We start from the raw sequence: 60948 nt of genomic DNA, 5'->3' as shown, positions 1-60948 counted from the left end.
TTATTTTGAGAGAGGAGGGAAAGGGCAGGGAGAGAGAAAATCTTAAGCAGGCTCAGCACCGTCAGTGTGTAGCTAGATGCAGGGCTCCATCCCACAGACTGTGAGACCATTACCTGAGTTGAAATCAAGAGTTGATGCTTAACTGATTGAGCCACCCAGCTGCCCCTAAGATTTTATTTTCTTGAGTAATTTCTACACTCAATGTAGGGCTCAAACTCACAACCTCAAGATCTCATGCTCTACTTATCGAGCCAGCCAGGCACCCTGGACCATCTTGCTTCTACTTTTGGCTCTATGTAGCCTTAGGAAAATCACTCCTTGGTTTTCCTCAACAGAAAAATGAGGTCCAATTCATCTCTAAAATCGTTCTATTATTACAGTTTCCAAGTTTTTAGTAGTATTTATTTTGGGGGAAAGGTCAAGGATAGATGGATATAAGCAAAATGACTATTATTACTATTTTTTTTTGAGAGAGAGAATATTAAGTAGGCTCCATGCCCAGTGTGGAGCCCAACCTCATGACTATGAGATCATGACCTGAGCCAAAATTAAGAGTTGGATGCTTAACTGACTGAGCCAACCAGGTGCCCCAATAAAATGACTATTTTAAATGATTCTAGTCATGAACAGCAGTCAGCTGTATAAATCCCCCTGGTATCCTTTTATCTCTGTGTTGGTAACTTTGAGGAAAAAGGGAGACCAGTTGTAGGTTAAGAAAGAGTCCACTCTTCAATGATATTTAAATATTTATTTAAGTTTAAAAATAATTTTCATGGCACCAATGATTTTATGCTAACTACATACTGCATATGTAGAAAAAAGTACATTGCTTTGAAGGAAAGTATAACTTAGAATTTTTGGCACACGAAAGGTTTACAACTATACTTTTTAATGAAACTAAGAAATTCACATTTGCAGGTAGTTTACCTTCTACTGCTTAAAGATGCAGTACACTATTCTTTAGTAAGAGTTTTATTTCCTCTGATGGATGAAGCTATGGAATCCATTGTTTTTTTCTACAATGAGATCAAACTAATTTTGAGAGAAAATGGGAGACATAGTGGAACACAGTAAAACCAGGTTAAAAATTTGAACAATGTTTAACTATGGGGAGATACCAAAAAGACTAGTCACCAACAAAGGAAGTTTGTTATTCAAGCGCTACTTGAAAAGCAAATTGAAGGAAATTTTACTATCTGTATTTTCTGGGGTAAGCCCTGGAAAAAAATAACCCAAAAGTTTCTGTTCAGAGAGCAAAATCCAGCTGTTGGAAGTGGTATGGACTATTGTACTGTTAGAACTCTAGACACAAGTAACATACCAGGAAATGGAATATTGTATCTCTCTTTAATGTGAATATGAAAGGTCACTGTCAAGGTTATCACTCACTGCATAGAAACACCATATTCTACAGACTGAGGTAGGAACACTACACTAAAAGGTAATCTGCTATGTTGCATAAGACAGTAGATATCCAGGTTAAAACCAGCCCCCTATCTTCTGACAGCCTTTTCATCTCTGAGTCTACTTTTCACTTCAGTCCTGTGCTAAATAAAGCCTTCCTGTGTAGATGACAAGTGGCAGTGGATAGTTGGTTCTAAGTGATCCCTAAGTTTTACTAGGATCTCCTTCACTTTGTCTTGTCACTTGGTAAATAGATGTTTGTAATTCTGCCCTAATTGTCGCTGGTATGGAAATGATCAGACATTCCTCTTCCATTCTTAGCTTCTGGTGGAGTTTTAGCATTTAAACACTTGATCTTGCTCATCTTGGCATCAGTTACCTCTTTGCTGGTTGGTTGTTCAAGCACCCTTTAAACAAGCAACCCCAGTGCCTCCACTGGGAAATGGTCCTGGGCCTTTAGCAAGTCAGGAATGGGAGCAGAGCTGACCCCCTTTCTGCTAACATACTGGTAAGGAGCAGTTTTATTGTCTAGATTGGGGTTGGCAAATTATGGCCTGTGGTCCAAATTCAGCTGTCTTTTTAAAAATAAACTGTTATAGAACACAGCCATGTTTCCTTGTTTATGTATTACCTATGGCTGTTTTTGTGCTATGATGGCAGAGTTGAGTAGTTGCCACAGAGCATGGCCCACAAAACCAAAATAAAAACAATATGTACTATCTGACACTTTACAGAAGAAGTTTGCCAACCCCTGGTCTAGATGAAAGGGCATTTAGAATTGTACAATCCACTCCCCCCACCCTGCACCCCCTGTCAATTCCATGTCTGTTATACTTTGTACATGGACATGATTCTGCTATTTCAGGGGACAAATTAGGGGAGAGCAACTCTTCAAGTGACTCATCCTGTTCTGCATTTGGGGCTGCCCAACATCACGTGATGTTAGCAGCCACTCCGCTATTGTGTGGGTCCCAGGAATATGTCTACGGACTATCCTTAAATAAGTCCTCAGGCCCCAGATGACTTAGAAATCTCTCCCTGAGATGAAAACGAGATCTTGTATGTGAGTGGTTAAGAGTTGCAGAGCTTGGGCCTTGGACCCCACACTCACCCTTCACATGCTATGCTTTGCATGCTTCCGCAGCTTCCCTCAGCAAGAATGGCAAATACTTTCCTACAACTCTTATTTTCCTGATGCAGAGGATGACCCTAGGGGGCAGTATTTCTACATCTAATTGTTGGTTTCTGCCACGTTCGCTTTCTTTCTTTTGTAGGCATCTTTTAGTATGCCTATTTAAAGAAATCCTTTTCTTGGTCCCTTCCAAGGCTCTTTGTTGATCTTGGAATTCTCTTTTCTGAAGCTTTTCATTCTCAAGATCAGTTTCTTTCTTGCATCATTTAGTTCATCAGGCTCTATTTTCTTAATCCATAAAGTAAAAACAAAATATGAATTGATAAGAAAATAACATCTTGTTAAAATATAAATTGAAATATTTTTTTTGGGGGGGGGTACAAAATAGGTACTGCTCTCTGAATCTCAACAGTTTCTTAGGTACCTAAGTTCTCGTTTCTGTTAACTACACTTTGTCGACATTTCTGACAGTCTTATCTCAGGCACCACTGAATTCAACTAATGTCTCTGAAGCACTATAAAAATCTTGAGGTTCTTCAGGAAAAAAAAATCACAGAAGTCTAAGTTCATTATATAAAACTCATGGCGATGCCCACTAGGATCTCTAGTCTAAGGGGACAGACTTACCCCACCCCTGCTGCTGCTGCTGCGGTAGCGGTGGTCCCTTCAGATGCCCACTCTGCTCAGATTTGAAAAAAACAAAAGGAAAAGAAAATCCAACTCAGACCATCATAAGAAGCAACTTTCCATTTAATCATTCTACATGGGTGTTTACTTTTTTCAAATCTCGTCTGGCAGGAAAACCTACAGATAGTTCCCATTGTCCAGACCCCTGGCCTGTGCTGCTGAGGCTGCACTGATGAGCCTACTGGAGCCTAGTAGGAAAGCTCCCGCACAATACAGAAGACGACAGCTCTCTAGTCTTCAACTAGTGTCCCATCTGCTAGGTGACACTACTGCGATAATCCGTAATAGTAAAATAAATTATTTTTATTTGATACTTTCAAAATAATACACATCTATGAAAAATCAAAATTCAAAACCAAAAATTATCCTGCAAATCGGGAGGATGAGAAACAGAGTTGCTGAGCCTTTCTTGAAAGAACCTCTGAAGGAAATGAGTTTTCCCAGTTTGTTTAGATAGGGCATGAGCCTATCCTCTTTTTCTTCTGGGAAATGACCCTCCTAGGCTGTGGACTTTGAGTCATGAGAGGAGGACTTGGTACATGTGCCGATGGTTCCGCGATGGGTCCCATTGCTGGGAATGGGTAGCCGGGCTCCTTGGTCCACCTGGCTAGTTATTGGGAGGAGTCATGCCTTCTCAGGTGTCAATGAGCAGGCTCACCACTGAGCGGATTTTGCAGGCAAACCATCGCCTGAGGGGACAAAAGTATTGATAGTGGAATTGTTCAAACTCGGGGGTCTGGCGGATATCGCGGAAAAAGGCAATGTCAAGGTCAGACTCGGTAAGGATGATCAGGAGGAGGAGCAAAACAAAGAGGAGTCCCATGGTCACAAGGAGCAAACGGAGGACACTTAAAACAAACTTATTCACCTGTTCCTCCTCTGGCCTGCCGTGCCCCTGACACAGGGCCCTCAGCTCTCCCCCAAGGGCCTCCACCTCTGTAGCTGTTGGAGTGCTGGCTTCAGACTCCTTCTCTTCTTCGATGCTGCAGGTGGCCCCATTGATCTGCCGGGAAAGCAACATCAGCTCCAGGCTGTGCTCAGCCACAGGGGTGGGCAGCACACTGTCTGCAGGACTGTAGGCTTCGTCTGCAATCACGGCGACTCGCTCATTGCTATCTGCCCGGCTGCTTCTCACATGAGGCAGGAAGGTGTCCCCGTGGGAGGAGGAACGCACTGGCGTGGAATGGGCACTGTCCCGGAGGGACTCGAGGCCTGGAAATGCAAAAGGAACGTGAGAAGGCTTTCTGGGTCCCTGTGCACACTTTGCTGTCTGGTGGAGGCAGCACCCATTCTGTTTTATATGGTAACTAAAATCTTGCAAGGAAGCCCCTCTGTACACTTTACGTGACAGTGGCTGCTGCATGCTGTTCTGATGTATCAGGAAGAGGATAAGAGAAGCAGCAGACATCAGAGGGGCCATGGTTGGAGGTTTTTTTTTCTTTTTACGTAGGGTCTTGGCAAGATTTGTCAAAGATTCTGCCTTTCCTGCTTTTGACGTCAATTGAAAGACATTCTGAATTGCATACCATCCCTGATTCAGAGCTGGGGCCACATTTCAGGGAGCTCAAGTCTCCCTCTTGGGCTGAGGGTCTTAAGAGGCAGGAATGGGGAGGAAAAGACTGTTTTCCTTCACTAGGGCTCATGAAATACTGATTCTGGAGCTGAGTGCCCTTCTAACAATCCAGCATGCAGCTCCTTGAGTTCATGAGGTCGTCTTTTGGATTTCTGCAGTTGTGCTCTGTCTCTTCAGCCTCCCACTTCTGGCTGTCCTAATCTTAGGGGACATTAAAACCCTATCTGCTCTTCCTAAGTGGTTTCTTTTTTTTTTTTTTTTAATGTTTATTTTTGAGAGAGAGTGTGCATGTGCACATACACATGTGCATGCATGAGCAGGGGAAGGCAGAGAGAGAGGGACAGAAAGAATCCCAAGCAGGCTCCACACTCAGCACAGAGCCCAATTCTGGGCTTGATCTCATGACCTGGAGATGTGACCTGAGCCGAAGTCAATAGTCAGATACTTAGCCAACTGAGCCACCCAGGCACCCCTCTTCCTAAGTGTTTTCTGATGGAGAAGAGGAATAGCCTTGGCTAGTGGCTCCTTTTTTTTACTTTAGAATGAGCTGGGTCTACTGTAAGCTGACACGTCCCCTATCTTTACACACTCCAAACTGCAGAGTGGTCTCTGAGAACATCTTGTTGGGTCAGGGTGGAAATTCTCTTACAATGGTAAGGAGAACGTGTTCTCCGACCCCCTAAAACTACCCATTATCTCTTTACTTTTTCAGATGGAACATTTCTCTCTTTACAGTGCTCAGTCTCTGGTAGCAAAAAACAGGAGGTGGTTACTCCCTCAACTAAATAGTAGCCATGGAGGCTAGAAGATGTGGGCCTGGAGTCACCGAGTATGGCCCACATCACAATGCTCTCGAGGAAATGGCTTCTTGTTTCAGGTTCAGTGTCTGCATTTTCATTCCTGGCTATCTTTGGGGTGCCAGAGTGGCTCTGACTCTCCCTGCTTTTGCGGCCTATGGTAAGAGAACCCAATTCCCTTCTGTTGCTCTGAAATTGACCCTGAATTGCTGCAGACTAGATCAGATTCCCAGCTATGTAAAGGTTTGACCAAATAAGGGTTGATTAGGGCTAGCTTCATAAGCCCAAGGGTCTCTCTCTCACTTTTTGAATGTTGATTTATTTTGACAGAGAGCACAAGCAGAGGAGGGGCAGAGAGAGAGGTAGAGAGAGAATCTCTGCACTGTCAGCCCAGAGGCCTATGTGGGGCTTGGTCTCACAAACCGTGAGATCATGAACTGAGCCAAAATCAAGAGTCAAATGCTTAAACAACTGAGCCACCCAGGCGCCGCTGCCCCCCCCCCCCCCCCCCCCCCCCCCCTCCAGCCCAAAGGTCTCTCTTAAAAGGTGGCAGTAACCTTTCAGAAGTAGTGAGTTGTGTTTGGGTCTCTTGAGTAGCCATTTGCTCCCAGGCGGTCTGCCTGCTCAGCCTGCTGGAGCCCATCGGCACAGTTAAGGATTCTCCAGAGGAACAAATCCTGGGATTGGTTACAAACGTGGGGTGGGTTGGGGCAGGAACAGCAGCCCCCTGCTAGCCACCTAGTCTCCCCATCACCTCACCATCAGTAAGTATATTTGCCACAGCTTTCAGCTTCTGCTTTCAGAAGCTCCTCATGGTCCTGGTTTTATTTTTTTCCCCCCTTGTGCTAAAATCTTAAATTTGTATACTATTTTAAACTTTTTTAAGTGCTTTCATTTTATCTTTCCACGAAGTAATGAAAGCAAGTGGTTACAGAGCTTGCCTGAAGTCATGTGGTTGGTTGATGATGGCAAAGGTAAGGATGGACTCCAAGCCTCTTTCTATTTCCTGGTGCTAATGATCATGTAGTTGGATTCTGGGCCTGGATGAATTAAGTCAACATCTTATACCTACTTTAGATTTAGGTCCCAATTGCCCAAGAAACTGTTGTGAAATAATGTGAAATTAAGAGCCAGCCCCTTGTTCCAGTGCTCTTGATGCTCCTTTGATCTTTTCCCCCCAGCTTTTTCCCCTTACTCCTGCATTTGCACAAGCAGCATGAGGAATATGAACCTGGGAGTGTTTAATAAGTTCCTGATAAAACACATCTTGAGGCCCTGATCACACATGTGTTGGCTCCTCTGCTCCTCCCTCTCTTCCTTCCATTTTTATTTAAATTCCAGTTAGTTAAATTTTATTTAAATTCTAGTTAACATACAGTGCAATATTGGTTTCAGGAATAGAATTCAGTGATTTATCACTAACATACAACACCCAGTGCTCATCACAAGTACCCTCCTTAATGCCCATCACACATCTAGCCCATCCCCCCATCAACCCTCAGTTTGTTGTCTATCTTTAAGAGTCTCTAATGGTTTGTTTCCCCTCTCTTTCTCTTTTCCCCCCCTCCCATATGTTCATCTGTTTTGTTTCTTAAATTCCACATAATCCTCATACCCTTTCTAGAGGCTGTCCCTTCACAAAGACAGCTATGACTGTCAGATCTTCCACAGTACGACTAGCTTAGCTGCTGAAGCCACTTCAGTGCATTTCATCTTAGCCTACAATTCAGCCCTAAGCTTGGAGGGGAAGGAGAGGGGCAAAGGCTGTTATATCAGAGAGAACAGATCAGAGGGACACCAGAAACCACATCATAATAAGTTGTTGGTGCTCTCAGTAAATAAGATAATGGAAATGTATGCATTTCTAGTAGACTGCTAGACAAAATTAGTAAATGTTAGTCTTCTGTTCCCTCAATAGACCTCACCTGTATGTATGTCAGACTAGTCTTGTACAGAACTTCAGGTTCACTAGAAGTCACCACCCACCCCAACCCCTTCATCAAACCTGTTACTGTGGGATGGAGGGGGTGGGTACCATGGGTGGGTGAGATCTGGCAAATGGCACAGCAAAACAGAGGATTCTTTTTTACCTTGGATATGTTCCAGCTGCTTGCCTTGCCCAGAGGTGGCTCCCTGTGGGCCAGTGGACACAGTGGTCAGGAGCCTCCCCTGGAGCCGGGGCCCCATCCTCAGTATGCGCACACTTAGTGGCCGAAGGCAATGATTAGTCAACCGGAGCTGAACTCGGACTCTGGTGTGAATCTTAATCAGACTCTTCCCCATGGTCGCCCAGGAAAGCAGATACTTCTTCAGTGGAAACCAGCTGATCTCTTCAAGGAAACCAGCCAGGCAGGGGAGATACAGAGGCAAAGGATGGAAAAACAACTAGGGACAAAGGATTTTTGCTGACCCCATGCATGGCAGCTCCTTTACAGTGCCTCCCGTGCTGGAGAGAGGATGTCAGCTCTGGAGACAAAGTAGGCTGAGCTTCAGGGAACGAACAACTCTGAGAGGCTGACATTATCAGTGGACTGGATTCAGTCAGAAGCACTTAGAGCCATAAAAAGTAATGCTTCTCCAGCAATGTGGCTGTTTCCTGGAGGCCTGTGTAAGGGCCCCAGACTTCTCAGAGTCAGGTGTAGAGAGGGCAAAGTCAGGTGAGGCAGGTGTAGAGAACAATCCCACAGGGTATGGAGAATCACATAGTTCCAGAAAATGCAGAATGTGAAGTTATAAAGACATTTGGCTTTGGGTTGGGTGGCTCTGAAGTGTGAGGTGTCAGCTCTGGGGCCGGAAACGGACTGTGTCCCATCCTCCGCTGGGCTGTACACTGTTGGGCCTTCTGTTGCTGAGCCAACCCTTAGGGTGCAGCAGATAAGAGGAACCAACATACCTGAGCATCCTCTCTGGTCAATCCTGTGCTAATAACATGTGGTATCTCAGCATCCCTGAGGGCAGAGGGGAAGGCCAAGCAGTGTGCAGTTATCTTCTTAAGGATCCCAGCTCATTGGAATCACATGGTTTCATTTGTATTGTAGTGTTATATTAATGTTTTTGCAATTTTCCCATTTTTATTAAAAAAAATTTTTTTTACATTTATTTATTTTTTGAGAGACCTAGAGCACAAGCAGGGGAGGGGCAGAGAGAGGGGGGGAGACACAGAATCGGAAGCAGGCTCCAGTCTATGAGCTGTCACCACAGAGCCCGACGTGGGGCTCGAACTCACAAACCGTGAAATCCTGACCTGAGCCCAAGTCGGACGCTTAACCGACTGAGCCACCCAGGTGCCCCTGCAATTTTCCCGTTGTTTTAGAGATAGTAAACAAATATTTCCCTCTGGAAAAGGCAAATCATTTCTGTGATATTATGTGCCATATGGAGTATATAGGAAAGACAGTCTCTGATGGACTATGAACCAATTTCAAATGTCCGTAACTTCCTCGGAGTTTGGGTTAGCACCCTTCTTCTGAGGCCCCCATCATGCTGCACTCAGCCCTTCCCTGCCTGGTTGGGTGGACAGTGAGGGTCAGCTTTGTTTGCTGGGTGCTTTAAAGGCAAAATCCCTCTTGAGAGATGGTGTAGCTCAACTCTCTGGGAAATAATCCATTCTTTATTTCCCCAGGCTTGATAATCCCTGACTGATAGAGTAAATTAAATGCTAAAATCATTTTCTTTTCCCCACACCCAAACCAGATGTCCATCTGCCTCTCCTCACTCAGCCTGTTACTGTCATTCCTGCTAGGGCAGTTCTTAGCTGCTTCTGCCTGTGCCCTCCCGAATCTACTGGGTTCCAGGCTGAAGGCCATGACTGGGGATGAAGGCTGTGCTCGTCCACAGGCAGCCTCAGGTGTGGGGTGTAAGCAGCAGTTTGGCTCTGAGTAGCACGTGGGAGCCTGCTGTGCTATAATTTGCCAGGTGTGAAGTTCTAGGAGGCTGAGATTTTGAGGGTGTGCCTTGGCCCTAGAAGTCTCTGCTTTAATAGCTTCTTTGGTGGCCTTTTCCTGCTGCATCCTCCCCTGGCATTTTACAAGCAAAGAGGACTATTTCAGATGCTGAAGAGCCTACTGCTGCTGCAGTGGGAGAAGACAGGCAGAGCTGGCTGGGAACTGAGGCAGCCTCATAGCTTGTCTTGGGGGAGCTTGAGGACAGGCTTCCTGCCTTTGAGTTGTTCTGGCAACCCTGCTTTGTGGCTACTACAAATGTATTGTATTCCCACACGGATAGCCTCAGTCTTCCCTTTTCTGGGAACTTGGGTTTTACTGGACATTCTTCCATATGCTGGAGAACAAATGCACGAGGCTCTTCCCTATACCTGCATTAGTGCCAGCTTCCTTCAGAGGGTGACCTTTTGTCTAGAAGGACAGCTGTCCTGACTTTTTGCAGGAGCTTTGGGATGAACCTGGTGGCTTTAGACCTCAGGATGGATGGAAAGAAGGGCCACAAGGAGAGGAGAAAGTTATGTTTCCTCAAAAGAGAAGAAATTCATTCTACTTTCCTTAGATGAACACCTCACAAGAAGAGGGTCAGAGAGAACTGTGCTCCATTCTCCTGCTCAACCTAAGACCAGAGGAAAAGCCAGGAGGCTGTGTCTGATGACAGACCTCAATAACTTCACACCTTGCATAGTGATTATGCTTCGTAGTTCATAAGGCACCCTCCCACATCCACACTGCACTCTAGGGTGGGGGCAACAGGCTCAGAAAAATAACATGGTGAGCTCTGATTTGAATCTCACCTTTTACTTCCTGACCAGGCCTCTTTGCATTATGCTTGCTGCCTGTCCAGTAAATGCTTTAATCTCTATTAAAAAAATTTTATTTTAATGTTTATTTATGAGAGAGAGGGAGACACAGAATCCGAAGCAGGTTCCAGGCTCTGAGCTGTCAGCACAGAGCCTGACATGGGGCTCAAACTCACAGATCGCGAGATCATGACTTGAGCTGAAATTGGACACTTAATCGACTGAGCCACCCAGGCTCCCCAATGCTTTAATCTCTTTCAAGTACTTCCATGTACATCAGCTTCCTCACAACTCAATGGGGACACAAGGAAGGTATCCCTACTTTACAAATAGAACAACTAGGGCACCTGGGTGGCTCAGTCAGTTGAGCGTCCGACTCTTGATTTTGGCTCAGGTCATGATCTCATGGTTCAGGAGTTCAAGTCCCACGTTGGGCTCTGTGCTGAGGGTGTTTAAGATTCTAAGTAAATAAATAAACTTAAAAACAGAACAAAACAAAAATCAAAAAGAACAACTAACATACTCAAATAATTAAGGTACTTGATGTGGTTTCTCAGCCAGGGTTCTCAACCCCTAGACTGTAGTTCTATACCAGATTTAGGTAATGCAAAGTCAGGGACACATAAAATCCTAAACACAAACCCATGATCCTCACAGGGAAGCAGCAGAATGATGTCCTTCCTAACCTACGTGGTTATTTTCATTCATCAGCATTCCCACAGAAAGGGCAAAAAGTCTTCCTTCCCCACCTTCCAGGATAGGTTTGAAGCAAACCTGCTGCTGTTCGCTGCTGCTTGAGATCTGTGGTCCTACAAAAACATCCATCTTTGGGAGTAAAAGCACTCGACTTATACCTATATCCAGCCTGGGGGCAGGTCAGTCAGTGACAATGAGGCCAATATTCTGAGAGTCTCCTAACAATATTAACTACCCAGGGACTAGAGAGTTATCAGCCTTAGCTACTGCAATATGTAGTTCAGTGAAGATACACAGACTTTGTCTCCCTGCGCCTCCCCCCAACCCCACTCCACCCACCGCAGCCTCCTCCAAAGGGAGGGAAGGGTAGAGAGAGGTGAGGCATGTTAGATTTCCTGAGATCACATTAAAGAATTCAGATAGCAAGAGGAGAGCTTTCTACAACTGAAATAGAAGGTGGTAGCAAATACTGGAGTGCTTCAGAACCAAGAGTTTTTCATTTCTTGGTTAACTGCCTCAGTCACCTTGATTGTTTAACCTGTGGAGACTGGTCTGATCTGAAAAACAAGTGAAAAGCCTTTTGATGGAAAGCAATTTCAGAACTGCAAGGAACCTGGCATATGCAACATACATAGCCTCCCAGAGGTCTACCCCAACACTCTCAGATCTAAATCCCCTCTTAGACTACAGCTCAGCAGGGCTGGGTGGGATTACCCTTCACCTGAAACCTAGCTGGTGTTCCCATCCACTACACAAAACCTTCTCCCGTCCATTGGAGAAAAGTGCTGCTGTCTCTGCTGCATTCACTTCTTTTCAAGGTCCCTGAGAGGAACGGGTCCAAGTCAAAACTTGGAGGAACCCTGTGGTCATCTCCAGAGCTTTTGCTCACCTTCCATGATGGAGATGTGAACAGCTCTTCTCCGGGTCCTAGGGACACTGCTCAGCCTTGGGCCATGGGTTATGGAGGGACAGCTGCGGCTGGGAACCATCCCTGCTCTGAGGTTAAATGAAAAGAGAACTGTGTTAATTCAGTGCACACAACAGATGGGATCAGGACTCAGAGTTGAGGAGTAGCTACTAGAATTGCCTGGCTCTGTTAAGTTTGTTTGTTTATTTAAAAAAATCTTAAAACTTTTTTTTTTTTTTTGTCTTTAGTCCCTGGATCCCCATCAGAGACACTGCTTCAAACTCATCCACATCCTCATATCCCAGACCCACCTGAACCTTGCTTTAGTGCAGCAGTGGTGCCTCTGGTCTCTGGGCAGGATTGTCAGGGAGTAGAGCCCCAGGACTCCTGAAAATGTGCCTGAAAACCCATATGGCAGCCTCCTCTGACTTCTGACAGAGACCGCTGCTCCAAGGGGTGCCGTGTGAAGGCAGTAATAATGCTCCCAGAGGTCAAGCTGGTTGATGAACCCTAGCTATCCTGGCTAATATTCTTTCTGGATCTTATTAGGTTTAGGAGATATGCATGATGTACAGTTATACCTGAAGCAAGGATCTCAAAACTATTTTAGACCTAGTGAGACAGGACTGTGGGGTGATCCCTGGCTTTCTATAATTGGTTGATTCCAGAAACAAGGCAATCTTGCATTTTGGACATGCCCTCCGTGGTCTATGGCCATTTTTAGGATTTGGGAGGACACAGAGAAGTATCCAGGAAGGTGGTACTGGGTACTGTGCCCTCCCTCGTTCTTCATCAAGGCTCAGGGATACCAGGGTTAGACTGTTCCCCATGCTTTTAATGTTTATTTATTTTTGAGAGAGAGAGCAGGGCAGGGGCAGGGGCAGAGAGAGAGGGAGACACAGAATCTGAAGCAAGTTCCATGCTCGGAGGTGTCAGCACAGAGGCCGATACGAGGCTCAAACTCACGAACTGTAAGATCATGACCTGAGCCGAAGTCGGACACTTAACCGACTGAGCCACGCAGGTGCCTAGACTGTTCCCCATGCTTTTAGCTAAGATGGGGAACTTTCCTATCGTGTTCTCCTTTCCCTTTTGTGAGCCATTGTGCCCAGAATGGTCATAGTACTGGAACTGCTGCCTTTTTGGAGATTCTGAGATCTGAACTGCAACTCGTTTTGGGGGGAAGTCCCTGGCAGCCTACCTGTGTATTTCTGGTGGCTCCCGTTTGATCTTTGCACTCGACTCCATTACTTCCTTTGCAACTCGGCCACTATAAATAGTATAATAAAACAAACAGAAAGGGATTAGATGGTGTTCCAGCACTGGGCTCCTGTCTAAGATTTCAGATACTTTGGATGAACTGGGCAATGGCCATTTTGGCCTAGTCCTTCCCAATGTTTAGGTCACTGAAAAAGGCTGGCTTGCTAGGTTAAGTTCTTACATGTCCTGATAGCTTAGCTTAGAGAACTATCTCTGGAGTCTTTGGTATCTTCTATTTTCATTTAGAAATGATTGCTCACTGTCCAGCATGTTCCAGAAATATTGCAAAAAAAAAAAAAATCTTTAGACAGACATGAAAAGAATCACTGGTACAGTTCTTATTTCACTGCTGTTGTGAGGGCAGAAGAAGATATATATTTTAAACCCTGCAGACAAACTGTGGCAGGGAAGGAAAGAAATAGTCAAAGGGTTAGGAGACAAGGAGAATTGGATAGAAACCTCAGGCTTTTTTGGAGGTTCCCAGTTCCTTTGTTCTCAAGGATAAGGACCACTGAGCCACTGTTCTCCAGAGAGGGGTCTAAAAATAGGTCCATAACAGTTACTTACTGTCACTATTTACCTGTATCGAAACCGGCTCCCTTTAAAGAATAAATTGCTGCTGGACACTGTGCGGACTTGGCTTGACTTCTCCAGCCTGCAGCAAGGCAAAGTCCAGTGTGACAGATGGCCTGCAACTGCTTCATGGGCTAAGGCAGCGTATTCCCAGCTCCTTCCAAAGGCTACTTGAGGAAACTCTTCAGGAAAAGGACCTTCACAGTCTGGCTTGTCTCTGACTCTCCTTTAGGACCTGAGGGTTTGCTCACAGCCTCAGTGCTGGGGACAGTCATGTTGAAACCCATTTTCATGTCAGGAGAGCGAGGGCTCCCCAAGAGTGCTTCATGGGGTTGGCCAGGGGGACTGAGAATAAATGTTAGGGGTGATGGCCTGGGGGAATAATAGAATGCTGCCTGTCAAATCCCAGGCCACTTGTTAGCAGTATGACCTTGGGCAAATTTCTTTTTCTTCCTTAGTTTTAGTTGTTTTATCTACAGAATGACGGAGCTGGGACTACTTGACCTCAGGAGTCCCTTCCAGTCCTAGTATTTGATGATTCCATGTCTGGGTAATTGTGGGCAGAGGAGAGAGTAGGGGCTGTCCTCCCTATTCCATTTCCCTCTTGGAGAGTCCTAAAGTAGGTTATCATAGTAAAGACTCTAAGAAGTCCTGAAATGGACAAACTAGCTTAACTTTAATACAAGTTCCATCTTTTATTTGAACTTGGAATCATCCCTCTTCTCCCAGAATACCTATTAATATCACTTTCAAGGCTGTGGACAGCTGGTGTGGAGACTCTGGAAGACCATGGGCACTGTAAAATATCCTCTTAGGTGACTTCTTTGATCCCAGATGGCCCTCTCACCCTTAGATAAAGGAAGCTGAGCAGAGCTGCCCAGAGTGAGGCCTCCCAACCCAACTGACTCAGCTTACAACATGCCCTGAGGTGCCTGTAGTGCTGATCTAGCCAGGAACTGATCTGGGTCTGAAGCCTCTGTCATGAGCAGGCAGTCAGTATGTAGGGAGTTGTCCCCAAAATCCATGAATAGCAGTTCCTGGGAGACCATGTGCACCTGTCTCAGGGCTCTGTGAGGCTGTAAGCCTACTTGCCCTCCTGCCTGAACATGTCCTTGAGTCTGACCCGGCTTCTTTCAAAGCACTGGCCAAAGGCAGTGCCAGGGATTTGTGTGTAAAACGTGCTCAGAGTGATGCCAAAGTGGCTGCTGCTAAGACTTGGCATAATTGGGGATCTGACCCAGGCTAGAGGCTTTTAACACTTACTAGAGAACATCAAGTAATCAGTAGAAATATGAAAAACAGCTTCAGTTTCCAGTGTGGGTCTTGGTAGGGCTAGTTAAGTGTGGGGATTTGTTAATAGAAGGACTCAAACTGAGTTTGGTCACAGGTTCAGAAGCACAGTTCTGTTCCCATGACACAAACAGAAAAACAAAGGTCTCCAAAAATGGTGCTGACATGTTTTTTTGGCTTCTCTCAGACAGCCATGGACTGAACAGGAGGGAAATTTGACCATGTGGCAGCCTTTTCTGAGTGTCCTCTTCTTTAAATGAAAGAAGCCGACTCAGATTATAATTCAGGCTGCCCATTCAGTTCATCCCTGATTCTGGTATCAAATGCATAGAAACTATTAAGCAATTCAGAAAGCCTGCCCAAGAAACAGCCTCTGGAGCTGTGGCCCTAGATGAGGGAGGCCCAGTTCTGCCAGCCCACACCCCGTAGCAGCCAGCAGGCAGCAATGCCTTTCCCTGGGGAGGAGGATGGTGCCCCTCTAGCTCAGAGCAGTTCTCTCTTCAGGGTCCTGGAGGTTACTGGAGGGAGAACTATGGCTTGTCAGAGGCAGAATATACCACAAACTTTGTCTTATGTTTTCCTGATTAAGATCTAGCTTATTAAATCATAAATCATTGCATTCTATTTTAAAAACAAGACCAAGGGTTTTAGTGAAACAATTATCTGCCATCACCCCAGTTTCTCAATGGGCTATTTATTTGTTCCCTAATGCCTTTATAACCACTTTCTTAAAGAAAATAGCACAGAAACCTCATATACTTTACAAATCCTGTGATAATCAAAATTCTTGCTTTTGCCCCAAAGCTGACTTTTCACTAACAGATAAGTCCTTGCCATTCTTCCAGCTACCCCACTCAGGCTCCTGGGCACTTGTTCTGTCACTGGCACTACCTCTGGCAGTGGCACACTGGGAAGGTCCGGCATCAACCCCAGCTCAGCACTAGGGCACCCACTGGGGAGCAAGCCCCAGAGTTTCCCCAAGGCTTAGGGAATTGCCTGGGCTGCACCTGCTGCTCCTTCATGAAGCGTTGTACTCTGGGCCTTCTATGGCTCTGAATGGCTCTGCAGGGCCAACCTGATTCAAGTCAGGTACCCGTGAGCTATTTTTGGCCCAAGTTTTGCCCTGAAAAGACCCCTCACTGCTTTGCCACTGGGAGCTGTGCAAGGACATCAGAAGGTAGATCCCTCGGGTATCTCTGCTGAAACACATTCCTTAACCTCAGCTCTATCCATCCTGGGAGTACAGACATCCAGAAAGGGGTCTGTTTTATTAAGGAGGGCCAGCCTTGTCATCTTATGTCTCCTTTCTCAGTGTTTCTCAAATTTTCCTGCCCATCATTGTTTCTCAAATTTTCCTGCCCATCATTCCTCTAAAAAGTAGCTTTTATGACTCTGGCTCTGATAAAGATAGTCCCCATCACATGTGTCCACTCACTTGTAGAAGGCTTGGTTCTCGATTCCACATTTCCAAAGGTGCTTGCATGCTTCTGGAGTTGGAGCAAAATATGTGAGAATAATTTTCTTTTCCTACAAAAAAATCCCACATAGAAACAGCTGAGTGCAGGTGGAGAAGCGAAGGATGAAGTAGGCCAGGACCCTGAACCCTGGGCTGTCTGAGGGCTCCCCAGGACTTTAGGAAGAGGTTTCAGATAGGGGAAGGGACTTCCTGGCAGCTGGCCAGTTGGACGAGGCTCAGTTCAGTGACTAAGTTCACACTGGGCAGGTCCAATCACAATAAGCCTCAGCTGCCACAGACTCAAAACCAAGAGAGCCCTCACCAGAGAAAGTGCTCCTGTCGTCTGCATTTTCTACTTCCTTTTAAAAAGTTGTTATCTTGGAATGCTCCTATAGAAGCAAAAGAATCTTTCACTGTCTGCATTTCTCGGAGGTATGGAACCTCCGGGTGTCACTAGCATCCCTGAGGAAGTCCTGGGCTCCAGGGCGTGGCCATTTCTCCATCCCTCACCTCCAGGTCTCTGCTTCTCATTCAGGTGGCTTAGTTCTAACCTGGATATGCCACTTTGGTTGAGCCCTGGCCATTAGAAACCACCCAGTGCCCCAGCCCTCCCTGAAGAGAAAGAAGCCAGCACTCACCTCTTTCTGACTTACGTATAAATAGAAAGTCTTTCCTTCAAATTTCAGCTTGGTCACCTCATTCCTACAAGCACAAAGAGAACACCTGTCACCTTGTCGTGGGCTGCTTGTTCACAGCTAAGTCTCGTAGATGCACAGCCCACCCTGACTGGAAGGGGCTCCAGGCACAGACACAGTTTTAGCCAAAATTAGAACTGAAACAAGACAGCAGCGCAGTGGCTTTAGAGAACAGTTGCTGAAACAGTTCAATCCACAGTTTTCTGGTCAATCACACCATAATAATAGGGTGATAGGAGGATTTCGGGCTCATCAACAGTGGCTGTAAAAGGGAAATGTTTGTATGGGAAGTAAGTCTAGGTTGAGAGGTCCCGGGCCATTTCAGGATTTGGTTCATAATGCAGGGGCATTATCTGGATGGGACTGTCAAATGTAAGATGCCACAGGTAGCTGATGAGGCCAAAGTTCAAGATACAGCAAATAATGAAAAACAATGCAACCAGGTTCTGAGGGAGTTGAGTCTTTCAGGTGACTGTGCCACTGGATGGAAAATGCAGTTTAATGCAAACAAATGTCAAACGATCTCAGGGAGGGGGGCAGGGCAACATACCAAAGAGAGAGAACAGATTACATGGAACAGTCATGCAGCGTACTGACCAGGAAAGGGGCTTAGGGGTTTTTGTAGAAAAATCCTTGAAGCCACCAGCCCAGTGAATGGCTGCAGTAAAAGAGGCAAACAGGATACTGGGGTACGTCACCCGCGGGACAGACACAAATCAGAAGAAGTGACATGGTTACTGTACATGGCACAGCTTAGACCTCACCTTCACATACTGCTCTCAGCCTTGGTTACATTTACAAAAAGGAAAAATGACGGGGGTCTTAGGCAGATGTCCCTGAGAGCCAGATAACTAGGCCTTAGCATCGATCACTCCTTACTTCTCTTCCATTTGCCTGACATAGCTGCCCTTTGGAGCCTGAAGGCCCTCCCATCTCACTGGGGGGTGGAGTCCTTATTTTTGTACCCAACTGGGACCCCCAAGAAGGTCTGATCAGGACTATCTGTCTCCACTTCATTTCTTCCTCTTTGTAATTTCTAGGGAGATTTCCTCAATATCTTAGGAAGTAGCAGAAAGGTAGTGAGAACCATGTACCCAATTTACTACTGGCCAAAACTGAGGGGACAGAGGAAGGTCACTTGTTTCCTGGAAATCATGGGTGGGTAAGTATGAGAGCTCACAACTCTGACTACCAGTTCTGAGCTAATACAAGCACATGGTATACCTTCCTTGTTTGATTTCCCTCCCAATCAATCAGTCACCCTCATACACATACAGAATACAATAAATATCAGTTGATTAATATGGAAAGGAACACACCGATCATCCAGGCTTCAACAAACAAGATAGGAAAGTGGGAGAGTTTCTATTGGAAGTGAAGTTGGGTTTTACATCTATTATTTTTAAATTGAGACACAATGAAAAGCAGACTTCTTGAAGAAGTGTGATATGAGAGAAGCCACAGAATGAAAAGTTTGTGGAAGAATCAGGTGAGCATCAGGGCTTCTGGATGGGGAAGGATACTTTAGGGACTCGAGGTCCCTGAACAGGTGTGTCCTACTTGTTTCTAGCTACACATGCCTCCTACCAGGGACCTCATGACACAGGCGGCCTGGTCAGAGTGTGGGCCAGGATCTGGGCCATCTAAGGAACATCAGACAACCCAGCTATATCTAGGAAGCAAGGGTTCCTCACTGGGAGAGCGGTGCCCTGACCCTACTCATTGTCTTTTTGTGAAAAGTATTTTGTTGGACAGCAGACCCCAAATCCTCACCATTGTCACCCAGAGAGCACAGTGAGTGGGCCAACTTCAGAAGGCCCAGCAAACAGATGCGTTGTTTACTCAGTGCAGCAAACTGCCTTGTGAAGTGGCTGTTTTCCTGGGGGAATGGGACCTGGGTGGTCATGTCTGGCAGTGGGGGGTGGGGGGGCAGTTTCACTAGCACTCTGGTTGATGATCAAATTACCATTGTGCACAAGAGCAATGGGGTTGGAAAGGTGGTGTTTGTCCACAAGGTTGGTGGGGGAGCTCAAGAGGACACAAGAAGATAGACACCTTGCAGCAAACCCCAGTAGAGAGCTCGCCAGGAAGCAGCTTTGTCCTCAGATTCCCCATCAGCTCTTCTGGAGAAGGCAAAGGAATGAAGACCGGAGCAAGCTTCCCCAGCCGAGCTCTGTTGGGTAAGGTAAGCCATTTGTTCAAGCCCATGGGAGGAGTTGTCCAGCTTAGACTCGGCAGTCTAAGGCCAAAAAGGTACAGAAATCACAGGGGCTTAGTACAACATACAGCATGTTCTGATGAGGCTGAAAGATGTTTGCATGGTCCAGAAAAGGAGCCTCCAGGAAAGCCAAATATCCATCAACAAGCCAGTCTGTGCTGCATCGGCTCCCAGATCCATTTAGAATAGACCCTGAACTCACAGGGTGGAGAGGAAGCAGTTCAGAGTAGCTTCAGCTGAGGTAGTGGCTCTTAGCTGCTAGAAATGGGAGTGGAGGAAGGGAGAGGGGAGCAAGGGTGGGGATGTGACTCCTGGAGGCTGAAGACACCTATGGCCTAAAGAGGGACAGAAGGGAGATAGAGCAGCATCCATGCTTGTGCAGGCAGTGCCCAAAGTGGGGCTTGGCCCACGGAGGGTGCAGGATAACTTCTATCTGCCCCAGGGGTGAGCCCCTCCTTCTTTAGGCCAGTGGGTAAGGAAGTAAGCACCCATGCGGATGCAATGGCCCTCAGTGGGGGACAGTCCCAAGGACTTTGCTTCTCTAACATTGGCTGCAGCCCCAGGTCTTTCATCTTACCTAGAAATCACCCTCCACACTCTTTGTCTCTCTGGAGAGACTGTTGGCTCTCAGGAACACCCCTTTGGAAGAACAGGATCCCTAGGCAGAGACCACTACCTCGATCAGTTATCATTATGGACACAAGGCTTTGGAGAGGGCTCAGAACCATAACTGCCCAATCACAGACAAAGGACGTGGGAACCATAGCCCTCCCCATTTGGTGACGTATAAAAAGCCCGTTTTGGAAATGAAGATACTCACCATTTAATGAAGTGGACCCTCTTGTTTCCTTGCAGAACGACAAACCCAAAAGGAGTGAAGGCCAGAAATGCAGCATTTCCTGACACATCCTGCAACACAGAAAGACCTCTCATCAGGATGACATAGGCATGTAGGTGAAAGGGTGAGAAACGCAGTTGTTCGTCAGTGATACAGGGTTAATGCTTGGGAGTAGGTCACAGAGGGAGGAGCACTTGGATATAACAGGCAAGCTACTCACCTTCCCTAAGCCTCAGTGCCCTTAAATGTAAGTTGTAACTAATCTTAGAAGGCTGCTGTGAATATCCAAAGAGAATGGCAAGCCCTCACACATTGTAAAATGGTGCAGTCACTTCGGAAAGCAGTTAACTTCTTCAAATTGTTAAAAAGAGTTGTTATACGGCCCAGCAGTTCCACTCCTAGGTACCCAAGAAAACTGAAGACACACATTCACACAGAAACCTGGATGTAAATGCTCATGGTAGGATTATTCATAACAGCCAAAAAGTGGAAACAATCTAAATGTCTATCCGTCAACTGATAAATGAGTGAAAATGTGGTGTATACATATAGTGGGATATTTCAGCAGCAAGAGGGACGCAGTACTGATACCTGCTATAATGTGGATGAATCTCGAAAACATCAGGCTAGGTGAAAGAAGCCAGGCACAAAAGATCACATGTTGTAGGATTCCATGTGTATGAAATGTACAGAATATGTACATCCACAGGGACAAAAGATTACTGGTTGCCAGGGCTGTGGGGAAGGGGAGATACATAGGGAGCGACAGCTAATAGATACAGGTTTCTTTTTTGGGGAGATGAAAATGTTTTAAAGTTCGTGGTGGTAATTGCATAACTCTGTTACTAAAACTAAAACTACTGCATTACACACTTTAAAAGGATGAGTTTTACCATATGTGAGTTATATCTCAAAAAAGCTGTTGAGAGACAGAGAGAGAATGAATGGCGGTTATTATTACAATGGCCCTACACACTGGGCTCCCTCACACAGTTTAGCTAATGAAAAGATATGAAGCAAGCAGCTATGGGGAATAGCCACGGTCAATCCTGTGGTGCCTGAACCATCAGAGGCCTCCTGACCACTGGTCACTATCAGTTTGTACTGGTTACTCTCAGTTTGTAAATACCAGGCTTGAGGTTCTGCCGAGCCAAGAGGGGAGAAGCTGTACGTCATGGCTGTCTCACATGGGAAATGAGCGCCATGAGGGCCAGGCTGGCATGGGGCACAGAAAGCAGGTTGATGGATTGTGCTCTCTCTGAGGAACTTTCTTTGCGATAGGGACCTGAGGGGAGAAACTGCTCTGTCAGTGTGTGAATGTGCTCAAGTGGCCAGAAAATTATGCCAGGATGTTGGTCAAACGTGCATGTAGGACATTTGTCTGAGCCATAGCTCATATGGTGCAATAGGGTCAGGCACCTAGTATGAGGCATCCAAGTGGGGGCTGTGGCTGTCAGGCTTTCCTAGTTTTTCCCACTTTCACGTTTTGGCTTCTTGGCATACATACTCAGTCTGATCAGGTCTAAGAATAAAAAGCGGGCCTGGGCAGGGCCCCATGAGCCTTGACCCAAAGAAGAAATGCAGTTTTGTCTTAAAACTCTTTAGAGTCAGGTTCCGGGTATGAACATCTGGGCCCAGGGAATAAATTAAGTATATGTTTTGCAAACATTTCCACTTAATGTATTGTTAGTATTGTCCTTTCCTCAGGATCTACTGTGACCCTGACATTTGGCTGCAAGCACAATGTCCTTCAACCCAGGGGCAACAGCAAAAAGCTGTTTAAAAATAACCTGAATGGAGATACTGTGAAGCCACAGGGCTGGTTTTCCTCCTGCCTGTCATCAGTCCTTGGTGGTGGTTATTAATACCTGAGTGCCAGCACTGCACAAAAACATGGTCCCTGGCCAGGGCACCCATGCTAACCCAGCAGGTTTGCCTATGTTGGATACATCTGCCCACTGTGCAGGCAGGACCCAACGAAGTCCAGGAAAAAAGACAGAGACTTGAGAGGGTGGAAGCCTTGCCTTATTCATAATCATAGGACAGGCTCCAGGAAATATTTATCAGATGAATATGTAAGACAAGGAGGTGGGCCAGAGGGGCTGGGGGTAGGGGAGTACACATGTGAGCAAAAACAGGAGAGGAAGGCACAGGTGCAGTGGAGGTAGGGAGGGCAATTTACAGTGTCTTACAGTGTCTAGGAAAGGCCTAGAAAGAATGGGTGGAAGGATGGAAAGAAAGGGTCAGGTCAGCAGAGGGCTGTGGGTGGCTAGAAATAATGGGTAAGGAATAGGGAGGGGAAAGGCTTCCACCTGCTTCTTGCACTCCTGAACCACGCGGGTAACAGGGCAGAGGAGCACCTGTGCCGTGACCATAGCGTCACGGGTCCTGTGTCAGGCCACGCAGACCCAGGCTCTGGCTCGGCCCCTCACTGCCTGTCCCTTCATTTCTCCATGCTTCACATTCCTCATTGTAAAATTAGGGTTGAGAACACTATCTACGTCTTAGGTTGTGCTTAGTAGGCACTCAGTACATGCTAGGGGCCGTGTTGTTAATACGAGTTTGTTGCACTTAATACAAAATCTTTTTTTTTTTTTTATGTAGTATTTTACTATTTTTCCTGACACTGATGGATTTAATTTTTGCTAGTTAGGAAATGAGGGTGTGGGAAGTTGAGGCAGAAAGAGAGAAGTCACTCAATGTTGGGGGCCCATGGAGAAGGGGGATTTGGGTGATCCATTTGGGATTTGGGGTAAAAGTGAAGCAGGCAGAAGAGGAAGGAGACAAGCTGTGACAGATTCCTGAGGGTCGTCCCAGTGACAGGCCTCTCTGGCCATAGCACAGAGAGGGTCCTCCCACAAGCTGGGAAGAACTGGCCAGGCTGTCTGTTGGCACTGTCCATCTGAACCGTCCAGACACCTCAGGGCTGGCCTCTGGGTGAAGGCAGGTGTTGGAGTTAAAGGAGGAAAAGCCACTCCTGACCAGACTGACTGATTCAGAACAGGGAGCAAACTGAGAATAAACCTCAATCAGATGCCACATCATTCCAGTAAGTAATAATAGCACCTTGAGCAATCCCAATCCAGTCTCTCACATGGAGAGATCAGTTTTTCAAACTGCTTCCAATGCAATGTTGTGGATGAGGGCTGCTGCAAAGCTGGGCACCTGTGTGTCTACAGGGGCCAGGGCAGCTGGAAGGTTTGCTTCTTATCTGTGGCATGTGAGGAGCAGGACCTGGAATTACAGAGAAAAGCCTCACATCTGTACCAGCACAAAAACACAAACAGGTAGCCACGTAGACACCTTCTCCAGAGCCTTCCCAGTTTCTTCCACTAACATGTTATTCTCGTAAGCCTGCCCATGGGATTTGTGTGCAAAGGACAAGTTATATGACAAGAAGAGAAGGAAATGAGGACGAGGAGAGATGTGACACAGAAAGTGGTAACCTGTTCCTCAGATCTTCCGTGTTATCAAGTTGGAGGCTATCTTTCCTCTTTGTTCCCTTCCCATCCCAACGAGATCAGGACCCACAGGACTGAACATTAATGGATCCGAAAGGTGGAATAAAAACTTGCGTCTTGACAGCCACACAGCAGATATTGCCAGCCCCATTGTACATCAGATAATGGTCTAAAGTATTTGGTTCACTTCTACAGTTGTGAGGTACGAGATTCATTTTCAGTTTTTCATCCTTGTAGAAAGAGCTTCATTCTTGGCTTAGGAATTTAGCCCAGCTTCTTATTTGCTCTGTGACTTAACTTCTCTGAGACTCAATTTCCTCATTTCTCAAATGAGGGCCATAATACATACTTTAAGAAATACTGCTTCTTTCTGATTTTAGGGTGATGGCCTAAATAACTTATTGCCAAAACATGGCCAACAGTGGTTTTTCTTGGAGGGGCTGGATTTGCACAGAGTCCTTTCACATGTTCAAGTAGAAACCACCATGAAACTCGACATGCATCAGTTCGATGTCGTCAAAGGCTCACCCTAAGATGATAGCTCTGCCCAGAAAAGGATTTTTGGAAATCACAGCAACTGACTGGTTCTGGGAAGTAGGGACATCTGGCCACCTTTGCCCAGTCCGCATGGGTTCCACCTTGGGATACAACGAAGCAGCCTTCTGTCTACTGCTGCCCTGGAGGACATCCTGGGTATGCCAGAGTCAGAACCAGGGCATTCTTTCGAGATCATCCAATCCCCTCTCTGGAGTATGACTTAAACTAATTCGATATGGGTAGATGAAACCTCTATTTTAAAATCCTCAGGGAAGAAGATTCCACATGGTCTTCCACACACTTACGCCCATCCCTGAAAGCTTATAGCTGGGAACCTTATGTTAAATCACTCATGAAAATCACCCAGTTTTAGTATACTTAAACATGGTCCCAAGAAACTACATAGAATGGAAATTAGGAGGCAGCCCTTTAAGAGCCTTGGCATCACCCCATGAAAGATCAGAAATGGAAATCTTGGCATATACTTGCCATGTAAGTGGCTCTAGTCAAGTTCTTCATCTCAGCAGTAAGCCCACCATTCTCTGTACAGTGCAGCCAAGAGGGGCCCACTGGGGGATGAGGGTTAGTCATCACCAATCCTTCTTTCGTCTGTTTCTCTGAGGTCAGAGGCAACTTGTCAAGATGGGGAAGGGGGTTTATTTAGAGAGGAGTCTAGGTGGCTGATTATGAAATTAATGATCCTATTTAAGGTCAGAGGAATGAAGCTGTAATTTTATTTGTATGGTTGCTCTAACCTAGATCCTGCTGAAATAAATTTTCTCCTGGTCTGTACAGGACAGAGATAAAGTCACTTGGTGAACTTACGTTAAATTTTTCTACGGTGATTTCAGTAGTGTCGTAGGTCCTCTACCAGAGTTGGTAGTGAGTCCTGCTTTGTTCCTAAATAAATGCCATCTCCCCAGAAGGAAGACCAGGAATGGTAACTGAAAAAGCACAGCACTGAGGTGTTCAGACAGCCCTGGGTTCGAGTTCGAGTACTGCCCTTACCAGTAACTCTGGACATGTTAGTTGGTCCCTCAGAGTCTCAGTGTTCTTATCTTGAGGACAAGAACATCTTCTTAGCAGTATCGTTATAAAGATGAAATGAGATCGTATATGTAAGTGCCTGGCATCTGCAGGCTCTCAGTAGATGGCACCTTCATGACTCATGATAAGGCTGGGTACAGGCTGGGTGTCTGTGATGGGTCTGGCTACTATATAAACCTCAAGAGGGTAAGAAGCCACAGTCTGGGCCTACAGGAGATCCAGGGCAAACAACCAGTCCCAGGGGCTCCAGGAAGGAGCAAGATGGTAGCTCCTGAGGTTGGAGAGGTATCAGAGCTGGAACAAATGCAGCACTGGGCTGCCAGGGGTTTGCTCCAGTCTCCTGCTCTAGGCTGTAGGCTTGGTCTTCTGGGGGCTCCTGTCAGGAGGAGATGGGGTCTGAGGGGAGATGCAGAGAGCTCAGGACAGCGTGTGCAAGTTCAGAGCCTGGGTATTACTGTAAGCCAGCCCGCTGCTGGAGCCCTCTGCCTGTCCCACCCAGAGTCGGTGGGATCTTGTCTTCCCGGTCCCAGGGCCAGACAAGGACACTTTGGGCAGAAAGAAACCATCAGTGTGGACAGGAAGAACAGCAGCTTCTTAATCAGTCCAGGAGAATAGAGCCCAGCTGAAGCCTTGTTCTACTCTCATTTAATTATCAAAACGATTCCTCTTCTTCTGTCCTCCCTAGGGCTGTGTGCCCCAGATTCCCTGGGCCCAGTAATTGCCTCTCTGTTAATAGAAATCATCGGTATTTATTACACTGAGTGCTCCAGCTTATTTCAGCTCTCCTTGTAGCAACATTAAGGCGAGTGCCTAGTAGCATATCACCAAAGTAACCCTACTTAATGACAAGAGTAAAGGCTCCTGAACCGTCCTTGCTCAGCAGGCCTAAGAAAAGCATGAGCTGCAGTTCAGTAGAGACAAGCTGAGGGACCCTGTGTGGGGTCTGCAGCAGGGTCCTGGCTCTGGGTGAGCAAGAAGTATAGGGCCTGGGAACCAGGGATTGGAAGCCCAGTGCAATGATCGTGCCCACCATCTCCCCAGGGGGAGTCTTCTGGGGGCTTCTGTTCCTCCTAGATATATAACAACAGGGAAGTGACTTGAGTTCAAATTCTTGCTCTACTGCTCAGGGCCTTGTAAATTGTCTCCTGGAGCTTTTGTCTTCTTACTTATAAGCCAGGAAGAGTAAGATCCACCTCCCAGGGCTGACAGGATTAAATGAGAAAATAACGTGAAAGGATTCCAGGGGGTCTGCCATGGAAAGCATGCCACAAATGTTTCTTCCCTCCTTCCTTCTTTGAGTTGATGCTGTGGGGATGGAATGATGTGAGGGACTGGGCCTCACACAGTGCCTGGCATTAATAGGGGTTCCTTCCTGCAGCCTCTTAAGCCTCTGTGTCCAATAATGGGCAAACTCATCACAGATGGGGCTGAGCCAGGAGCCCCACAGTCCTAGGGTGCACATGGACTTGGGCTGGACACCAGGCTGGCTGCCACTGTAGCTTCCAGACCCACTTAGGCACATAGGTGGAGAATCCCACCCACCTCTGCTCAGTTGTACTCAGGTTCACTGTCTACCATCTATCTGCCCACTCTGCTGTCAGATGTCAGCCTCACCCAGGGACTCATCTCTGAAAAGGTGGGTGCCCTGTGTGGCCTCAAGGGGCCCAGGCAGGTTTGGAGGTGACCTGGCACCTTATGATAAAGATAGCTGTCTCTAGGCAGCTATGGCTTTTAAGGTCCTGAAGTGACTCAGCAGTTCATGGAGCACAGTCACTGAGTACCTGCTGTGTACTTTCACACAGGTGAGGAAAGCAAGGCTCAGAGAAGCCTGTGAGGGCCTCAGAAAGCTAGAGATCAGTGCTGGAGCCAAGGTCAGCTGACTATGAAGCCCTCTTCAGTCCTATGCAGGCCCCCTACCGATGGTATCTGAGCAATTAATGGAGGTTAAACTATATCTGTCATGCAAGGGCAGTATTTAGGAAGCTTTGCTTAAATCATTTGTAAATAACTATGCATCATCTTTCTTTTTTTTTGGTATGAACAGGCATAAATGTGTTTTCTGACAGTGCTGGCCCTCCTCAAGAACACAGGGGTTATCTGGTTGTAGGCTGTGCTGGTGAATAGGGAACTCTGTGGGGTGGGAAAGGTGACCAGGGTTTCTAAGTTGCCAGAATGTTCTAAAAGTTCTTATTTGAAGTTTCAGCATCAAATCCTATGTAAGAACAAGTCACCATCACCTTAGCAAGAGGTAAGGGATATGCAATTCTGCCCCTACATCACTGGATTCCTTGCTTTCTATTCTGTTCTTTTAATTTTTGTTGGAAACTTCTAGTGTTCCCTCACCTATTAGGAAGAAACGGTCAATGCCCACCTGCTCCCGTGGGATACTGGCTCCTTCAGATCAGTTTCAGAATCTGGTGGTACTGGTGCCTCTCCAGTACTAGAAAGAGAGAGGCAAAAATCCGGGGACACTGAGGCAAAGACCGGGAGTGTCAAACCAACTGGGATGTGGAGATGAAGTGGGGGGACACAGCCAGAGAGAGAGAGGAAGAGGCCATGTGTCTCCGCTGCTCTCCACAGTGACTGTGGCTGCTTAAGCTCTTCTCCAGAATGCCAGACACATGTGAGCAATTATAGAGGTTTCCTCTGGACAGAGCCTCCCTGGCTGGTTCCTGTCTCACCCTCCCAGGCGCATAATGGAATTAAATGCTACTCCACTGCAGTTCCTCGCAGTGACTTACGCTATTGCAGTCAATAAAATCCGCTCTTGGAAAGAAACTAGATTACAGGTCAGGGAAGGGTGGGCAGTCCGCTGAGTGGCCTCTGGTCATTCCCTGTGGGGAGACTTCCACATCCTCTCTCTTCATTTCCACCAAATTACCCACTGCAGCCAAAGCGGGGCCTCAGCTTTGGATTTGTTATTTAGATTGACTTTGCCTGGGACCCTCTGACATTGATGTGGCACCACAAAATTATGCAGCATGGAAGCCAGGGGAGTTTCCAAGAGGAGAGACATTTTTTTTTCTGGCATCTGTCACTAAAAGAGCCAATCAACCAGATCCTGAAGGTGGATGGTGCAGGCATGTGCTTCTTCCCTGCCTGTTGCCCTTGGGAGGAGGCAAGGTCAGTGGTCTCAGACCACAGGGGTCTTACCTTACATGGGTGAGGGTCCACTCCGTATGTCTCCAATGTCTGTGCTTTTCTTAAAAAGTTCAGCTCTGATGTTGCTGGTGTTTGACCACTGGAATAAAAGGAAATGAGATGATTTCAGGGTTTCCTGTTCTCTTAGATTCCTGAGGTAAACTTTCCATTAAGAAGCGCTCAGGGTGGGGCGCCTAGATGGCTCAGTCGGTTAAGCGTCCGACTTCGGCTCAGGTCATGATCTCACAGTTTGTGGGTTCGAGCCCCGCATTGGGTTCTGTGCTGACAGCTTGGAGCCTGGATCCTGCTTCTGATTCCGTGTCTCCCTCTCTCTCTGCCCCTCCCCTGCTCACGCTGTCTCTGTCTCTCAAAAATAAATAAATTAAAAAAAAAAAAGCGCTCAGGGTAAGCCTTATTGTCCAATTTTCCCATAGAGTGTGTGCTCCCTGCCCTATTCTAGTACCAGCTTCAGAGACTCCTGTCTGGGGTTAGAAACTCAGATGTCCTCAGACTGAGGCCAGCTACATAATGAATGACATGGGCTATACAGTAGGGAGTGGTGGGGTTGGGGTCACTATGGCAAACTGGGAAGTGCTACCCCATCTAATGAGGGCAGCTGCTCCTCAGCTCTAAGACTGTAGTCCTGTGGGAATGCAGGGCTGAGCACCGCTGGATGTGCTTTTCAAAGAGCAGTCAGAGATACTGATTTCTATGTACTATTTCTCAATTTTAAATACTCCGGGGGCAAACAAAACACACTTGTAGGCTGACTGCAGGCCATGGGTTTCTTGTCTTGACTTATGACTGAAATACAAAGCAGAGACCTGTATATCTTGCTAGTGCTGCCCAACCCTCTTCCTTTACCAGCAGGGAACATGGGAATGGAGGGTGAAGAGACACAGCAGGAGACAGTGCTGAGCTCCCCAGACCACAATAGCGGTCTGTCTGCCCATGGGGTGACGACTGTGAAAGGAAGAAGGCAGCTCTGGTGCCCAGTCATCTGAGGAAGGGGTCTCTAGCATCATTCCCTTCCCAGCTACCTCATGAGTAGGTCCTTTCATGAGCTCCACACAGAACAGGTGGCAGTGTCTCATTGGCTGCCCTCAGGGTCTGGATCCCTGGTGGAGCAGACACACTCCTGCAGATGTTGGGTAGGTTTCAGTGTGAGGAGGGTTGGGCAATTTGTCAAGTCAACAGTGACTCCGATGGCTGGTGGGTGGGACTGAGCTGCTCATGTCTAAGTTCATTATTTGTCTTGAGTAATACTGGTAAGTGCAGGAACACAAGGAGGTGCAGGCCAGATTCTCCCTAGTGTCCTTCTGGATGGGTGTCAATCAGCACATTTATGTGCAAGTCTCCATGTTGCTTGTGTAAAATCTACCAAGAAATACATTGCACAATCTGGGCCTTCCAGGAGCTCATGTTAGAGTTGGAGGAAGGAAACACACATTTTCACATGCTAGTGATGCAGCCAGCCCATGCAAGTAGGCATTATGTTGACTGCAGATTCCTACATCTGCCAGAGCACCTGAGGTGCAGAGAAGGTGCCTGGGAAATGTTTGTGAGGCAGACAGAATGCTGGGCACCAGGAGCAGCTGAGAACCACTGCCCCTTCCAGGGAGCTTCTTCATTCCCTGTCTGGAAGCTGGAAGATCTTGTGGGCTCCATCCAGTCTTGGAGTTAGCCCAAACCTCCGGGGCCCTCAGTGGGCATCATTTCCTGGGGGATCCCCTGTCTCCTACTAGGTTTCTGGATGACTGTCCCCACTGCTCTCACACCTCCTAAAACCCTCCTGGCAGCGCCTCTTGGCTGTCCCAGGACAGCCCTGAAGTCTCCTTTGAACAAACCATGAGCCTTCTCAAAGGTCGATGTTTGTTCTGACCTTTACCACAAGGGGCCGCTGTTTCCCTAACACTGATGGGAGGAGCCCTCCAGCTTGGCAAGGACACACCAGCACTGGGAGAGGGATGGGGCTGGAGAAGGATGGAGGGCTGCTAGGATTCTACCTCTGTTAGGTGTCTCCATTCCCCTGGGAGGGAGGGAGCCAGTCCCTGCCACACGCTCTGGGCAGGCGGTCTGCTTGCAAAGGCTAAGGAGGCTTTAGGGACATAATTGTTGGTAGAATATTCTGAGTGTAAGTGAGGATTTTGTGTTTTGGGGTGGGGGAGCTCAAGGAGTCAGGGTAGGAACTAGTTTAAACTTAATATTAACGCTAGAAATGTCTTTCCCCCCACTTCGGCATTATCCTTCCCCAGAAAGGTAGTTACACCAGCATTGACAAAGATTTCTAAAAATTGTAATGTACTAATATGTTTTATTTTACAGTGCTACAGTGTATATGGCCTTTTTCTTCATAGTTTATCAGTTTGGGGTATATGTGCTCCAGAATGCCACACAAAGTAGAGCCCATACACTCTATTGTTGCCTTTTTTTTTTCTTTAAATCAATCTTTGTAGAAAATCCTATTTCACGTGGGTGAAAGGACACATTAATGCTATTTTATGGAATGTGGCATATTCTGAAAAAACTAAGAATCTGAGGAGGACAAGCCCCCTGCTTCCAGCCTCTTCTCTGCCCCTTCCTTCTGTGCAGTGCTGTGGGGTTGAGTGAGGCAGTGCTGAAGACACAGCCCCTGAACCAAGAGCTCTCAGGGCACCCCCAGTGTTCATGAACTAGGCCAGCTCTGCACAGTCCCATCCCCTGACCCAGAAGCCACCTATCACACTGTCACAGACTGAAGGCAGAGGCTTGCCCATGTTTCATATGCCTCCTCTCACTTTTTTCTCTTCTGCTGTTTATGTTTTTTTTTTTTTTTTCCTTTTCCCCAGTCCGTGCTTCTTCCTCTGTCTCATCATTTATCTTAGTAACGTGAATACTTTTCAGAGGCCAATCTCTCTCTGTTTTCCTTACAATACAATGTCCCTCTTGCCCTTGGGCTTCAGCCTACTCTATAGGGCTTGGGGTTGTGCTGTCAGTGCAATGCTGAAAATGGTACATCCCGGAGTCAGGATGCAGCATGGGGCTTGTATGCTCAGGCTGTGGGGGACAGAGTGTCCTGAGCCTCAACTGAGTATCACATACCTGAGTTCTGTCTTGTGAATCTCAGCAATTTTCCTTTCCAGCTTCTCTGAATGTTTCGGGAAAAACTGGAACTTGGAGCTGTAGCCTTCAGGGTGTTTCCCTGGGTCATAATCCCCAATCTCCGCTTGCAAAAGGAAAGCAGAGTAAAACAGTTGTGGAGGTCGGTAAATCAGCACTGGTAAAGCAACAAGAGATGAACACACAGAGCAAAAGCCAAAGCACACACCACATTTCCAAAGAACAGTGGATCTTGAGTGTGGCTGTGGGTTAGATGGAGGGCGTGCTCCTCGGAAGAAGCATAACCCACCTTTGTTTTCCCAGATGTGCACCCTGGGGTGATATCAAGTCTAAGCAGAGATACCAGAGCCAAGCCTGTATTCTGTGGTCACCACAAGTAAACATCCAATAGAAAAGCAGAAGCTTGCATCACGGTCTTTATCTATTCAGCCTTGAGAAAAGGTCCTGGGATCATAGCTCTTGGTGGCAGCACAAGAAACCGAGCTGCATCAGGAAGAGAGAGCCTCTTGGGCCTGAGCCAGATCAGAAGTCTAAAGTGTCAGTTTTGAGGATTTTAGCAGGGACACATTGATGAAGAGCCATGACCCAAACTCAGAACTCCACTCTCAGTCAAAATCAAATCAAATCAAATCAAATCAAATCAAATCAAATCAAATCAAGTGAATATATTTGAGTAAATATTCATTGAGGGTGCCATTGACCAGGTGCCACGACCCTCTGAGAGAATCTCAAGAGTAGAAGACTGAAACTGGTCTTTGAGTTCTGGAGCACCATGTCCTAAGGCTGATTTCCCAGCTTCCTGCATGGGGCACTGTTTCTCCTCTACCCATGTAGAGAGACAAAGAAAGAGTCCATCCCTAAAGCTGCCAGGATCTCAGATCAGTGAGATTTCCATAGGGTAGTGTGGTGGGCCCATGACACTATCCACAAAGCAGATCAGAACCCAGTCCTCTGCACAGGAAGGGCTCCACAGGGAACATCGTGCCTATGTTAGGAGAAAGTATGTTAGAAGTGCCAGCTGCTTTGTATTTGTCCTTTCTCTTTCGTTAGTGAGAATCACAACCAGGGCCTGTGCGAAATCTTGAGGGGAGAATAAATATTAAGAGGAAAATGTGCCCTCCTCTCACAGCTGAATATTGTACTTGTGCACAAAGCTACTCATTGTGTCTTCCAAATTACTTGGGAATTTCTATCGTTCTGCAAGAGACTAAAAGCTTCCCTGGGCCTACAGTCCAGAGTGACCTTGAGCCATGAAGTCATTTATTATGATTTTATTTAGAAAGTTCCAAGTAGAAAACATCAATATTGGACATCAACTACTTTTTTAAAGGAAAAAAAGAAAAAGAAAAAGAAAAATTCAATGTTGTGAGGGTAAAACTGAAGGAAATAATAGAGTTTAAAATCTCACTTAATACCAGGTTTTCTCCTTTAAAAATGAAAGGGGCCTCTTTGGGTAGCTTAGAGTTGCTTAGCTCTAGTTGGGTAGCTTAGGTAGGCACCTTCTAGAGTTGCCGGTTAGGTGATTTTTTTAAAAACAGAACTCTCAGAAGTCAAACTTGCTATGTGTTGACTTTTACATTCTTTTTCAAAAAAATTTTTTTAATGTGTGTTTATCTTTTTTTTAATTTTTTAATTTTTATTTTTTATTTTTTAATTTTTTTTTTTGACGTTTATTTATTTTTGAGACAGAGAGAGACAGAGCATGAAGGGGGGAGGGGCAAAGAGAGAAGGAGACACAGAATTGGAAGCAGGCTCCAGGCTCTGAGCCATCAGCCCAGAGCCTGACGCGGGGCTCGAACTCACGGACCGCGAGATCGTGACCTGAGCTGAAGTCGGACGCTTAACCCACTGCGCCACCCAGGCGCCCCAATGTGTGTTTATCTTTGAGAGAGAGACAGAGCTCGAACAGGGGAGGGGCAGAGAGAGAGTGAGACACAGAATCCAAAGCAGACTCCAGGCTCTGGGCACCAGCAAACCCCCCCCCCCCCACCCCCCCCAAAGAGCTTGAACTCACGAACCATGAGATCATGACCTACACCGAAGTTGGACGCTTAACTCACTGAGCCACCCAGGTACCCCTGACTTTTACGTTCTTAACACAGCTATTGTATTTCTCTTAACAGATGAACTGAAGTTTCTTTTTGGCAAGCATTTCCCAGGTTCTCTCCACAAAGTAGCTTCCTGGAGTTCACGGATTTCCAATTAAGAGTTCAGATTCTTTGAAGGAAACTTCATGATTTTAGTGTAGTCCTGAACAATCTGGGGACAGTTCAGGCCTAAGGACTAAGGGAAGCCTTAGAAGTGGCACTCAGGAGCCCCTGTACTTCATGGAAGGAGAAGGCATCACATAGATGAAGAGTGCATACCTTTCCCAATGTTTTGCAAAAAAAAAAAAAAAAAAAAAAAAAAGCCAGTCTGGGAATCTGCTGGATACAGACTCAACTCTACATTATTAGCATGTTAGGAAATATATCTGTTACTTGTAAACATTTCAACTTTGAACACTCTGAATGGAAAGGTCTCTGAGAAACCAGAATTCCAAGATACTTCACACCTTTGAGATTTGCATGTAAAGTCTTAGAAAAATTGATTCAGATGACTCTCCAGAGTCCCAGTAACTCTATCAACCAAGGGTGGAGGAAATCCCAAACAGAGTCATGATGACCTAAAGAAGCCCGCAGGAAGACCTTAGGCACAGTTTAGGGTTGAGTGGTCAGAGCTTTCTGGGACTAAGGAGGCTAGGCAAAGAAGCTCTCCAACCTAGACTCTGCTTCAAGTTAGATACTGTTTATATCCAAGAAGTAGTCATCTGTGGTGACTGAAATAATATAATCAGTACTTAGCATGAAAGCAAGTTCATTCATCCTGTCAAAAGTCATTACCTTGAAGGATATAAGCTGCTAACAAGGCAGCATCTGATGTTTTACAGAGGAGACGGCCATGGTAGAGATCCCTTTTGATCTGTAGGAAGACTAAATACCTAGAGAGAAAAGAGAGGGTGAACTATAAAGGATTTCTCTGATTTCTTTAAAGACATAAGTATGTAATATAAGCCTATGAAATTTTTAAATGAATTTTAAATGAATTTAAATGAATTTTAAAAACAAAAACTTAAAATGACACCACAGAACAAACATATTTTCCATTTCCCTGAAGACTTTTTTAAGTACTTTGCCCTGAACTGATTTGGGATTCAATTCAAAACAACTTGTTAGTTTCCTTCGGTAGCTCTAAACAGAAACGGTGCTTCCTGGCAAAAGCACTGTGTCCTCCCTCCCAGTGTTGGGTTTTGGAAGGAGCCAGCCCTGGCCCATTCGATGCTGAAAAAGAAACCTGTGTCAGCAGAAAGGGGCCAGTTGGGCTTCTCCCTGCCTAGGACTCTGGCTGATGTTTCTTCTTAAGTGGAATGGAGCATGAAGGAACCAGCCCAAGGAAGAGTTCTGCCTCAGCTTGCCAAACCAATCTGTCCATATGTGGAACGGCCTTCAATTATTGGCTGAGCTCAACAGCAGTGAAGGAAGCATAGAAACCTGTGGCTAGCATTTCTTCAAACAGAGAAAACTCTCACCTCAGTAGAAGCAGGACATCAAGAGCAACAGCTGATAGTAGCTGATGTGTACTGAGCACTTCCTATCTGCCAGGCCAGGTGTTATGTACTTTGCATGCATAGCTCATCTAATTCTCACTTAATACTTTGAAATAGGTACTATGATCCAACCCCCCTTTTAGAAAAAATTTAATTCCAATATAGTTAACATACAGTGTTGTATCATACCCCCCTTTTTAAAATAAGGAAACTGAGGCTTAAGTAATTTTCTCAAGGGCACACAACTGGGAAGTGGCGGAGTCAGGATTCAAATTCAGGACTGACGGTAAGACTCCTGAGGTTGGCTCTTAGTCACTGTTAAATGGCCCTGTCCCTTTGGCGGGACATGGAAGCAAATCTTTTGTCCCTCACTCACTGATCATTCCCTGGGCCTGAGTTCATATATCACTCCTTCTACAGCTCTCTGTGCTACAGTTCAGGGATACTGGACTAAAGGAGATAGCTGAAACAGACAACAAGGCTCTGGGCACTGATTCTCAATGTGGTGGTGAGGAAAACATCCCCCGGGGTGGGGGGAGAGCACATCAGAATCTGTGTGTATTTTCTTGCTCCTGGGTTTGATAAAAGCCCTGCTGAAGCCTTCTGATTTGCTCCCTTCCCACCCAGGGGGGACATGCTCCTCCTCACCCTGAGAACCATTATCTTTATCAGGCATCTTTATCAATGGGTGCATGGCAGGTGCCTCCAGTGAGCTGGAAAGGAAACAGGCTTTCCACTGCTGGGTGGGGTTTATTCAGACTTTTGGAGGTAGGACATCTACAGGGGGGTCAAGGGTAAGGCCACAGGAACATTGCTAGACAATGGTGCAGCAATTGGAGGGGGTAGGGGAAGGAGGGGCAAGTCAACATCCTAAAAAAAAACCAAAGCACATTCTTTAGATGACAAGAAGAAATGAACTCAAGACCAACATCTATAGGCCTGACAGGAGGATTCACTTCTTCATGACCTTGTCTCAGACACTATCACTTCTGCTTTATTCTGTTTGTTAGCAGCAAGTCACTAAGTCCAAGAAAGAATCGGCCAACAGCTTCAGGGTACAGAGTTGTATTAGGGGTCCCCCCTCCCTTTTCTGCTACAGTGGCTTTCATCAAGCTTCATGTTTTATTCACTGAAGGAGGTAACCAATGACTCACTGTTGCTGGACATGAAAATGTATCCCACGTGACCCACAGCATTCTTAGACCTATTCTCAAGAGAACCTGGCACATTCTCCCCTGCCATGCATGGGCCTAAGGAAGTCTCTCTTGTTGCCTGAGATACCGCCACTAGGGCCACTTTGTTTCCAGCCAGGAGATCGGCCTGCCAGAGCCCCAGCTCCTGATGAACAGGCTGGCTTGGTTACCCAATCTTAGAACCTCAGAATAGGAGCTGTAGAGCCTAATTCTCTCATAGGCAAGGAAACAGAGGCTATACATATAGAGTGACTTTTCTGAGGTGACACAGTGATCAGAGTCAAGGAAGATCTCCTGACTCAAGGCCTGATGCTTTTCCTACCCCCGTGGTAATTCAGTTAGTTGTCAGTTAGCAAGAAAGGGGTCCTGAATACAGGCAAGAGAACTGTGTCATCAGGGCGAAATTCTCATCGGAACCGAACAAGAAATCAGCTTTAGACCAGATTTAAGACAAGCCTGTTCCTTAGGACACGTTTTTGGGTAAACTTTACTTATCTCTTCCTGGCCTCACCTCCATTTTTGTTTTAATGCCAACATTGTCCTAAATTGAGGGAGGTGTGAATTGGGACCATCTGATGGCAGAGCAAGTGAAAACCTAAAAGACAGCCAAGGAAAATTATCTTTCTGTGACATGTACATCTCTCCAAGGTATTGGCTGTGGCCCTGTGCTTTCTGATATCAAAGTGTAGAGACGAATCCACAGATATTTCCAGAATTAAAAGTTCTGACTTCAGGAAAGCAGTGGTGTCTCCTGAAGAGTTTCTCCCTCCCAAGATTTTTTTTTCTTTGGACTCAACTTTCCTTTATCAGACTCTTTCCCTGGCCTCCTCTATTTTCTACCACCCCTTTTCTTTAATCATGTTTAGAATGTTTTCTTCCCCCATACTAGCCTGCAAACTCCTTGGAGTCAGAGATGATTTTTTAATTCACTTTTAATATTCTTCTAGAGAGCTTGTACATCCTTTACTTAGCTCACCTAATTGCCCTCCCTCTCAGCCACCATCCATCCCTCCATCCCTCCATCCAGTTCTGAGCACTTACTGTGCCAGGCACTGTCATGGGTTCTGGGAATACAGAAGGGAACAAAACTGAGTCCCTACTCTTAATGGAGTTTACATTCTAGTGGGGAGAGACAGATACAAAACACTAACAAAACAATAATGATTTACTGAGTGCATGTTGTGAGCCACACATTGTACTGTGTTTTTTTGTTTCATTTTATTTTGTTGTCCTAACTAGGCTCCACGTCCAACATGGGCCTCAAACTTACAACTCTGAGATCAGGAGTCATACATTCTACCAACTGAGCCATCCAGGCACCACCACACTGTACTGTTGAACACGTACTGTCTCATGCAGTCCTCACAGTGACTCTGAGGTGACTACTGTTTTTATTGTGCTTCATAGATGAAGAAACTGACTGCAGAGACTGTTGCTTGCTTGGTCACACAGCTACTTAAAGAACAACATAGAATTTATACCCAGTTCTTTTTGATTCCTTGGTCTGGGGTCAGCAAACTATGGCCTGCCACCAGAGTTTCCAATGAAATAAGGCAAAATTTTAGGGGCACCTGGATGACTCAGTCAGTTAAGCATCTGACTTTAGTTCAGGTCATGAGTTCGAGCCCCGCACAGGGCTCTCTACTGTCATCATGGAGCCTGCTTCAGATCCTCTGTCCCCTTCTCTCTGTCCCTCCCCCCCTCAAAAAATAAATAAACTTTAAAAAACAAAAAAAAATTTTTATTGGAATGCAGCCATACTCATTCATTTAGGTATCGTCTCTGGCTGCGTTCACACTGCAAAGACAGAACCGAGCAGTTATGACAGAGACCATATGGTACACAATGTCTAAAATACTTACTATTTATAGAAAAAGCTTGCCAGTCCATCTTAGCCTAAGCTAGGCTCAAGTGATATTCATTGAAGGAATAAATGACCTATAAACTCCATTCATGAAGAGATTCATTCATTCCATTAACATTTTTTTTTTTTTTTGAGCACCTGCTCAAACACATGTCAGGCAGCTTTGTTTCCTTAGAAGGTGGGGCCCCATTTGCACTCAGTTTCTTTCTATTATTTGATCTTTCCAGAGTTCATACACCTGCGGTCCCTGTTAAATGCTAAATCTGGTGCCTAATCCCCATTTTCTCTGCCTTGTCTCTAGCTCAGACAAGAAAATCTATTTATTACTTTACAAAATGACAAAAGAGATTAATCAGGATTTGGCAACTAAATTTATCATCTGGGAAGAGTCCAAGAGATAAATTGAAGCACAGTTCTTTACTCCCTATTTCATCCCCTCCTCTCAGTCTGCCTTTATGGGAATAGCTGAGATGGCATTGAAATTTAGGACCAATATCGCTAGGAAAAAACACTGACAGCTAAATTGGCTTGGCAGAAAGGTGGCATGGAGGACTTTAAGCCAGGAATGAATTATGGGTAATTAGTGAGGCTGGGGCAGGTACCCACTTTCTCAAGATCAGCAGAGACATGAATGAGGAGAAAGATGCGGCTAATTCCAAGGCCTCCACAGAATGCCTTGGGGAAGGGGAGGCACAAAGACTCTAAATCAGGCCCAGGCATTCTGAGGTTCACACCCCCAACAATGCTTGGAAGATGTATTCTAGGGAAGGAAGGTTGGTGAGGTGGAGAGCAAGGGGAAAACAGTCAAGGATGCTCAGCACAGATGTATGCAGAAGCAGGGGAGCTTCAGTGCCTTTGTCTGTGCCTTTGAAGTTGGCTGACTTGGAGAGAGGCCTGGACTTGGTCCCCATGCTGTACCATGAGGACTTGGATGACTGATTACCAGGGATGGCTTTCTCTCTGAATCCTCAAAAGTTAGCTCCTTAAGTGTTAGGATTCTAGCTGGTAGGGGAAAAGGACAGAGGAGGAGTAGGGATTATCAGAAAAATACCTTTTTCACCTCAGGAAAGGAGAAAAGCCAGAACTAATTGTACTCGTGTCCCATGCAGAGCCCTTGGGGTGCACGGACCACGTAATCAATCTGGCAGTCTCTGCTCAGTGCAAGCCTTGCTGGCGGGGGTGGGGGGGGGGTGGTGGTGGTGTATTACTAAGTGCAAGATCCCAGTGTAGTGGTCAGTTCTCCCAACAATTCTAGGTGGTAGATGTTACTCTTCTCATTTTATAAATAAGGGGTCTGAAGGTCAGACAGATTAAATATCTTATGTCCAAGGCCACAGAGCCAAGAAGTGACAGAAATAGGATCTGAGCTTCCAGGTCTATGCTTCTTCTTGGGCAGGAGAGTCTGTACATCAGTATTATGTAATAACATTTGACTTAGAAAATTGTGTAAAGAGCTCCTCCTAAGGGCCAAGATAACCATGTGTTTTTGCCCTTTAATCAAATCAGAAAGCCATGTGTCTGCTGTGTTCTTACTGGCAGCTCACTGAGTTGTTAGAATAATCCCTGTCATCCCCACTGTTGGTCTAGTGAGGTGGAAACCAGACGATCCTGATGTGTGGTGTTAGGAGGCAAGGTGCTGGGTTCTCAAGAAAGGTGTGTTAAATTTGTCCAGACACATGGACTGGAGTGTGGACTTCTGGGTCGGCCCTGGCACCATCACCTCTTTTGGCAGGAAAGCAGGGAGCAGGGGGAGTGGGGAGGGGCTGGGACAGGCTCAGAGTGAGGTAAATCCTCTGGGGGTCCTGAGCAGGGCAGGCTAGTGCTTTGCCAAAAGTCCTCTCCGTTTAAGTTGTCATTCATAGGGGTTCTACCCTTACTCTCCTCTAAAATACACTCTCTCTCTACAAGATTTCTCCTGTCATGTGGATGAGCTTGGTTTTCAGAAGCAAAGTAGAGCCACATCCAGTTCCACGTGGACAATCAGAACTTGCAGTTCGTTCGTTCCTTCCCTCCTTCCTTTTTTTTCCCTTCCTTCCTTCCTTCCTTCCTTCCTTCCTTCCTTCCTTCCTTCCTTCCTTTCCTTCCTTCCTTCTTTCCTTTCATTTCCTTTCCTTTCCTTCCTTCCTTCCTTCCTTCCTTCCTTCCTTCCTTCCTTTCCTTCCTTCCTTTCCTTCCTTCCATCTCTCCCTCCTCCCTCCCTTCTTTCCTCTTCTTTTCTTTTCTTTCAAATTTATTTTAGAGAGAGAGTGTAAGTGGGGGAGAGGGGCAGAGGGAAAGAGAGAGTATCTCAAGCAGGCTCCGTGCTCAGCACAGAGCCCAATGTGGGGCTTGGTCTCACAAACCATGAGATCATGACCTGAGCCAAAATCAAAGGTCAGACACTTAACTGACCGAGACACCCAGGTGCCCCAAACCTGCAGTTTCTGTGCCCAGTAAGGAGCATGAGGTTTGGTTCTAACTACACATTTCACTGGCCCCAGTGCTTCAAAGTTGGTGCGTACGCACTGTCCCAAACATCCAAAGCAAACAACATTCCTCATGCTTCCAACTCCACTGCAAGACTCCCCCCACCCTCCACTGGGACCCATGTGAAGAAGCCACTTTTCCTCCCTGTCCTACTTCTGTGCTTCCTTTGTATTACTTAGTCCTGTTTCTTGCCCTCTTCTCTCCCCCTTTCCTCGTTTTCCTTCTCAGAGAAACTTCAGCTCCTTTTATCTGATATAAAACTAGGGACACACTCTTCGGAACAGGAAGTGAACATAGGTCCATATTCTTTCTTCCTCCCTTCTTCCCTCCTCTTTCCTTTCTTCGGAATTCCCCCAAGCAGTTCAGGATCTGGAAGTAGATCGCAAGGCCTTATAGGACAGAGTCTATATAACTGGCAACAGCCTCATCCAAATTTCTGTGGTGTCCAAGGTTTGGGGAATTGCGGGGAGAGTTGGCAGAGCTGTCTCCTCAGTTCTAGGATTCCCTGGCATCACCTCTTGACCTCAGGCCCCAATCTCTACAAGGTAACATCAACATTTTGCTAATGTCAAAATTAGATATTTCTCATATAAAAGTTAAGGATCCTCGTTACAGAGCATTCCTGGATCTTGGATGTAAGACTTTCAGAGAGAATGTGACTCATATACACAAAACCCTGGTGAAGATTTGAAGCTCCTATTCATTGACCCTCTTGTAGGATAATGTGGGCACAAAAGTTCCTTCTCATCCTCGAGTGGTGCTGGATGAGATAGGATTCATTCCATGCAGCTGTCTGCCTGCCACAGAGCATGATCCCCACAATGAAGAGTTTATCACGGACCTGATCCATTAGCACACTGGGGTTTATCCACTTGGATTTAAAGTCTTCAGTATTTCCCAGCTTATTTTTCAGTGTCCTACTTCGGCATTTCTCAAGTACATTAGGCCACTGGAGTCTATTTCAATCCCCTAAGAAAGCAACCTGCCCTCTCGAAAAACATCCATGGGGGCCACATCCTTGGTAAAAGAAAAAAAATGCTTTTGATTAAACAGTTACTCCAGATCCCTTTGTTGATGACTAGTTTCTTTTTTTTTTAAGTTTATTTTTATTTATTTTGAGAGAGAGAGAGAGAGAGAGAGAGCAAGCAAGCAGAGGAAGGGCAGAGAGAAAGAGGGAGAGAGAGAATCCTAAGCAGTCTCTGTGCTGTCAGTGCAGAGCCTGATGCGAGGCTCGATCCCATGAACTGTGAGATCATGACGTGAGCTGATACCAAGAGTCAGATACTTAACTGATTGAGCCACCCAGGCGCCCCTGTAGATGACTAGTTTAAAATGAAGTATTCACACTTCTTGAAGAAAAGAAGCTCACTCCATTCCAGTTCTACTGAGGGGGGTGAGTAAAGAAAACACGTGGAAATGAAATACAGAAGAGGTAAGGTTATATTTAGGAAGATTCCTTGTTCATAAGAGATAGAAGCTTCCAAAATAGAGGATCTAAGAGGTTCCAGTGCCTCTTTCCTATCCTCCCCAACAGATCTGAGTGGCTGAGGGAAGTTCAGCCTTACCTGGTTATTTCTTCTTTCAGCGCAGCAGGATCTGCAGGGTAAAACTTCACGCGGAAACACATGGTGAATGGAGGCTGCGCTGCAGAGACAAAGATGTGCCCATTAGGAAACACCCTCCCCAGAGGACGACTGGACTTCCCTCCCCACGGGGACGCACAGCCTCTTGAACCATCCTAAGAGGATCCTCACATGTTTAGGGCCAGCTCACAGTCAGAACAGTGGATAGTCACCAAGACTTACTATCAGTGGGAGGTTTTGTCCCACCCTCCCCAGGGGTGAGGCTTCCCATCTTCTCATGAATACTTACATCTCAATTGCTTCACCACAGACTTTGTGAACTCCAACCAATGCTAAAACAGAGAACACAGAAGAAGAAAACACTAATGAGAGAAGCAGTGTCAACTATAACTTGTTTTACCCAATTTCAGTGACTGGACGGATTGTAGCCCAGGGTGAAAGCAGCACAAAAGCTTGTGACATGTAGGCTTGGAGAGTAGAGAGTGATAGCGTTTTCTGAAGTAAGTTCCCCATGGAAGCAGCTGTGAACGGGGAAGAGTTCCAGCTTCAGATGCCATTTCTGGGCCTCCCCAGCAATGCTGCCTTCCAAAGCAGGGTGCCAAAGCTCTGAGCCATATTTCTGGCACAGCAGTAGGCACAAGTGAATGCACGTATGTGTAATGGGGACAAAACCCCACCTGGGTTGGACAGGGAAATGCTGACTTCAGTGGGTTGTGTGTGTTTATGTTGTGTGCCAGCTATTTTTTGGCAGAGGTGGGTGGGCAGTAGGGACAGAGGCTACTGGTCATGGCTCTAGAAAGTATTAACAGGTGGAATTTCATACATGGTGAGAAGGCAGGGATGGCTGGTGTATACTCCATCTTTGTTTGAGCAACATCTTGCCAGCCCTTGTGTTACAGCATACATACTCAGGATTCCTTGGCATCCAGGGATGTTTAAAGTCTCAGTCTCATAAGATAACTAACCACAACCAATGTGTAGGATAGTACTGTATTTCCCTTGGATTTTCATAGAGGAAGGATATAGTAGAAATACATTTTTTCCCATGGAACTTACGTTTGCAGGAAGGAAGCAGTGAGACCATTCTGTATCTATTTCCCAGTTCTACATAGATGCTTCACACAATGCATTATGGATGCTTGTTGCTTTTATGCTAATCAGGAAACTTTGACAGTTTGCAGAGAGCTATGACTGCTGTTAAGTGGGATTTGATTATCTGGAAGTAGACTAAAACCACTAGCCTTAAGCTCTGGGAAGGCAGAAAACTATGTCATCCACCGATGCCTAGGATAGTGTTCAATGGATAGCCGTCAAACAGACGATGGAAGCCCGTCCACATCTTCCTCTCTTCTGGCTACTTCCATTTAGTGTAACGTCTTGGCAGAGTCCTCCCTCTGGCAGGAAAGCAGCCAGGGCCATGCAGACAGCATCCTGGCCTCCCGCGATTCCCAGCTCTCACCTTCTGGGCTGGGCTGTGGGTCATGCAGTTAATGGACCCACTAAGAGCCCGTTCTTCCGTCAGCTCCACATGGATAATCTGGGCTGACATTCTGCTCTCTTGCTTCCTCTGATCTGAGTTCCCACGAGGCTGGCAACTCATTATAGCCACTCAATGTGGTTAAGAGGTCCTTCTCACATTACAAGGCCCACCGCGGCTCGGCTTCCCAGGGAAGCAAAGGCAAGAGATGAAATTGCATGGAAACAACTGGGGTTCCAGGCTGAGCCTATGAAGGCAGAGGAGGCCCGTCTGACCGGAGCACATCAGAACTGTGTACGGCAAGAAGAACACAGCAAGTGTCTGGGGCTCAGTAAACAGAATGCCCCCAGGCACCTGACTGATAGATTAAAATAAAGAAACAAAGGAAGACAGAAACTACAAGGAAAGGCTATGAGATGCACTCTCAGCAGAAGGCAGGTGGAGCTGAATAACAAAAAGTCTATTCCTCTTGGCAAGAGCTGAGGAGGACTTTGGTCTGCACTGCAGTGAGGGCTCCAGAAAGGAGAGGCTGGAGGAGACAGGAGAGGGGTGGGAAGGCAGGGGAAAGCCCTCACAGCTTGTCCAAGAGCTTTTGACAGTCTGAAAGAGAAATCAGAAAAACCAGGATTCCAAAAATATGGTGACGGTTACAGTTACCTTTTGTAGCAGTCTGGCTAAATCTGGGTCCCAGAATTACTGGCAAACTGATAGATAACATGAGGCTGGGAGCAAGGGTCAGGAGAAGAGAAAAGAAAGTTCAGAGGGGAGTTTCCGTCTGTATTTGGGTCATTGGGACAGTGTGGCACAATCTTCAGGCTCTGGAGGCTTGAAAGGGTGCCTCCACCTTGAAAGGAGAGGCTGAAAGCAGGCTGGGGCCCTGGGCCTGAGCCAGGAATAGGGGAAAGGGGAAGTGAGGGCATCTCCTCCAGGGGGACCAGGAGAATCCCCAGACCCCCATGGGGACCCGTGCAGAGCAAGCACTGATGGGGTCAATGTGAGCTTTGGTTCTGCTACCCCAGGGTAGGAGGTTTATTTTAGGATCTCACACCCTAAGAGAGCGGGGAGCTTACCTGCTCTGTCTCTACCATGAGTCAGTAGATCTAGAATGATAATTTTCCCACAACTCTCAAGCACTCTCTCAAGCCTTAACCCCTGAGCCATCACACAACTTCAGAAACTATCAGGTATGATGAATTCAGCATGGAGCCTTAGAAACCACACAGACTCTGGCATCAGACAGCTCTGAGATGGAGACTGGCACTGCCATCTGCTTTGGGCAAGTTACTTAACCTGAGATTTTATTTACTCATTCAGAGAATGGATATCTGAGTTGTGGATACTCATCTCATCTGTGTTAAGGATTAAAGAACATATGTGAAGCTCTTAGCTCAGTGCCTGATACAACTCGGTGCCCAGTAACATCGGCTGAAAGACCTAGTGCAGAGCGCTGCACACAGTTGCCACTCCATACATGTTAATTTCTCCTCTCCCCCATTTCTTCATATTTCTGTCTCCTCCTGCTTTTGATCTTTATTACCTCCATATACTCTCTTATATGTCTCAAGTACATTCTGACCTAACTAGAAAATAATGAGCATGGTACACTTTGTCCTTTTTTCTTCATAAGCTGCTCTCTTTGGGAGACAAAGAGAACTTGGGGTAACCGGGTTTCCTTCTTAAGGAGAAACAGCTCAGACCAAAAAAACAAAAACAAGAACAAAAACAAAACAACAACAAGAAAACCCCTTGTAAAAACAGCCCATTATTATATAGTGAATGGACACGTACAGCATGTGAGGACATGTAGCATCCTGGTGTCATGGCACTTTTGGGGTCTTATACTATGGCCCAGAGCTAAGGACAGTATTTAGGTCAAGACAGTAGAGCCTTTATATGGAGAGGGGCTGACCTTGACACTGCTCAAAATTCTGCAGAGCCAGGAGGACCAAAATATGTCAGTGAAGAGGTCAGGACTTGTTGAAGGAAAGGAATACAGTCCTTTGGATTCTTTCCTTAAGCTAATGTGTCCAGTATAAAATTCTAAATGTGACCTGGAGACACAGTGGCTCAGAGCATCAAAGAACAAAACAGCACTTGACTCTGGCATGAGGAGGGGCGGATCCATTCATTCGTTATCTGAGGTCCTGGGTACTGCTGGGGGGCTGTGTCTTCTGGGGTTCCAAGGCCCCCGTGACAACAGAGATGGAGCCCATGTTTGGAACTGTGAAGAAAATCAGTGGACTCATGAAAAGGGGGGCGGCCCTCTGGGATTCGTGTTGATAATGTCTTTGGAGGATGGCAGACCAGAGTAGGGGGTGGGCAGGGGTATAGCAAAGGGTGATGCTTCTGCATACTTTCCCACTTCGAGGGGGTCCCGGAGACTATATGCCCACAGAAATAAAGGGCTGATGAAGAGAAGTTAGAGGAGCTGCAAGTTTCTGCTAGTGGAACATCTGGGCGAGTGGAGGGGAAAATTTTGGCATTATAAACCATTAACCCACACACTCATCATTCCTTCGGCAAATATTTACTGAATATCCACTACATTCTAGGCCCTCTGCTAGTTCTACGGGATATAGTGATGATGAGAGCAAGTCCACACACTCATGGGATTTACATTTTTGCAGGGAACACAGGTTTTCAAACAGGCAGCCACAGCATGGTGTAAATGCTACAATAGGGGTAGTACAGGGCACATGGGGGCACACAGGAACGGCCCCTCGTTCGGAGTGTTGATTAGGGAAGAATCCCTGGAAGAAGTGGGGAAGAAGTGAGGAAGTGAAGAAGAAGTGAGAGTCTAAGCTGAGACATTACATGTGAGGAATTAGCCAGAAGAAAAGCATGGAGTATGGAGACGTGAAGCCAGGGAGAAGAAAAGTTCCAGGCAGGGGGACTGTACAGGTGAAGGCTCTATAAAGAGAGGATGGTGTTGGAGGAAACAGGTCAGGGGAGATGAAGCTGGAGAGGGAGGCTGGGGCCTGGGGGTAATGGACTTGCTTTCCTATCTGTCTGGAATGTGCCCTGTGTCTATAGAGCCACATATGTTGTGTGCATCAGAATGAGTACTACAGCATTTGCAAGGCATTGGAAGGCCCATGTCAGTTCAGTTATCTTTCTGTTCTGCCCCCACTAGATTGGCGTGGCACTTTAGGTGAGGCCCTTCCTAACTGGAACAGGGTGGTTCAGCTCGTTTACTAGAAAGCAGGCAGGAGAGGTTCAGCCTGTGACCTATGCTCCAAGATCATGACCCAGCCCAGCTGCTCTGCCTCCAACTGGACAACTTTGGGCAAATCACTTCAACCCTCTGGGCTGCCATTTCAGCATCTGTGAAACAACAGGCCACACTAGGTGAGCTTCCATATCTAATACGGTGATCTGAAGAGATGACACCCAACTGCAGGGCCCGGTTGGTCCCTGACTCTTGAGGCTAAAATCATGAGTATGAATGGCAGTTCAAGGACTCAGCCTACTGACAAATCCTCTCCTCCATTTGTGCTTTGAATATTGACTTACCCGCTGCTTATCTGGGTCCACAAAGCGGATCCCAAAATAGTCTTTCTCAAGAAGGTTCAGGTGGTGGCAAAGAAGGTCAAACAGGTACTGGCCTTTGGCATCTCTCTGCAAAGAAAGCAAGCTCCATTGAGAAACGATAGTGCTTCTTCAGTGTAACTGTGTTTTGATTGTCATTAAAGATCATCTAGGGGCACCTGGCTGGCTCAGTTGGTAGAGCATCCGATTTTTGATCTCAGGATCGAGAGTTCAAGCCCTATGATGGGCCTAGAGGTTACTTAAAAAAAATCATCTACAAGTTGGATGAGGATGTGAAAAGGGCATGTGTCTGTAATGATGTCCTCCATATTGTGATGTGTTAGATAGTCTCTAGAGTTCTGAAGCTCTTAGCACCTAGAAGGAGCCGAAGAGCCCTTCCTTCCACAAAGATGTCACAGAAGTCAGAGGAGAGTCAGGGAAGCCCAGTTCCAATCTCAATGCACAAAGCTTTCCTGAACAAGTGGGAGCAGGGAAAGTCAGTGTGGAATACACAGAGTCCAGCTGGCCCTGCCTCTAAAGTAGATCTTGAATCCACCCACTTCTCTCCATTCCTATTACCAACTTCATGGTCAAGCCACCACCATCTCTCAATGTGCTCTCTCTATACAGCACAGTGATTGTGATTTAGACAAGCTACCTTTTTTTGCTGAATATGTAACAAAGGCATACCGATATATTCAAACATACAAAAGGAGACACTGTGAAGAGTAGGCCTCCCGTCCACCCTGTGTCTCAGTTTCCCTCCCCAGAAGCAACTCCTTGTGTTGATCCTTACCAGCTCCTTGTATATCCTTTTTAAAAAATATTTTTGAGAGAGAGAGAGAGGGAGGGAGAGAGGGACGGAAAGAGAGAGTGCAAGCAGAGCAGTGGCAGAGAGAGAAGAAGAGACAGAATGTGAAGCAGGCTCCAGGCTGTGAGCTATCAGCACAGAGCCTGATGTGGGTCGTCAACCCATGAGCCATGAGATCATGACCTGAGCCAAAGTTGGACACTCAACTGACTGAGCCACCCAGGTGCCTCTCCTTGTGTATACTTAACGTAGGATTTTACACTTTTATACACAGGCAAGCCTATACACACACACACACACACACACACACACACACACACACACACACACACACATATAATCACTTTCAAAAATATAGTGGCAGTATATTTTATGCTGTATTCTATTTCTTGTTTTTTTTGCTTCTTAGGGTATCCTGTGAATCTTTCTCTGGCAGTACATACAGACCTGCCTCATAGTCTTTAACTGCTGCAGACCACTGGGATGAACCTACATGTACTTGACCCGGCCCCATATCAATGGAATTTGTTTCTAATCTGCTATTACAAACAACGAGGCAGTGAGTACACAGTGATCTTTAATTAGGTTGCCACTCTTGCTTAATACAGTCAGTGGCTTCCCATTGCTCTCAGAATAAAACCTAAACTCTGACCACAGGCTCTATACACCCTAGCTCTTACCTCCTGTGAACTCCTCCCAAGTCCTTCTTCTCACTGCTCTCTGGCCACGGCCTTTCTTCCTGATGCTCCAAGGATTTTCCCCGTGTCTCCATATGCTCTCTGCCTGGACTGCAGCTCTTCCAATGGTTATTCCTTCCCTCCTTGAGGTTTCAGCTCTAATGTCCTTTCTCTAGAGAGGTCTTTCCCCTACAGAAGGGCCTCTCCCAGTTACCATCTCATTTATCCTGTTTATTCCCTTCATGGGACTTACGACAATCTGTAATTATCTTATTGATTTACTTGTTTATTATCTGCTCCCTTTCTAGACTGTCATTTTCATGAAGGCAGGAGCCGTCCCCCAGAACCTAGCTGGTGGCTAGGTCCTCAACAATTATTCACTAAATAAGCTAATGACTGAAGGACTAGAAGGTAGGGGGTTGGCTAAATTTTTCACAAAACGTGAGGAAATTAGGCCATTTCTAAACCTTTAACTTCTCCTTCAGGGACATGCCTCAGTATCCGGGATGAGCTGGGAGCAGAATGACTTGTGGAAAACTGTCAGAATATCTGCAGCTCTGCAGGATGGCAGTCTCTAGGCCTATCCCCAGGGGTCTCTGCAGCTCAGCTCAGACGGTGGCCTCTGGTGGGACCATGTCTCATTTTGCATCCAAAACCAAGGTCATCTTATAAGGTCCAAAGTATCTCACCTGTGTAAAGGCCAAAGGGCCCAGTACTGCTCCAAGAAAGGGCAGACCTTTATGACCTCCACGCAATGTTTACTTCTCACCTCTTCCCCTTCCGCTGGCTCATCCTATACTTTCCAGGAGAAGTAGGGCAGGAGATCAGTTCTCTCAGCAAATATCTTAAGAAGCTTATCCTTGTAGGATTGGAAGGAAGAGAGAGTGGACAGCTCAACAAAGGAAGGCTGTACCAGGTGGGCATCTCCCCACCTTTTCTGCTGGCCCTGCACTCCTTCCTAACACAGTCCCAAGGCAGCCACCCCGATTCTTACACCCTTTGATTTCTCAGCAAAAAGAGCTACTCTCAAGGCAGACTTATGAATCATGCTGGGATCTTTGGGTGGTGCGCTACAAACCAGGTCTTTCAAAAGACTCTATCAACAACAGTCTTTTGGGGCAAGGGCTGCCAATGATTTCCTCATTTACACCCCAGAGTGTGGGGAGAGCTTAAACTCCTTCCTAAAATTCTTCTGGGAGGAGAGGAAATATGTTTAACTCTATCCCAAGTGGCATATCCTGTACTATTATCTCTCTCAGAGCAATTGAAATGGAATATTAAGAAACAGTGGTATACTGTGAATATTTTTCTCCACACATTTTACTTTGCACCAAATGGCTACTTCCTGGTGGTCAGCTCAGGTGAGTTTTAGTGGCTAAAGGAGTTCACTTCCATCTGTACAGCAACCGTATTAGCAGGGGCCTGGGGCAGCCATGGGGAAAATGTGCTTGTGTGATAGAAATAAAAAGAACTTTTACATATTTTTTATAAAGTATTTATTATTAATTAATTTATTTATTTACAAGAGAGAAAGAGTATGTGCAAGCAGGGGGAAAGGGGCAGAGGGATAGAGAGATAGAGAGAGAGAGAGGAGGAGAGAGAGAATCCCAAGTGGGCTCCATGCTTAGCACAGAGCCCAATGCAGGGCTCAATCCCACGACCCTTGGATCATGACCTGAGCCAAAACCAAGAGTCAGACACTCAACCAACTGAACCACCCAGGCGCCCCAAATCACAAGAACTTTTAACAAGAATCATGTCTTCCATGAAAACAACTGGTTCTTATGAGTTGGCAGCTTGAATACACTGGTAGGGACCTTAGGTGGCAATAACTTTAAATTCAATAGATCCAAACTCAGAGTTCTCCACTTCACAGAAAAAAAAAAAAAAAAAGCAAGAAGAGCTTTTCTCATCAGATAATTATGAAAAAGAAATCCTAGTATACCTCCCTTATCTCCAGAGAAAAAGATCTTGCTCTTGTTATTTTCCAGCATCTGGTGAGACCCCTACTCCTGGCCATGAAGTCAGAATTCTTTCAGGTTCCCATTTACCAGTGGTAGATGCATGGGTTTGAGCTACAAAGCTCTTATGACGATTAATGAAGAAAATCATCTTCCTTTGCTGTTTCTCCAAGGCCGGAGGGTAGGAGGTTTGGGGAATGGAACAGAGTTCCTTGTTATGGCAGAATTCCATCAAGTTCAATTCCCAGCAGAAACACAAAGGCAGAATCAACTCAGAGCACTGCTCGGGCATCTTTCACAGAGGGTTGCAACCTGCCCCTCTCTTGGAGCACTCATGCCAGTGGCTGGCAGAGTGGCCTGAGGTAGCCTTTGGGTAGAGAGTCACATTCAGCTGAACCACCATGGTGGGCTCCCTACAATAAGCCATTGGCAGGGGCAAGTTTAAGAATTTTAAACTTTCTGGCCTTGTACTTTCAGATGCCAGCCAGCTGTTTCCTAGAATGCTCTCTTTTTGATCACCCTGCACTAGGTCTGGGGCTTTCTGGAATATTCTGTGGCAGCCAAGTCTTCTCTTTTGGTGAGATGGCAAAGTCCAGTGAGTTCTGTCTTCTTTTCCCTTTGCCTGCAGTGGCCCTGACGCTACAAGCTAAACTGTGTGTTGTGTGCTTAATGTTGTGCCATTGATTAAGCTGGAGAAACAGGCACTTGCGTTGACAGGTGATTACTGTTTAGTCACAAAGTCAGGGCTCCAAGCCTGAGGAAGTTTATCTTCAGGACATGTGAGCTGAGGTAGAGCACCCAAATCCTGCTAACCTCTGAGGTTATTCTCTTCCCAAAGATATTATTGGGTTAAAATAACTTACTCAGCATCCATTTAAAAAATAAATTTGTATTTTGTAAACCACAATAGTACCTATTTGAAAATAATACTAGCAGTACTTGAAAATAATAGCGGATATACATGCAACCCATTTACGCTCTCTGAATGGTGTGCGGAATGATTGATGAATCCCTTAGAATCATCCTGCAACTCTCAGGTTGGGAGAATTCATATTCTTGCTCTTTCCTGGAGTGCCTGGCTTTTATTCTCTATTCTTTAGGGAAGAGACTGAGGCAGCATGCAGTGGGCCAGTGACCTAAACTATTCAAGGTTAATTGCCTTTTCTGACTCATAATCAATAACTTTGGACAGGAGAGCAGCTTTATTTTTTATTAAAATTTTTTTAATTTTTTAATTTTTTTTGAGAGAGAGAGCATGAGCAGGGGAGAGGGGCAGAGAGAGAGAGAGAGAGAGAGAGAGAGAGAGAGAGAGAATGCCAAGCAGGCTTCACACTCAGTGTGGAGCCCAATGCAGGGCTTGAGCCCACAACCCTGGGACAATGACCTGACTCAAAATCAAGAGTCAGACACTGAACTGACTGAGCCACCCAGACACCCTGAGAGCACCTTTATTTTAACCCATCATATGGTCAATCCCAGGGACTCTGGCATAGTGCACCCTGATCAGAGCGGCTGACATGTAGAACACCCCCCCCGCCTCCCCCCCCCCCCAATTAGGCCTCACCTCATTGAATCAGCCTACTTGTAAGGCAGGGAGATTTTAAGTGTGAGCTATGTGAGTCTTGAGTCTTGAGTCTTGAAGAGGGCAAGAGCGATCATAACTCAGACCCTGGACCACATGTTATTAAAGAAGAGCTGGCCATGGTTTCATGGGCCTGTAGAGAAGGCAGAGGTGAGATGGAGAGGAGTAGGCAGTGGGCACACGCGGTCCAAAAGCACAAGAACCCAGGGGTGTCGAGAGGCCATGCCAAGGAAAGGGGTGCCTAGAGGAGTGGGTAACAGCTGCACTTGGTCTTCAGGGAAGTGACAGGGAAGGGTGAGGCAGCAGGGACTGGATGGCATTGCAGCCTCTGTTCTAGCTTAACTTTATATTTAAACTTCTTGTAGGCCAAAGAAAGACTGCTTTCTTTGTCAGTGTCCTCTGAAGGCATGTGTGTGTTGAGGTCTGCCAGGTTCGGGGGCAGATGATGTGTACTGCACTTTAACGTCACAGAGGAACAGCCACATCAGCTCATCTTCTCAGGGCCACGGCATGAATAAACTGAGCCAAAAAGTGTGAACCAATTACTGGGGTACAGTCCTGCCCTTGTGTTCACACATTACACCCAGTCCAGCTTTCTGCTGGAGGGAGGATAAGGGGTGCAATGCTAACAGCAGGGCCCCAGATTTCTTAACCTCAGCATCTTCCACTCTAATTTACATTTTCTTTGAAGGGAAGGAACCCCTGCTGAGCTCCTGGCTCTGGAGCCCACTTTTCTTCCTTAGTCGTAAACCAACAAAATCTGTCCAGGACCTGCTGAGGCTGCAGCTAGAAAAGCAGCCAAGCTCCCTCTGGAAGAAGATGGAGGAGCTCATTCCAGGGAGAAATGCAGCCATACCGTCTTTGCAGCAGGTTGCCCCCAATGCAGCAGAGCCAGCAGTGAGCCCCACTTGGGCATGCTTTCAGCACCTTATTCTCAGAGGAGACAGACTCCGGAACTCGGGAGTTAGGCCAGGAAGGATGGGGCCCATGAAAACAGTAAGCATCCACATTGGAGCGTCAGGAGCCATGCGGCCAGGAGAGCCATGTGTCCATGTGGCTCCTGGGGGAGAGGCCAGACCCCAAGTGGAGGAAATCAGAGTTCAGAAGAAGAGAACAAGTGCTCATCCTGACTCCTGCACCACTGACCTCACTTAATTCTTAATAAACATTCTTAATACAAATTCTTAGTAAACTTCCTGCCTCAATACCACCTCCCCCACATTCCACATGCAAACTGAGGGAGTCAGGGTGATTTTTACAATGCCAATAGATAGCTGTAGGTTCAGATGCCAGGCATGGTGCCTCGGGGAGCCCTGTTGGCTGTCCTTGCTTGGGTCAGAATACTGGCTTCACTCATCGCCACATGGTAGGGTAGGCAGAGGACATGCACATGGGGTGGGGAAAACACATTCAGTCTGGAGCATGGAGGTCACTGTGTGCAAGCAAATGTCATGGGAATGACTCTGTCAGCACAGATGGCCAAACCAGACTCAACAAGATCAATTAAGACCCTCTGAGCAGAACCTTCAAACCTGCTGTTGTACAGTTTGTAAGTGCAGGACTAACAAGAGGGCTAGACTTATCATCATCAATGATGATGCTTCATGAGTCAAGGCATCCTCATGTCTCTGTGGGTTCCTTGTGCCTAGTGAAGTTCCTGGAAAGGAAAAAAACTCTGAGCTGGGCCTGAAGAAAAGCGAATTCATCTGCCTTTCCCACAGTGAGACCACTCTTACAGTAATGTGACTCTTAGAGGCATCAATGTTTCTTGCTATCGATTGAATAAATTTTGGTTGTATTTTTCCAGCCAGTGCTGAATATCTCAGCGGACTAGTCATGTCACAGCTGCAGAATTACTGAAACCTCAGCCAGGCTTGTTAGAAAAAAGCTCAGTATTTTGTATTTTTGTACTTTGTACTTCTCTCTCTTACATACACACACACACACACACCCTTGTACAACTATTTCTCTCATAAAACGTTGCTTCAGATAACTTGTAAAGAAAGCCCAGCATTTTGGGGCAGACAGACCCCTCCTTGCTTCCAACCCTAAAGACAGTTTAACAAACAACTCATTTATTATGTCCGCACTCCCTCTCTTTTGCAAAGGGCAAATGCACATGCTGTTTGGCAAATCTGGGCATCTCTGGGGTTGTAGGGAGTGGCCTGGGTGGCCAGGGTCAGGAGAAATATGGCAAGCTCAGCAATCTAACTGATTCTCCTAACCCTGTAGCAATTGCTTCAATTTCCCTCTCAGCAGAAAACTGTTTATTTGTCTGTACCAACAAGCATGATGGATTCTGAGCTGGATGGAGTCTATAAATGAAAGAGGCCAGGATTTCTGAATCTTGGTGCAGTCTCCCTTTCAATTATCCTATGGGTCACTCATGTTCCTTAGAAGTTGAGATGGAGGCAAAGGGAGCAAAGAGGGGAAGGGCTCTGGGGATGAGCACTAGGCTTGGAGTCAAGGCCCTGCTCTGCCACTTCTCAGCTTGTGACCTTACCAAGACCTGTCCCCTAATCTGTCTAAACTTTTGTTTCTTTATCTATAAAACAAGGTTAATACTGCATCTCTCAAAGGATTATTGGGAGGCTTAAAACAAGAGACATAATTTACATAAAAACTCTGTGTATTTTTCCTACCAAATTCCTCTGCTTCCTGTGACCTCTCCTTTCTTTAGGCTGAGAGGGCTTGAATGTGACAAAGCCTCAGCAATGATACACAGCACTCATGCAACAGAAGCCAGTCTTCCCTGGATGAGAACATTCGGGTGGGTTCTGGCTGTACATCCACCTGGGCAGTGTCCCCTAGCTTATGAGGATGGCCACCATTTAGGAAATCCGTACCACAGGACTCTCAAAGCATGGATTTGCATTTTCTCCATACCCCAAGGCCCTTTTATCAAGACTAGGTCAGAAGAAGAGTAGAAAATATCAAATATATGCTATCAACCCAAATCCCTCAGGGGCCTGGCAGTTTCTACTCAGTGCCATGGAGACAAAGGCAGAGCTTAGGTCATGCTGTTGATGTGCTCCTAACACTCGGGAAGGAGGAGCTGAGTGAGGTGGGGGATAAGATACGACATAATTCCAATAGCCACTGTACCTTTTAATGCCTGGCCATTAATTAGAACAAAAAGAGAAAACATTTGGCAAAATATATTTCATTAAATTAACCCAGAGCCTCTATCTCAAAAAAACCTAACTGGTTCTCTCTGGCATTAAAGCTAGGGGAGCTAACTGCTGTGTCAGACTCTTCCCCTTGGAATCCTCACATGACTGCCCCATCTGTGGGCATGTAAAGGGGGAGGGTTGGACAAGTAGAGCCCATAGCTCTCTGACTGGAGTCCCGAGTTCCCCAGAGCTCACTTAGCCACTCCTAGCCACTGGCTTTTCCAGCTAGGACAGACAGGGCAGGCTCACACCTCTCCTGAGAAGGACAGCCAGGGCCTCCCTTGAAAGGTCCCTCATCATGGCAGTGAGAACTCTGAGGTAGGGTTCCAGGGCCTAACTCTTGGTCTGTGGTCTCACTGATGGCACAGAGCCGCATCTAGGAGTGTCTTCCTTCCCAGCACCGAGTGGAAACAACCTCATTGGAACAACACAACTGGGCATCTCGAGGGGAGGAGACAGCTGGGGCCAGGGGCCAAATAGATGGCAAAGAGATGGTTTACTGTACAAGTGCTGAGGGCTGGGAAAGCAACACAACAAACCTCAATTCTCCCAACAGTGGCTGTCCCCATGGCAGAAGGGGATGAGGGGGCAAAGTAGGAGGTAGATGGCTAGCTCATGTAAAACTAGAGTTTCCTTAATAAACAACAAATTCAGGGGCGCCTGGGTGGCTCAGTTGGTTGAGTGTCCAACTTCAGCCTAGGTCATGATCTCACCGTTCCCAAGCTCGGGCCCCACGTCAGTCTCTATGCTGACAGCTCAGAGCCTGGAGCCTGTTTCAGATTCTGTGTGTCCCTCTCTCTCTCTGCCCTTCCCCCACTCGCACTCTGTCTCTCTCAAAAATAAAATATTAAATTTTTTTTTAAATAAACAACAATTTCAGAACCATACCATGCTCTAAACTAGTAGTTCTCAAACCTGAGCCTGCATCAGGATTGCACGGAGGGTCGTTAAAACATAATGCTGGGCCGCTCTCCTAGAGCTGCTGGTCCCATGGGTCTGGGGTGCAGCCTGATAATGTACATTTCTAACATGTTCCCAGGTGATGCCACTTGGGGCTGTGGGTTGGGTATCAGTGGACAAGATCAACCCTTCTCTAGCACCTACCTGTTGGTCCCAAGCAGCTCTGGGAGCAAAGACTGCAGGGATGAGGGAGGAAAAGGAAATATTTGAACTCTATCATGGCCCAGCTCTGGCAGCCCAGTTCACACTTGTGTTCAGCCCTCATGGCATCACATACCAACAGTAGCAACTTGAGAGCATTAGGCTTACAAGTTAAATACTACAGAGAACTCAGCTCCTTCCTGCCAGGTTTTCAAATTCTGCCTTTCATGACAGTGGTCAGTTACCCAATTCTGCCTACAAAGTTCAAGTCCCCAATTACCATGTACTTTCAATGGCTAAGTAGCTCAAAACTCACTGCACTTTTGCCATGAACTAGATCATCGCAAATTAAAGCTGGCAGTTATCCTCAAACCTAATTCAGAGAACAAGCCCCTTCCCTACTGTCATTGGCAGGGAGTCTGTTTCAGAACATTTCTCCTCCTGGCCTCTAGGGTCTCTATGAGGTGGGCTGGGAGCTGTCCCAGACCTATGCTGCTGCCTTCCCTCTGTTCCTTTGCTCCTCTAGTTTCCCAGTTAGACTCCCATCTTGGCTGCCATGACCAGCCTTCTTCCTCTCTCCCAGGAGAGGATCCAGCTGGCCCTCCATAGTGGGTGGGGAAATGAGTGGGTATAGAAAATGTGCCCCGAAGTTGCTATTCCATGCCAAGGAGGCAAGTCTTCTGTGTTCAGCATTGATTAGGGAGTTTGGGGCAGGGGGGAAGTGATGGGAGAAAGGAAAGGCAAATTCTTGGGCAAGTCATTTCTCTCTCTGTGCCTTAGTTTCCCTCTGTGTAAATGATCCCACGTCCCCTTATGTGCCCCATTTCTCTGATTCTGTTATCAGTTGGCCAGAGTAATGACATTCCAGGTCCGTCTTCTCTTAAATGAGGATAAAAAACAAGTTTAACAAAAAAGGCTAATCACATAGCTTTAGAAGGTAGAGGTTTAACACATTTATTACTAGTTTAATTAATTAAAAAAACTCAAGGCTATTGCTCAGTAAATGGAAAGAGTAACTAAACAGAATTCATTCAATTCCAGAAACTGCCTCAAGCAGGCTTGAGACAGTGAAGGCCACTGTGTGAAACTATTATCTTGCACTGAGTCTGGTCATTTTATTTTCCACTGTGAGTGATGGGAAAATCCTGTTAGATCATCCAGTGCACAGCTCTGGCCTCACACAGTGAGAGCTGTTGCACAGTCTTCTCAGAATGGATCCTGAGACTCTCCCTCCCTCTCCTCTCCTAGCCTGCTGTTTCCTAGACTACAACCAAAGTGGCAGTGGGGCCCCTGAATTTCTACATGCCAGGGCCTTAGGGGTGACCATCTGGCTATTTTATTTGCACAGCCCTGCATGTAAGATGAACTCTTCAACTGTCCAATAAGGAAGGGATCGGGATTGGCAGATATGGGAATGGGCTGACAAAGTTCCCTTCCAGCCTCATCCTGTCCTGTCCTAAGTTCACTCAGAGGCAGAGCCTCTGAACCTGGGCTAAGTAAAAGCTAAGGGTGGACTTTGAGGCAAGTGCCCTTGGGTCCATGAACTTAGTTTCCTGAGGGTTCTCCCAGATGTAATACTTCAGTGGCTGAACAGCAACAGGTGCCTTTTGGTCTATAAGTAATTCTTGGACTTGGACATGTATCTGCTAACATGCACTGGGGGATGACTGGACCCCAGGGCATCAGGTAGAACCATGGTCCAGGCCTTGCAGTGTGATGGAGAAAACAAGCAGAGGAGGTAAGGCTTCTGGAAGTGTTACTGCTTCTCCAGCAGTTTTTCGGCCTGAAGAGTAGGGCTGAGGGCAGGGGAGGCAAGATCCTTGAGCCCAGCGGCAACTCCAGGGCCTCTGGCACCTCCCTGTCATCTCTGTGCCTCTGCACAGCCAGGCCACCAATAGACAAAGGGTCCCCTGAGGGCTGCACAGCAACATTGGTTGAGATGTCACTACTGAAAAAATCTTGCATATCTGCTGCAAGCTGAATATTTGTAATTTGAAGGCCAAACAATGGATGACAAGCCATCAGGACAAACACTCTGTTTAATATATATCTATTGAGGGCTCCCCTGGGCCAGGCACTGCTTGAGCATTACCAGGGTTGCAGAGGTACGGGGTTTAAGGACATGAAAAAGTGACCTGGACAAAGCCATCTTCTTTCCTCTAATTTCATGGCACTCACTCCCTGTACCACTGACCTGTCCTACCACCGCCCCTCCCATCTTCAGGTCCACATTCCTCTCCATTACCAGGAGAGATGGACATGTGGGATCCAGTATTTGTGTTCATGGTGCACAGATCAGTGTCTTGCATGTGATCCTCAGGAAGTGTTTGTTGGTTAACTACTACATGATACGACTAGGTTGATAGCTCCTCCCTCCTGGGTCAACCCGTAGTACCTGCTGAGATCTGGGTAGAAAAGAACAGACAAGGACCATGTTGGGGTGAGACTGTTCTTGGAGATGGAGACTTTGTCCCTGTTCAAAGTAGAGTCTCACTTAACCCTAGAAATTCTCTGCAGGATTGGCCTTCCAGATATTACCTTCTGTCTAGTTTTCGGATTCTAACTCCATGGGCTGTACCTGAGTGGGCCAAGGGACTCCCAACCTCAATGCCACTGGGCACCAGAAAGGTGCCTACAGTACAGTCCAGCTCCAAAATAACTGTTTAGGCCACCTCCACACAGTCATTAGAAAAGAAAACACGGGTCTGCTTCCAGGAAGGTCTCTAGCTGGGTCCTTGCCAGGGAAAAGGGAAGGGAATTAAAAGTTCAATACTGGGGAAAGACTAATCACCACATCTGCTTAATTATATTGATGTGAATGTCATAGCCAAGTTCTTTTTAGGGAGTTGATGTTGGAAAACATTTACATGCTCCTGGCCTCATGTGGAATAAGATTTAAGGTGTTTTTAACCTCTGGAAATTATCAAATGCCTTCCTATGGCAAATTCCACATGTCTCTAGGAATTTCCTCATTCCCTTACAGTTTTTCTGATAGTTTTCCTGTCTTTCTAAAATATTTCCTGACACCTGGCTAAGGTGCCACAGGATCTTCTTTGGGCTCCAGCACCTTAGACCAATGAGTAATTAATAACACAGGATTGGATACGTGCCCCATCACTTGTCACAGGTCAGATTCCTTAGGAAGTAGAGACTCTGGAATAAAGTTTAGCATGCAGGACATTTTTAAGAAGTGCTATTGGGGTCAATGTCCCTAGAAAGGAGTGGAGGAGGGCTGGATTATGCAGAGGAAGAAGATGAGCTGTGATGCAGGCCTCATGTCGACCTGGCTGAACTATGGGGAGCTCTGGAATTAGAGTAGTCCTTCAGAGTTATTTCAAGTTGAGTCAGAATGGCCAGGCTTTTATACCCCTGCCTCAAGCAGTTACTGGATGTGGACCATTGTCAGTAGCACTCCTAGGGGGACCGGGTGGGAAATCAGAGTCCATCACATCACTCTCAACACAAAGCCAAAATCATAACCACCATTTCCAAAGAGCCTACCACGTTCAAAGCATTCTACCAGCATTATCTCTAATGCTAACAACAATTCCCTAAGGAAGGTTTCTATTAACACCATTTTACAAAAGAGAAAACTAAGTCTGAGTAGAGTTACATGACGCATCTAAGGCCAAACAACTGGAATGTGGGACTCAGACCAAGGCCTGCCTTACCCCACAGTTCACACTCTTCCCATTATGCTAAACCCCTCATCCTTTGATTTTCCAATATGGTCCCTGTGGAAGCAACCTACAACTCTACCGTTCTATGCAGCTTTGGGTTAGATTTATAATCCTCTGACTATATATCTAAATGTGTAGTTAAGCCCATTACTTGCATTATTTTCTGAATTCTTTGAATCTCTTAGACCTGGGCACTATTGGCTCACTTCAATCAGAAAACCGCTTCTGTTGGAAAAAGTATAGGTGCTGGGCTTCTTCATGAGGGCACACAAAAGGGGAAATCCTCAAAACAAACAGGAAAACAGTAACACAGCCAACAATATTTGAAGACGATGAAGAAGAAATAAGCTGCATTTAAAGCCAGATTTCTTTTTTTTTCTTTTAGAATTTTTTTTTTGGATTAAAACACTTCTAAATCCTAGAAATTGGTAACCATCCCAAACGCCATAGACTGGGGAATTGAGGTAGGATTCGGGTGTAACATGAGATCATATGCACTCTTTCTATACCCCCAAAGGCTATTATCAACTGTTCTTCCTTTGTACATTCCAGATATCCTTAATCTTCAGCAAGACGTACACAGACCAGAGAAAATCATCGGCTCATAAAAAGAAAAGCTGCTGCTTCAGCAAAACAATGCATCATTGCAAGTTTATTTGGCCCCATGGGTCTTTCTCTCTAGGTAGAGTGTGTTATGTATTTTCTCTGGGGTGC

The 60948-nt window shown here is 46.3% G+C and overlaps 1 protein-coding gene across 3 annotated transcripts; it reads right to left on the bottom strand.

Moving 5' to 3' along the window:
• Positions 1-836: 836 nt before the first annotated feature.
• FRMD5 (FERM domain containing 5) lies at positions 837-47333 on the bottom strand. 3 transcript variants are annotated; one of them, XM_042942179.1, is made up of 15 exons: positions 47235-47263; positions 42534-42576; positions 42227-42305; positions 34435-34532; positions 31535-31658; positions 28466-28553; positions 20250-20338; positions 17155-17218; positions 16496-16587; positions 13778-13852; positions 13139-13207; positions 11920-12026; positions 4092-4435; positions 3164-3215; positions 837-2824 (listed from the first exon to the last, which is right to left on the bottom strand). In XM_042942179.1, exons 3-15 carry the CDS (start codon positions 42286-42288, stop codon positions 2811-2813), a joined length of 1278 nt encoding a protein of 425 aa, XP_042798113.1. In that variant the 5' UTR covers positions 42289-42305; positions 42534-42576; positions 47235-47263; the 3' UTR covers positions 837-2810. The 3 variants fall into 3 exon arrangements, with proteins under 3 accessions (XP_042798113.1, XP_042798115.1, XP_042798114.1); XM_042942181.1 differs by lacking the exon at positions 837-2824 and having other exon boundaries at positions 3141-3215; positions 47235-47333; XM_042942180.1 differs by lacking the exons at positions 837-2824; positions 3164-3215 and having other exon boundaries at positions 3559-4435; positions 47235-47333.
• Between the last annotated feature and the right edge of the window lie 13615 nt (positions 47334-60948).

Source organism: Panthera leo, chromosome B3 (genome assembly GCF_018350215.1).
Source record: "Panthera leo isolate Ple1 chromosome B3, P.leo_Ple1_pat1.1, whole genome shotgun sequence".
NCBI lineage: Eukaryota > Metazoa > Chordata > Mammalia > Carnivora > Felidae > Panthera > Panthera leo.
Note: the sequence above shows the minus strand (reverse complement) of the source record. Positions and strands in the feature narration are given on the sequence as shown.

Excerpts from the sequence above, each read along its gene's own strand:
- FRMD5 (XM_042942180.1), bottom strand. The coding sequence starts at position 42,288 with ATGTGTTTCCGCGTGAAGTTTTACCCTGCAGATCCTGCTGCGCTGAAA. Across the intron at positions 17,219-20,249 it reads AGGGTCCACTTCATTAAATG|GAATGAGGTGACCAAGCTGA; the intron begins GTGAGTATCTTC and ends TTGTGCTTGTAG. Across the intron at positions 13,208-13,777 it reads GGGAGCCGGTTTCGATACAG|TGGCCGAGTTGCAAAGGAAG; the intron begins GTAAATAGTGAC and ends TACTATTTATAG.